Consider the following 72089-nt stretch of genomic DNA (forward strand, 5'->3'; position numbering starts at 1 on the left):
AAAGTACGCTTTTTTTTTTTTGTATCTTTATTGTGCAAATTACAAAACATTAATACATTTCGTCTCTGCGCCAGTAGGCATTTTAGAGACTGTTCATAAAGTATATATTAACAATTTAATAAAGATATACATAATATTATTTAAATTCCATTTTATATAAATACAATAATTAATAATATTTTATCTCCATTTACATTATACCAGAAGCTCTTCAATTCGTTCTAGTAAATATTTCTTCAAAGTAATTTTGTACAAAGATAGATGTTGAATTTCTTTAATATATGGGGGCAGCAAATTATATTGCTGCGTACCTACATGATCAATACGTTGTTTTGTGGTTTCAGATTGACAATAAGCTATTTTTAAATTATTTCTATTACGGGTATTTACCGATATCTGATTTCTCACAAAGTGTATGGTGTGATGTCCGATATTACGTAAGCTTTTATAAATATAGATCATTGATTGAAGTTTATGAATTCCATATATAGGCAAAATTGTGGGGAAAAATTCCTGATATAAGTCCAAAGTGGAATGAGAAATTCTCAAATTTGCTACGATTTTCAGAGCTTTATTCTGAAGCCGTTGAAGAGATTTCAACTCAGCTGATTTTTTCCAAAACTATATTTGAACTATATTTGAAGCCATTTTATCTTTAACCCAATGTCTCAATTATATCAGTTAATTTAAAGCTTATTTTTACAACTACATCTCTCGTACATCCTTTATTGAGAGATTCACAGCTTGCCAAATTTGTTTTCTACAGAGTCTCCACTGTACTTCCTCTCACATACTCACCTATACATAAACAATTACATATTAATGTTGCTTTGTGGCAGTTATGTCTACACATTCTGTATGTGCGTACCCTTGTGTACGTCTACCACTGTTTGTGTGTGTGTGCGTGTTTGTGTTGAGCCAATACTCTGATGGATTAAGGTGTATTTTAAGTTGTGGATAAGGTACCGTGTCTGTGAGTATGGATGCGAATGCCTTTGAAAGCAAGTGATGTGAGTTAAGTAGTCTATTTGATACATATTTTAGAGCTTCTTTTTTTTTGTTGTTTCTTCCCCTCCGGTTCTCTCCGGTGTATTTTTATATGAAGCACTTTGTAGAGATGTAAGAACAACACACACACACACACTCGCACTCACATTCAACAAGATGTCGACTTAAAGTACTCAAAGTGCTTAAGTGCAAGAGATACGAGTTTCAATTACGTTATGATAAAGAAATGGAAATAAATAAATAATTCCCTCAAGCTAAACTAAGGAAAAATTCATATCCAAGTGGAAATAGAAAATCTTGGAAGGCTGTTGGGAAGGTAAAGAAAATTTCAGTACAAAATGTTTGTTTAACATTTATCAAACATTTAACCATGATATGTTGGTATATTAAACAGAAGCTAAAGAATAGAAATTTAAAACAAAAACCCAAGAAGGGATAAAAATGAAAATCAAAGGACTCGATGCGACGTATGGTTTTGGCGAGGCCCAATCTAAAGAATACTCCTCTCTATTCATTAATAAAGACTAAACCGAAAAAAATCCCGTAGTTAAATTAGCGCTAAATTTAACTTATTTTTATTGCAAAAATAAAAATAATAATAAAATAGTAATAAAATAATTGTTTGTAGTTTAATTTTATTATTTTTTTTCGAAATTTTCCACAGCACAATTAAAATTTCCTTTTTTTCAGTATGTTTCAAATATTTTATGTACTAAACAAACGTGGGTATAAAGTTCAATGAACGTACATAAAAGTTCAATATGAACTACAGCAAATGAAAATTTTCGTTTGATTCCCAAAAATAGTAAGAATAAACTACAGTATGGTTAAATTGGTCATGTTTTGACTTATTAACTCGATTATTTGTTAATTTTAACTGGATTTGGGATCAACCCGTTCCAAAAATATTACAGTATTAATGAATAAGGTTTTCAGGGTTACACTCCCTGAAAATATGCAATGAAATTTTCATACTGATTACAATGTCAAGCATTGATTTTAAAATAAAAGTAATTATTTTGTATTTTTAATTCATAAAAAAATGTCCAAAACTTTCTAATTATTGTGCAAATTACACTTCTTGTGCCACTTTTTTGAAATATTAACACTGGCGCCGATATACATGACAATTTGTAGGTTTAAGAGATTGTGAAGACACCAATAGATCGCGAGACATATACATCATCCGAAAATCCGCATAAAAAAGATTAAAAAAAAACAACAGACGGTGTCGGTGATTTATGCTATGTTCGCACTGGGCAAATATTTGACAGAAATCGTAAAAGAATCCGTCGCCATAGCTAAACCAGCAAACATTTTAAACTCATATTGGATATATAACATCATGGCAGGGTTATTTTCCAAAAACCGTATCCAGATGTTTGGAAAATTATTCTGTAAAAATGTTTGACACTCATTTTGGTCAAATATTTGCCTAGTGTGACCATAACCTTAGGCTGTAACATTTTCCGCAACTGATTTCTAGGAGCCAAGAAATGGACTCTATGTCAGCTGTAGCTGTAGGTAAGTTTTCAAGCAGTACAAGTGAGTAGCTTTATAGGCTCCATATGCAGATATGACATCCGCGTACTTATAGTAGAAAGTCTGCAAAAATAGCAAATGGTGTCTGCTCTAACAATGTTTGGAAAATTTAATTGGATTCGGTTAAAGTGGGAGCCCCATTTATATCCAGGTTCACTAGGACTATTCAGTCCATTGTGAAATGGACTAACAATATTGCTATTTTCAGCTGCTTTTTCTGATGTATCTACTAATGAATTTCTTTGAGTGTAATGATTAATTTCGACAATTGCCAATAATTGGTTATTAAATATCAAATCTTCTTAAAAAAAAAACAATCAATTAAATAGAGCTGATTTAGGGTGTAATATAATCTACATAATCTCACTATTATCATTTTATTTATTTTTATCGTCAATAACAGTTTAAATAATCCCACAAATTGTCTTAATTGCTTCTTTTCATCAAAGTTCTATGTTTAGCTATTCAAAATGAAATTTATGTAATTGATCAATTTCATTTCAAAAGTATACAATGTCTACAAATCGAAAATATTCCAATCACAATCCATTAAATTAATTAAAATCATCATTATTATTACACAGTCTACACATTGCCCATTCAATTCTCTTATTACAAAAATCGAAATCTCAATGCTTTTTAATTCTCTGAAAATTTCCATTTTCTTTTCTCCTGTGGTCAATGACTTTGGTTTACATATTTCAATGCCATTCATTCATCAAAACCCCCCAGATTCGAAACAGAAAAATCAAATTCGAAGAAACCTACATTGTAACCAGAAACTATGTGCATTGGAAAAGCATTGTTCGACCAATCGAGTATCAGGCAGACAGTATCACTGTGAGATAATGAAATAGCTTAGCTAGTGAAAATTTTCAATATGGAAATCTTCGGTGGCTCACAGGGCATATGTGCCATCATAGTAGAATGCATCGTTTGAAGCTTTCAGGCACCTGCAATTATTCATTTGGGGGTCTTGTGTGATATTGACATTTATTTCTTAAATTTTTATGAGTTTATTGGCATTTTAACGTCAACATGTCACCTCCATGCCAACCACCAAGCCTGTATAAGGATATCAGGACAAAATATCATAAAGAGGATAGCAGGAAAATTCGAAATTCGCGCCAGACACACATACAAAGATATGAGTTAATTTTTTTAATGGCCTATACGAAATAAGTTTGTTTCAAAAATTAATGAAATGTTTAAGAATGAGGTAGGAATGGATGGATGGATGTGAAAGCGGATGCTATGTTTGATTACTTAATTGATGTGCTAATAAAAAGGCAGACAAAACGTTTAAATAAATCTCCTTAATGAAAATTAAATCGCTTAACATTAATTGCATCGTAGAAGAGTACAAACATTTACAATAAATTAAAGCCTTTCACATTTCTAGAAGGAATATTTTGGAAAATCTAAAAATCAGAAGTATTAACACAGTACCGCTACTATGAAATATTTATAATGACCTACTCAAATCGATTCAGAAATAATCCTAAATATTAATTTTTTGGTTATTATTGTAATAAATAAAAAACTGTATTCTACATCCTGACATCGATAGAACTTATGAAACTACACAGATATAAAACTATTTTTTTGGTTTCAATCTCGAAATTAATTGATCCAATTAATTTTCACAGACGCCAAATTTGGACACTCTGAAAAGCGGACACCTGCCACAGTTGTTTGCTATATTAACATATAACCTCTTATAACTGGACGTCACCCAAATGTGGACAAAATTTAAGAGGTTTCACTGTAATTGATTCCTGTAAAAAATTAAAATTTTGTTTTTATTAAAACCAAATCTAATAAATTAAACATTTTTTTACACTCAATTAAAATTTTAAATGAAAAACTATTGCTGATATTTTTTCTGTTGATTAGATGTATATACACCCAGCAAAAAAAATTAGAAGTTGTTCCACAAACATTTCTTTTAAAGCGCATCCCGGAATCCCCCATCAAGTTTTTTCCACTTCCGATTCAGTCCTGTGGACAAGTCTACAAACATTTCTTTTAAAGTGCATCCCGGGATCTTCTATTGATTTTTTCACTTCCGATGCAGACCTTTTGGACAAGTCTTAGAAAGTACGGAATTAGGCCGTTTTAAGTGAAAATTTAAGTTTTGGAAATTAAATTTCACAAAAAAGAACTGGAAAAAAATTATAAAATGAAATAAAAGGAAATCATCTCCGCTGGGATTTGAATCTGTGCCTTTTCGCTTTTTCACTTTAATGGAAATTCTTTTGAGAAGGTTTTACAAATGAATATTAATGGAAAAATATATTTATACATAAATATATGTCGAGAAAAAAAGAAAATAAAAAATTGCCGTTGGTGAGATTTGAACCTGCGTTCTTTATTTTTCATTCATAATTATAAAGAACATCTCAGGATGTAGGAATGTCATGCCGTGGTGTCATACTAGGTTCACATCACAAACATTTGAATAGACGTTATGATGCATCGTGTTCAATAGCGTTTGTGGCTGAGTGTGCTAAGGCGTTATGTTATGGTGCCAACAGACCCAGGTTCAACCCCCGATGGAAGCGAAGAAGTTTTTCAATTTGTAAAAATTATGTTAGGTAATAAGAAAATAAAAGTGTAAAAAAACTACAGATAAAAATAAAAAGTGAAATTGGAAAATAAAATTTGTTTTTTAGTTTTTTAAATTTCTTTATCCACATGAACTTACAAGGCACAACTTCTACGGCAATGCAAAGGATCCAAATATGGAGTACTTCCGTCCTATGACTAGCTCATGTTAAATTCATTGGAGATGATCCAAGTTTGAACTACTTCCGGGAATCCAAACTGCTTTTTTGGAAGCTCTTTTTTTGCTGGGCATTATTGGGCATAAAATTGTCAAAATGACAATAATTCATTCTTTATGACAGCACTTCCTTCCCAAAAAAAAAAAAAATCATAGCCAAATATGCTATGGAAATGTTCTTTTTAGATCCGAAAGTGGTGCAAAAAAGCACAGAGTGTTGCTTGGCCTTATTATACACTGAAACAAATATTTACGTGATATTAAAGATTACGCAACCTACCTTTTTAGTATGCGAAATTTACAAAATATTAAGGACAAATTTCTTTAAAATAAATATTTTAATTAAAATAAAGTTTATAATCGTTCCTTTTTTCATTTAATTTAGAACACAAGCTTCGTAAAAGCCACATATCTTAGAAATAAAGAAAATTTTCCTTAAAGTAAAAAAATCGCATTATTGATTTGAAGAAATCGTCCTTAAATTAAATGAAATATTGAATCTTTAGAATTAACATAAAAATGCTTCAAATATAGGCTAAGACTTATTTTGAGGATTTAGCATCTTTGGTTTAAAGTTATTGTTTTTTGGAATTAAGAAAATATTTTTCACTTTGAATTGTCCATAATAATTTGGATATTTAAATTGGCATTTATATGTACGTGAGTAGCTTTATTAATATAGGGGGAAGAGAGAATGAAAATTCGATAAATGAGACCTGTATGATAGTATCAATCGCAGTTTTAATTGGGCATAGAAAAAATTCCTGATTAAAAAAATAATTAATTTCATTAGTAAATTTCAATTAATTTTTTAATCGATTCAATTATTTTTTTAATTGATTCAATTAAAAATTTAATTGATGTTGATTGCAAAACTCAATTAAATTTTTTAATTAAAAAGAGGAACTATTTTCACTTACTTTCTGAATTGGTTTAGAGTTTTTATGTGGATTAACAATTGATTGTTTGAAATATATTTTTTATTAAAAATTAAAAAAAAATGCTCATCACTTTATTTAACTGACTTAGCCTTCCGAATTTGATTAAAAAGTTAATTGTATCAATTAATTTTTTAATTAAAAATTAAAAAATTAAAATGTTCAATCATTGACTTAATTAACTTAATGTCTCTATCTTGAATTAAAAGTTTATTGTATCAATTAATTTATTAATTGAAAAATTTTTCAACTTCAATTAACTTTTCAATTGGAAATATTTTGGTGATATTTTTTACTGCACAGAAAAAAACATTCCGTAGTTAAACTAACGCTAAATTTAACTTATTTTTATATGAAAAAATTTATTTGCTTGTAGTTGAATTTTATTATTTTTATCGAAATTTTCCACAGCTTAATGAAATCTTACTTTTTTTGAGTGTGTCTCAAAAATTTTATGAACTAAACGTGAGTATAAAGTTCAATGACCGTACACATAAGTTCAATATGAACTAAAGCAAAAGAAGATTTTCGTACGATTCCCAAAAATAGTAAGAATGAACTACTGTATGGTTAAAATGGTAATGATTTGGCGCCAATGATTTTCTTCTTTACTTTTAGTTAATTTTTTCTTCTATGAGATGATGTAATTTCGTGAACTGCCATTAAAAAGTACAACAGGGCATTAAAATTTCCTGGTTCTAACAACGCTTTGTGGAAATCTCAAAATGTGAGGTAAAATTTAGGTCAATTTTCGTGCGAGGTAGTTCATTCTTCCTATAAAACAGTTCACTTTTTTTCGGTGTGTGTAAAGACGTTTTAAATATGAATAGCAATTATATTTTATCGCATCTTCTACCTCTGCCGAGATATGGTACACTTTTCAAATATTATTTGGAATTTTGCATTATATTATTTTTCCTTACTTGGTCATTAAACATTTTCACAAGTACTTCCAAGAAATCGATGTGGAACCATAGTACGATGTGTGTTACGCTTGCTCTTTTAAATCTAAATTTTTTGTTAACCCTTTGATGCTCAATATTGCCTACAGGCAACACTGAGTTATTTTCTTCAAATCCCCGTAATATTTATTTCAAAAGCTTGCGTATTTTTTGTAGAACCTTACACCCGATGACAGACACATATAGAACATTAAAAATTAGTTTCGACAAGGGAGGGTTAAAGTAGAATGTCTGCACTGAAAGAAGATTTCTCTTTTTCTGAGGAACGAAATTTTAGACAAACGAAGATTTCTTTTGACGCTAAACAATTTTCTTTAGAAGCAAATTAAACAGATTAGAGAACATTGTTGCAATATTTGTCATGAATTCGTTTTTTTTTGCACTCAATGAAAATACTTTATGTCAAAGGAAAATTTCGTTCCTTAGGAAAGTAGTTCTTCTTTGGGTATGTGAACTAAGGCAAATTGTCATTTGTTTAAAGAAAAACTGTATTGGCTAAAGAAATAATTTTTAAATAATCAGGAATTTTGAATTAAAAACAAAAAGTTTAAACATAAGAAAGGTTTTATTTGTGTCCTTTTTTAACCAACAATACTTTCAATAGTTTGAATTTGTTTCCTTAACCCTTAAATGCGCACGGTATCTTTTAAGATACAACTAGAAAAAAATTCTGGCGACTTAAAATTTTGACCGAATTTTATGAAATAAAGATTATATCATTTAAAACATCATTACACTATTTTTAAAAATATGTTTTCCGGAAAATTTGTATTATGTTACTTTTGAGTAATCTGCAGTCAAATTGAAAATCAAACTTTGACTTTGAAAAAAAAAACATACAAAATTGAAGTTAAATAATATTTCCCAGATTTACTACACACAAAAAAATTTTTTTCTGATTCAATCACCAAATTAATTGATACAATTAATTTTTTAATTGAAATGTCTTCAATCACGAAAATGATAGTATCAATCACAGTTTTAATTGGGCATAGAAAAAATTCTTGATTAAAAAATTAATTGATTTTTTCAGCAAATTTCAATTAATTTTTTAATTGATTCAATTAAAAATTTAATTGATGTTGATTGCAAAACTCAATTAATTTATTAATTGAAAAAGGTAACTATTTTTAATTACTTTCTGAATTGGCTTAGAGTTTTTATTTGGATTAACAAATGATTGTTTGCAATACATTTTTAATTTAAAAAAATCAGCACTTTTTTAACTGAATTAGTCTTCCGAATTTGATTAAAAAGTTAATTGTATCAATTAATTTTTTAATTAAAAATTTTAAAATTTTCAATCATTGACTTAATTAACTTAATGTTTCTATCATGATTAAAAAGTTAATTGTATCAATTAATTTATTAATTGAAAAAATTTTCAACTTCAATTAACTTTTTAATTGGAAATATTTTGGTAAAAAATTTTTGCTGTGTAGTACACTAAAAAACCAGTGTACCCACCAGGAAAGAAAATTTTAGTGAATTTTAGAAAAAATAGTTTAATTTTAGAAAATTTTAACTTTGGAAGAAACTGTATTAGAAACGCAGATTTCGCGCCGATTTTAGGAAAATAAGTAAATAATTTTCGACAAATTCAATTTATTAGAAATTATTATTATTTTTCACTTATTAAAGAAAATTTCGTAGTTTGAAGGAAAAAATAGGAGTTCAAAATTGTACGAATGTCTTTAGTGCCATACGAAGTTCAAGGTGGGCGCATTATTGGTAAGCTTTACAAATTCTGAAAAATTATAAATGATTTTGTGGGAGACACGAATTTAGTTAATCTTTATGCTTCATTTGTGTATAATTTAAAAAAACACACATTTTTTTTAAACTGTGGTATGCAGATGCTTTTTAGCATTCAGCTTATAATTTTTTTTCGGAGAAATCGGCGATCTTTTGCATTTAAGGGTTAATTTGTTACCTCTGTGTTTGGGGTTAGGTTTTTTGTCAATGTACACAGAAAAAAATTTCACGAAAAATTTTCCAATTAAAATTTTAATTGAGTTTTAAAAAATATTCAATTAAAAATTTAACTGAATCAACAAATTTTTTAATTGAAACAAAAATCAATCACAAAAATTAATAGTATCAATTAATTTTTTAATTGGATCAATTAATTTTTTAATTGACCTTCAATTAATTTTTTAATTGATATTATCATTTCTGTGATTGAAGACATTTCAATTAAAAAATTAATTGGATCAATTAATTTCGTGAATGAATCAGAAAAATTTTTTTTGTGTGTATGGAAAATTCAATACATATTGATTAAATTTCGGGTCACTAAGAAAACATAGGAATTTTCATATTTCGATTAGACCTCTCAATACCAAGGGGGCTTATACTTTGATTTTATCTCAACTCTTCTAAATTTTATGAACTATCGAATATTTGTTGAAACCAATCAATCATTGACTAACTTTTGTTTTAACAAATATTTGTTTGAAATTTTTATAGATGGGTAGGCAAAAAAGTAAATATCAAAAATTTAATCGAAACTTATCGTACAGGAAATTCATAGATCAATCGAAGCTATCTAAAATCATATGGATCCTAAACAAACTCAAGTTCAAGGCGATTTCCTAATCTTCTCTGTCTGTGGAATAAAAGTCAAACGATTCGAATTTCGAGGTATATTGAATTTGCCAACGAAATCGAAATGCTGCCGGCTTTCTCCCGGTCCCTTAAGATAAGAATTTGAGACGATGACTGCATAAAGTCACTGATAACACTGATATTGTGATTTCTGGATCAGTTGGCAGGGAATGACAGGGGTATTAATCTCTCTGTTCAACGTGTCTATCTCTGCTCATTGGCCTCTCTCTCTCTCTCTGTCTTGTTTGCTTGGGTTTTCATTAAGAATTCGTGTGTTTGTATAGATTTGCTTAATGGACAAATTGTTTAACCCTCGACATGCATATGTGTACCCAAGCGAGTATGTATTATGTCTAAAGTTAACTTGGGAAAGTATATAGGGCTAGCTCTGGACGCAGACAGAGGACATAATCTCTCTTTGGTTTTGTGTGTGTTTTTTTTAATACCATTATCAGTTCAATTTCACTTGAATGTCATCGAGGTATTAAATAGCCCAAAAAAGAAAGTCTAGAATTCAGTTGCTAAACGCTGAGGTCCGTGAAAGGTCCGCTCAACTGGAAGGACGTTTGAATTGGATAGGAGAGTAACCATAAAGCAAAAAAAAAAAAAGACAATAAAAAGAAAGTGAAAGGACTAAAGCCAGCAGCGAGTATGTATATGAAGCCAACTATTAAATCATCTACCCAAACCATACCACACATCAACACCAACTTTATCCTTGGGAACAGGATATGGTGGCCATGTGGATTACAAAGAGAGAGAGAGAGAAAAAATTATAAAATTAAAACCAAAAGATTTAGTAGGCCATAGGCCGTGTCCTCTTCAACATCAAAAGTTTTTGGAATGAACTGAAATGGAAATTCTTTTTTTTTTTTAATTCTGCAAATCCAAATCAAATCAATGGATTTTTTTTCAAATTTTTCATGTTGCAAGGCAAAGAGAAATATGAGAAAATTTCAAAGAATTTACAACAGTCAAGTGTAGCCAAGTGTATAAAGGACAAGAGTGTTTTTTATGTGAGTGTGTGTGTTTGTATGTTATATTTAAGGATAAGGATTTAAATACTTTGGCATTAAAATATTTCACATTGATGCTTAAAATTCTCTTTCCTATATTCTCATTCATTGGTGGGAGTCCAATGTATATGAATGAGATGTAGTGTGTGTGTGTGAGTGTGTTTTTGTCGAAATACACCTAGTCAATGAGACTCACTTTGAAGTGGATTGCTTATAAATGTGTATGGTTTTTGAAGGAGCAGGAGCAGCAGCAGTGTATGAGTAAGAGTGTCCTTGTGCATTTGGGAAATAAAATGAATGGAAAAACTGAATGGTTGTGAAACCGAAAAACATAAAACGGGGAAACCCATCCACATACGAGTACTCTAGGAATGCTAGTGTTGTTGTTGTTACCGATGCTGACGCTGTAAAAAGATCAAAAGGCATTAAAAAGTGATTCAGTGAATGTGTAAAACGAAATCGTTTACCCAAAATAAATGTTTTAGTCAAAAGCAAGCAAATGCCAAAAACAATATTGAATAAGGATGAGAATTAAGCCACAGAGGTTCCCATCCCTACCCCCTCTCACCCATGTATATATTGTAAGGGCTTTCGTTTTCCCACCCATCTTTTTATGGAAAATAGCAGAAAAACAAAAACCTAACGACTAGAATTCAATTAAAATCATAAAAAAATGTGAACACAATGAAAAGGTATTAAAGTATTATTTCATAGACCAGGATAATACGCACCAAACGGCATTTTTAAAAATATATATTGGAAATAATCAAAGGGCCTTTATTCAATGGCATTAGTAATTCGAGGAATAGAAGAAACGAGGAATATATTAGGAGTCTTCTAAACCATTGCAAAGTAGTTGAGGACAGTAGGATATTTGGCAATAAATTCAGTGGAAAAGTTTCGATTTTTTTTATTACAAAAAAAAAAAACTTTTTAAAATTCCTAATTATTCTGGGTATTCCATAATAAGTCTGTATATAAGAAAAAAAAAACAACTTCCTAAGTATTCATGGTATTCCATTTAAGTCTTTATAATTTAGTTAATGATAAAGGACTTTTTTCGCTGCAAGATATAAAGACTAATGCCCATATTAAAAATAATTTATAAAAAGTTTGTTCAAGGAATTTGTTTGGGAAAATTAGGCTTAAAGTTTACATTAACTTTTTTGAATACAGGGATAAATAATCAAGATTATGTAACGATTATTAAAAAATTATAATAATAAACTTAAGATTCTGATCTTTACAAAAAAAAAAACTTAAGTTTGAAGATAAAAATAAAATTTTAAAAAAATAACTAAAACAACTAAATCAAAAATAAAAATAAAAAATTAAATTAAATTAAGAAAAAAAAATCAATAAATGAGGATTGTACCCAATCTTAGGCTAGGGTCCCACTAGGCAAATATTTGACCAAAATGAGTGTCAAACATTTTTCCAGAACAATTTTCCAAATATCTGGATACGGTTTTTGTAAAACATCCCTACCATGATGTTATATATCCAATATGAGCTCAAAATGTTTGTTGGTTTGGCTGTGGCGACGGATTTTTTTTTTTTTTTATTTCTGTCAACTATTTGCCCAGTGTGACCATAGCATTAGTCTTGAATTTTTTTTTTTCTTAAAATATCCTTGGCTTCTAGAAGAAACAAAATTGGTTAAATGAACACAACATTTTTGGATTCAAGACAAATTCTTTTTGAGTGTTAGGAAAGAAATTTTCATCTCTATTTCCGGAATTAGACCCATGATCCAATGTTACTAGCACTTCCCTCTAAAGGGTGGCTGATATGTTATCCAACGATATATTATTTTTATTTGTTTAATGATTTTTGTGATATTTATTTTTCAAATGAAAATACAATTTTTTTTTTCGAACTTGAGATTGTCAATATTGTCTACACTGAAAAAAAAAGCATGTCCGGTTCCAAAGATTTTATCTTTACTTTAAAAATTTTGGCATTGATTCCGAGCCAAAGAAGCGAAGAATACAAGTACACAGAAAAAAATTTCACGAAAATTTTTCCAATTAAAATTTTAATTGAGTTTTAAAAAATATTCAATAAAAAATTTAATTGAATCAACAAATTTTTTAATTGAAACAATTAACATTTTAAATGAGTTTTAAAAAATATTCAATTAAAAATTTAATTAAATCAACAAATTTTTTAAATTGAAACAATTAAAATTTTAATTGAGTTTTAAAAAATATTCAATTAAAAATTTAATTGATTCAACAAATCTTTTAATTGAAACGAAAATCAATCACAAACATTAATAGTATCAATTAATTTTTTATTTGGATCAATTAATTTTTTAATTGGCCTGCAATTAATTTTTTAATTGATACTATCATTTCTGTAATTGAAAACATTTCAATTATAAAATTAATTGAATCAATTAATTTCGTGATTGAAAACTCAATTAAAATTTTAATTGAAAAAATTTTCGTGAATTTTTTTTCTGTGTGGGTAAGAGAAATGCGTCTTCTATGCTAAACACCGTGGTGCAATGGTTAGCCACCGTGGTGCAATGGTTAGCATGCCCGCCTTGCATACGCAAGGTCGTGGGTTCGATCCCTGCTTCGACCGAACACCAAAAAGTTTTTTAGCGGTGGATTATCGCACCTCAGTAATGCTGGTAACATTTCTGAGGGTTTCAAAGCTTCTCTAAGTGGTTTCACTGCAATGTGGAACGCCTTTCGGACTCGGCTATAAAAAGGAGGTCCCTTATCATTGAGTTTAACATGGAATCGGGCAGCACTCAGTGATAAGAGAGAAGTTCACCAATGTGGTATCACAATGGACTGAATAGTCTAAGTGAGCCTGATACATCGGGCTGCCACCTAACCTAACCCAACCTATGCTAAGCAAAATTTGCCTTCGTATTTTAAAGACATGAAATCTTTGACGTCATGACAATATTTTTTCAGTGCATGTTTACTCCTTCTAATAGATACATGTTTTTGTTTTAATTTATTATAAATCGTTTTTAGTTTTTAAATTGATTTTTTTTCTGGCGTGCTCCCCGTATTTATATTAAGATCTTTGTTTTTCAAATGACAATTTTCATTTTTATTTAATTTTTTTAATTTTATTGGTCAAAAGCAAAAAAAGTCAGAAATAACCTCGGATTTTAAAATTAATTTAGCTGTGTTCCAATTGGCCTTCAAAGGACCGACAAAGCCTTCACAGTTTTTAAATTGATTTTTTCCGGCGTGCTCCCCGTATTAATATTACGATCTTTATTTTTCAAATGAAAGTTTCCATTTTTATTTATTTATTTATTTATTTATTTATTTAATTTTATTGATCAAACACAAAAATAAAATCAGAAATAACCTTGGATTTTAAAATCAATTTAGCTGTGTTCCAATTGGCCTTCAAAGGACCGACAAAGCCATCACAGTTTTTAAATTGATTTTTTTCGGCGTGCTCCCTAGATACATGATTTTGTTTTAATTTATTATAAATCATTTTTAGATTTTAAATTGATTTTTTCTCCGTATTAATATTACGATCTTTATTTTTCAAATGAAAATTTTCATTTTTATTTATTTATTTATTTTTTTTTTTAATTTTATTGGTCAAAAGCAAAAAAGTCAGAAACAACGTCGAATTTTAAAATCAATTTAGCTTTGTTCCTTCAAAGTACCGACAAAGCCAGTTTTTAAATTTATTTTTTTCGTCGTGCTCCCTGTATTAATACTACGATCTTTATTTTTCAAATGAAAGTTTCCATTTTTATTTATTTTTTTTTTTAATTTTATTAAAGGCTTTGTCGGTCCTTTGAAGGCCAATTGGAACACAGCTAAATTCATTTTAAAATCCGAGGTTATTTCTAATTTTTTTTTTGTGGATGATCAATAAAATTAAAAAAAATAAATAAATAAATAAAAATGAACATTTTCATTTAAAAAATAAAGATCGTAATATTAATACGGGGAGCACGCCGGAAAAAATCAATTTAAAAACTGCGAAGGCTTTGTCGGCCCTTTGAAGGCCAATTGGAACACAGCTAAATAGATTTTAAAATCCGAGGTTATTTCTGACTTTTTTTGCTTTTGACCAATAAAATTAAAAAAATTAAATAAAATATAAAAAGTTAGAAATAACCTCGAATTTTAAAATCAATTTAGCTCTGTTCCAATTGGCCTTCAAAAGGCCGACAAAGCCATCACACACTGCACGAAATTGGCTCTGCGGTATTTTGGCCCATTTATTAGTACCAACGTATTTTTTAGTACCAACCTTAGTTTCCAAAATAGGAACAAAAATCCAATGAATTGAGATCCGAAGAAATTAAGCTAAAAACTTCCTATTTAACCCTCTATATCTAATGCCCTCTATATGTGTTAATAAGGAAGCTTTTAGTAAAACACACCTTAAGACAACAAAAATGGGCAAAACAAAAAGAAAACTTATTTGAAACTATTCAAGAGGCTTTGCAGCATATGCTGAATTTTACTGCATAAATTTTTCTTGCTTAGTTCTCTTGCTTTTGTGTCGTTAACATTGAAAATTTAATCAGCTGGCAAAAAAATTGGGGCATTAGAGGGTTAAGTCATTCTTAATTGACGTGTTCCGAGCGTGATGGTGCTTACTCATGTTGTAACGTTTGTGCTCTGCGTCCAATTTTTTCTGGCCAGGCCTTCAATACTGCCTTTCAAATATTTTCCCGATAAAAATCTGCTTTTGTTTTGAAACTACGGTCTGCAAATACGAGGGGGAGCGACCATTGGGCTTTATTTCGGCCAGTCGAAAATATAAATTTTCAGCTGACCTCTTTGGCAAGTAAAACCGATCATCTTGTTTGTTCACAAACTGCTGAATTTGGAACCACTTCCCATCAGAGAAAACCAGATTCGGTAAATGGCCACAAGCGAAGCAACCGACCGACCTCTTTGGCAAGTAAAACCGATCATTTTGTTTGTTCACAAACTGCTCAATTTTGAACCACTTTTCATCAAAGGAAACCAGATTCGGTAAATGGCCACAAGCGAATCAACTCCTTCCCTCTTTTCAGTCTAACTTTCATGGTGCATCTATGAACTTTTGCACTTTTTTTTAATGGTAACCAATGATTTTTTTAATTAGGGCCCTGAATGCTTCCAATTCCACAAAATGAATGAATGCTAAGTAGATGTATGAGATTTTTGTGAGTTCGTTTTGTGAATGAAATCAATTTGCAATTTTCATTTGAATAAGGACCTCAACCTAAAACCAAAAAAAAATGCTTCGATTGCATTACAAATAGAAATTACAAGAATCTATTATTGGCTTTTTAGTACACCAAAACCCACAAGTACCACAAAAATTCTAGCACGTCAAGTACATAACAATTATAAATCTCACTTTTTTTCATTGGATATAAATTAAACGAAATTTGGCGAAAAGCAACATTAAAACAAAATTTGAAATTAATTTGGCAATCGCTTAATGAGGTTCAGTACTTTATGAGATATGTAATAGTACACACAAAAAAAAATTTTCTGATTCAATCACCAAATTAATTGATCCAATTATTTTTTTATTGAAATGTCTTCAATCACAGAAATGATAGTATCAATTAAAAATTAATTGAAGGTCAATTTATTTGATCCAATTAAATTAATAATTAATTGATACTATTAATTTTTGTGATTGATTTTTGTTTCAATTAAAAAATTTGTTGAATCAATTAAATTTTTAATCGAATATTTTTTTAAAACTCAACTAAAATTTTAATTGGAAAAATTTTCGTGAATTTTTTTTCTTTATATTAAAATATCAGGTAAATTGAAAAGCATATTTGCATAGAAAATAAATTCGTATGATACTTTGTTAACTCTTACCTTTAAAAGATGCTTGTAGCAAGAAAAAAGATTTTGTAGATCTGAAAATAGGAAAAAGGTGGTGAAATTAAATTTTACAAATATGGTTGATATGTAAGCAATTAGCCAAATTCTAGGATTTTTTTCTATCGTTTTCAGTAACTTGTAACACTTGTGATATTATAATGCAATCTTTTTAGGATTTTATAAAACAAAATCTCTCTGTAGTAGATAGGGACAGTAGGAACATAGATAATCAATAATATAAAAAGCAAAGCAAAATTAAATAAAGTTGTGATTTGAAAAGGTCAATAACTCCATAAATTTTATATTCTGTATTACTATTTAATAATTATGCCTTTAAAATATATAATTTTAAACTATTTTTATAATGATCTCTTAAGTAAATGGGGACATTTGTAAATACAAAAGAAAACTTGAGGATGTACAGTGAAAACTCTCAAACTTGGACATTCTGAAAACCAGAGTCTTCTCAAAAGTAGACAGTTTTCGTTATATGACATTTAAATAAATTATCACATTAAAATTAACTTGTTAAAGTGGACATCCCCAAAATGTGGACATTTCTCATGGGTGTCCACTACTGAGAGGTTTTATTCTATATATTTGGAAGGAAAATGACTGTAATAACTTTATTTTTTATTAGCTATGTTAAGATTTACTGCATTTGATTTGACAATATTTAGCTTTGAACTTTTTTTTATATAAAGTTCTTTGATGTGTAGTATAAGGGGACAGTAGGAATACCTACAGTAAATTTGAAAAATAAGATTTAGAATATAGCATTTATTTTTATATGCAAAGTATTCCAAAAAACTTTACTTTTCCTATCAGTCGTATGAATATTTAATATGTAACATTTGAAATTACGAAATTCGTAACATGTTTATATAAATATCTGTAGTAGATACGAACAGTAGGAATATCGGTAATAAATTCAAACGAAAGTTGGGGAATATATCAATAATTTTTAAAGACAAGCGATTATAAAAAATGTACTACCTGTTTGTGGAATTTTCGTTTGCCTCTAGACGAACGATTCGTCAAAAATCCCATATTGATATCTCGAAAACCAGAGTCTATGGAATACCAACTGTTTCGGTGTTCGATAGTAAATCATTAATAATGAGTTCATGACAAATTTCAGCATTTTCTAGCAAATATATCTAAAGTTATTTTAGTTTCAATCTAGACGAACGATTTCATGAAAAGGCAGTTAGTTTTTTTCATTTTATTGCATTTAACTTCAAACTGCGTAATTTTTTGAAAATTCTTACTGAAATAGATGGTGACATTAGGAATACCCACAGTAAATTCAAAGAAATGGTTGACATTTTAAAATCTCTTTTTAAAACAAACGACTCCATAGATTTTGATTTTATTGTTAGAGGTCATTAATTTTAAAATATTCAATTCTCAACATTTTTATATGACACAAATTTCTTTGAATACTATACTTATAAGGATAGTAGGAATACACCCGGTAAACTCAAAGGAAATATAGACCAAAGACTACCTACACTTTAGCTTTGCTATTGACCATATTAACATTTAATATGAATAGGATCAATATTGAAATTCTCAACATTTAGCTTTAAATCTCTATAGTAGATGGGGACGGTAGGAATATCGACATTAAATTAAATGGAAAAGCTGAGAAAATAACAAATATTTTTGTAAGGAGAACAATAAAAAAATTAAATTTAGTTTTAGTTTTAGCTGAGTAATAATTTGGTGAGTATGGAATTAAAATACCAAATTGAAAACATTTTCATTAAAAAAAGCTCTCTAAAGTAGATAGGAATAATAGAAAAATTCGCAGTAAATTCAATTGTAAAATATATGGAATATTTTAAATATTTTTGAAGCAAAAAATTCGTACAAATAATTTTCGTTTTTTGCTGCACCAATAATAAATATCTTTAATTTTTTGAATAATGATTTCTGATATCCGCATTAGAAATATCAGTAGTGAGTTCAACTAAAGCCTTGAGAATATATTGTATTATTGTTAAAAATCTTCATAAACTTTAGTTTCGGATATTACCAAGGTCCATTTTTAATGTACATTATTTTAGAATATGCAATTCAAGAGGTTTATTTAAAAACGCTTTGAAGTAGATAGGGTCAGTAGGAATATTTGCAATGAAATCAATAGAAAATTACAGAAAAAGTATATTCTGTGTTTAGTTTTAAAGGCCAATGACTTAATTTTTGTATTTGCTATAGAAACGCTAAACCATAAAATTATATTGTATTATTGTTAAAAGCCTCCATAATTTTTTGTTTATGTAGAATAAAATTAATTCATATTTATTTTAATTTTTGATCATACTATTGGAATATTTTTATATAAAGCTCTGTGTAGTAGTATATCGTAATACTAGGAATATAGGATCATTTTCGGACGAAACCCTTTGGAGAAATAAAAATAACATAAAGGTTCAATCTAATCTAAGGGTGGCTTAGTTTATAATCTCTTGTAATTCCCTACGCCTCATATTTCATATAATAATTTATTTTCTTTAACTAAATTTTAATTTTACTCTCTTCTCATTTTCCAGATAAACTCAACCCAAACCTCCATCTAATGGAATTGGAGTTTTAAATAAAAAAGAGACGATAGCTTTTACAGAGTATTATTATAACTCATTTAAGCAAAAATGAAGCTTTTAGCGCTACGAAGCGCCAGCTTCTTACTCCTACTATTTGTAATCTCAACGGTTTCTGGAGCTAGGCAAAGTAAGTATTAAAAAAATGGAGAAAACTTTCAGAAAAATTTAAGCTAATTCCTTTCTGTCTTTCTCCTTTGGTAGATCCCTTAAAGAATCCCAAAATTTGTGGCAGACCCCAGTGTGAAAATCAAAATAACAAATTTGGCTACAGCGACAATGTCTACAAATACGAGTATAATGCCCATGTGACCACCGAATTTGCTGGTACTGGTGATGATACCTCCGATTTGAAGGTTCAAGCTGATGTTGATATATTATTCCCCAAACCTTGTGAGGGTTTCTTGCGCATAAACTCGGCCCGCTTGTCCGATGATAAGACTGGTGCTGCAGAACATGCCAAGAGCCAAGCATTCCAGCAAGATGTCACCAAGAATGTCTTGCGTTTCGATTTCCATGATGGTTTCATCAATGAAGTGTGCCCTGATGGTAGTGAACCTACCTGGGTTTTGAACTTCAAAAAGGGTATTCTGTCCGCTTTGCAAAATACCATGTTACGTTTCGATGTGGACTTCAATACTACTGAGACCGATGTCTCTGGAACCTGTGGTGTCCAATATACCTTGGCCTCAACTGACAATGCTTTTGTGACCATTCGCAAAGATAAGGATCTTCGTAGCTGTCACAGCCGTTTCTCCACCCATTCGTTCTTGCAGACCGTACCCTATGCCTTCAGTGGTGGAGACAATAGCGTTTTCCCCATCTTGGATTCGGAAAGTCATTGTAATGTAAGTATCTCTTGAGTGCCTGATCAGAAAGCAGGGATAAACTCTAATTTATTTTCCTTATTCTAGATGACCATTGACAATCACATGTATAAGGAAATCCATTGCTTTGAACGTCATCAATTGATCCCATTCTCGAAACAAAGCTCAGGAGCTGTTACCTCTGCTTCATACAGTTTGGAATTCAAAGGAGAACAACATTTTAGCCCCGGAGAATTCTTGGAACAACGTAAGTTCTGGATACGACATTCTTCTCTTAGATAGTTAACCTTGGATATTTTCTGCTTTTAGACGGCAAGGATATTAAAAAACGCTCAACCCTCCATTTCGATCATACTCCCTTGGTTAAACCCACTCATGGAGAAATTAAGGCTTCTCGTGAACTTTTGAAACAAATGTGTAACGCTGGTTCCCCCAAAATCCAACGTGAATTCATTGATGTCTTCAGCAAATTTTTGCAAACCACCAAGAGTTTGGACTACAAAGCCTTGAGCCAATTGTTGCAACGTGCTGGCAGTATTTGCGAGAATGGAAGGTGCGTTTCATAGAACATGGCAACAACGGCATTTCTTTAATCGTTTTTCTTCCGCTATTTTTAGAAATCATGTCTTGGAATCCCTGCCCTACATTGGCAGCACTGCCTCCTATCAAGTAATGCGCGATCAAATTGTCGATGATAAATTCGATGAGAAAATGGCCCGTAACTGGATGACTTCCATGTCTTTCATCCAAAGACCCGATGACACTACCTTGGATACCTTCTTCACCATTTTGGAATTCTCCCGCAAGAAGGCTAATGCTGAATACACTTTGGGTGCCACAGCCGTAGTACACAATTATTGCAAACACAATGAGAACTGTGCTCAGAATCCCAAAATAAAACGTATCGTCAATTTGTTGGAAACTGAATTCTTGAGCTTGTTCAACATGTACAAGGGTGAACGACGTAACCGTGAACGTATGGTTGTGCTACTCAAGGGCTTGGGTAACATTGGTGTTCTCTCCGACTCCTTTGCCGCCCAATTGCAGGATATCATCTTACAAGAATCCCAAAATTTGGAATTGCGTTTGGAAGCCGTATTGGCCTTCCGTCGTGCTGATTGTATGAAATATCGTCCATTCTTCTTGGAGACCTATGGTAAATTCAATTTGAATTCGGAAGTCAGAACCTTGGCCTATTTGCAAGCTATGCGTTGCCCTGATCACCAATCTGTGGGCCGTGTTAAGTCCATCTTGAATCGCGAAGAAGTAAATCAAGTGGGTTCCTTCGTTTGGTCGCATTTGAAGAATTTGGCCAAATCGTCTTCTCCCACACGTATTGAGACCCAAGGATTGTTGCAGGCCGATGATTTGCCCGATAAATTCAAGATGGATATTCGTAAATTCTCCAGGAATTATGATTTCTCTGTGTTCTTTGATGAATACAATGTTGGTGAGTATTTGCAGACCTAACGAAAGACAGAGAGAGTATTATCTTTAATTTTATTTTCTTACACTTTCTTCAGGTACCACCACCGATTTGAATGTCATCTTTGGCACCGACTCCTATTTGCCCCGTATGGCCACCTGGAATTTCACCACCGAATTGTTTGGTCAATCGATTAACTTCTTCGAAGTTTCAGCCCGTACTGAAGGTTTTGATCAAGCCATCTCTGGTTTGTTTGGAGCTCAAGGTCCTTTCAATAGTGAATTCTTTGGTGAAAAATTGGCTTTCCTTACCAACATGGTCGGTGCTGATAATCCCGAAGGATGTAAGTTATCATCATAATCTTTTCTGAAGCAAACTTTTAATAATGTGCATGTTTCCCATATAGCCTCCCTCAATAATTTCCTCAATGCCGAGAACTTCCGTTTCAAACGTGAAGTAAATGAAGAACTTGCCGAAGATGGCGATGTAGCCGAGGATAACTACAACTTTGAAGAGGAATTGTATAGACCCAGACGTGCTGCCCCTGCTGTCAGCCGTAAAAAACAGGTCCTTCGCCAGGTCCGTGATATTGGCTATCAAAACGATCAGAACCATGGCAAACAAAGTGCCCAAATTGGCTTGAGAATTTTCGGTAATGATATCCGTTATTATTCCATGGAAGAAGCCATGGAATTGCTAGATAAGGTTAAGGACTTCGATCCTATCGATCATATCTCCAAATTGTTGAGTGGCGAAGAGGTCACTTTCAGCAAGAGCCGTGTCTTCTTGGACACCTCATACAATGTCCCATTGGCTGTAGGTTTACCTTTGGCCATCCATGCCTATGGTGCCTCCTCGGTGGATATGCGTATGTTTGGTACCTTTGAAAAGGTGGAAAATATGGACTGGCATTACGATGTGAATGGTAAATTCAAACCCTCCGTTTCTGTGGACGTTATTACCTCCATGAAATCGGACTTCTTCCATGCCATTAGTGGCATTAAGGTAAAGAGCAATTTGTACTCCAACTCTGAGGTAGAAGCCAGCTTGAAGATCCGTGGCAAGAGCCAAGTTTCGTTCACCTTTGATTTGCCCCAAGAGACCAATGAGATCTTCAGTGCCCGTTCCGAACTTTTGGTACTTACTCACGATAAGGAGGTTCCCCAAAAGGGCATTGAATCGCGTCGCTCCAACAATACATGCACTTGGCCCGTTTTAGATAAGGCCATTGGCTTGCAATTGTGCTCCGACTTCAGTGTACCCGATGTGGTTAGCGGCCAAGATAAGGTCTACCCTAGCCTCCTGCTTAGTGGACCTATGGACTTCAATGTGAAATTGAAGAAATCTGATCCTTCGGCCCATAAATATGTCTTCGAATATAACTACGAACAGAAATCCAAGGATGACAATAACTGGTCGTTGATCTTCCATACACCGGGATCTTCGGTGAAGCGTGTCATGGTCACCAATGTCACCAGTGTACCAGACAATTTCAAGGCCACCATGCAATTGGTCAGCGGTAAATCGGAAGTTTCCGCTGGATGCAATTACCAAAATCATCCTAACGACCGCCGCTTGGATGTCTACATGGATACCAATGGCAAACGCAGCTTCGACCTAAATGTTGAATTAGCCCGTTATCAGGATCGTACTACCATGATGTACAAGCCGAAAATGCTGTTGGCCATTAATGGTGTTAATGTGACTGGTCTTTTGGGTAGCATTCGTGTCAATGAAAAGAATGGCATTTCCCAAAATGGATTTGAGCTCTCTTTCGAGACCAAGAAATTGCAGGCTGTGGTTACCGGCGAGTTTGTAAAGAATGAGGCAAGCACCTCCACCAATCTATCTGTCAACTACCGCTTCCAATCGAATAAGGTTGAGACCATCAATTTTGAAGCTAAGCTAATGAATACTGGCGATAAGTCTAAGACTGAATACCAAGGACAAGCAAAGATGACCTCATCGGCTTATCCTAAATTGAACTTCCTGACCGATGCCACCTGGCTAAGTTTGCAGGGTCACACCGAAGGAACTTTAACCTTCAACAGTGGCAAGAATTACATGGATCAAAAACAGGCCAGTACCATGCGTGTGATCTTCGCTCGTGCCTATAATGAGGATCAAGCTGCCGAGGGTTCCCATACTCGGGCCAGTTTTGAAATTAAGGTACCCAAATCCAAGGTGGACTACAAGTTGTCATTCAAGTAAGTTAAGCTGAGGTTCCTCATTCCTAAAGTTGTGTACTAATCTATTCTCTCGACAGGCATGAAGAACGCACCAAGAACGGTACGGAACACAATGTCCTTTTGGGTCTCCGTTATGCTCCCGAAAAGGAAGCCACCGGCTTGTTCTCCATCCATTTGCCCAAACGCAGTCTATTCGCTGTCGATGCCTATTTCAATGTAACTGTTCCTGAATTTGATTCCTGTACTGCCCGCATTAAGCTCACCGAAGCTCCAGCTAAGAACTATCAGGTAATACCCACATTGGCATGATATGTGTTTAGTTTAATGCATAACCTTCTCCCTTTTCCTAGGTCAATTTGAGTGGTTCTTGGTTTACTGGCCACTCTGCCTCTGTCAAGGGTAACTACAAGGATAAGAGCTCTCGAGTTCAAAGTCTACACAATATGAAGATCGTTGTGGAGAGTCCTTCCTTCAAGGCCACCACCATCAATTTGGTCTATAGACGCACACAACAGCTATTCTCCTTCGATGTCCAAGCCAAATACGATAAGGATCCCTATGGACTTACTGTTCAATACAATGATAATGCAGCTCAAAAGAACTCCAATGGAGAAATTCGTCTAAAACTCAAGGACAAGGAATACTGGGCCACTGCTAAACTCTCCGAGGAGCCTAAATCGTTGCAGGTCGAAATACATTTGGATAAACTTCGTGATATCCACGTAAAGGCCAGCGTTGTTTCTCTAGAGCAACGCAAGGAATTGAACTTCGAATTGAAATGGGATGCCAATCGAGATCCTGCCCAACGCTTGGCTGTCTTGGCCGCATTCAACAATCCAGGCAATGATCGATACGATGGCAGTGTGGAGATTACCTATCCCGACCGTACCATTAGCTGTGGCTTCGAAGCCTTCACCGGTGGTCCCCAATACACAGGATCTGCCCGTGTCAGCTGGAGCACAAATGATTTGATCACCTTCAACTACAATATTGGTCTGATGCCCGGCAAGGATGTGAACAATTGGATCCATGCCGATTTGAATACACCCTTCCAGGGTTGGCGCCACAACAGCATGAAGGCTGGTTTCTATAGTGGAGGTAATCTGTTCTTGGCCAACTCCTCATTCGTTTGGGCCGACAACCAAGGACTCGATTTGAACTTCAAGGGTGACCATAAAATGGAAGGACCCGTTATGAGCTGCGATTTCCTCTTTGGCCTCAACAGCACTGTCAAGGGTATTCCCGAAGTGAATGTTAAACTCAGTCATTACCAGGATAAACAGAAATACGACACTCTAGTGAGCTTGGTATACTCGGGCCCCATGGAGTTGAACGAATACAGCATTAAGTCGGTGTGGCAAGTAACCAAGAATGGAGCCACCGATAACATTTCCGGTACTGTTAACATTGTCACTCCCTTCGAAGGCTACCGCAAGGGTGGTCTAGCTGCTCAACTCACCATGAATGATAAACATGATATCAAGGGAGCTGCTTCTTTGGACTTTGAAAATCGTCAATTCACTTTTGCCGTAGATGGCTATATTCGTAAGTTATCCGACAGCAAATTGACTGTAACCATCACCACACCTCTGGAAAAATACCGCACTTTGGAAGGACGCTTCGGATTAAATGAGAAACAACGTCATGCTGTCGCTGAAATCCGTTCACCCGATGGTGCCTTGGGCTTGGAAATTTTGGCCGATTTTGCTTCCCTCATGGACTTTGATGTGAAATTGAGTGTTGCCACACCCATCGAGAACTTCAAGCAGGCGTCGGTAGTAGCCAAAGTCAAGCCCAATACCGTTGATTTCCGTGGTACCTACAACAATGCCACCTTAGGTTTCACCGGTGTCTGGCGCATGGAGAGCGTCACCGACTTCGAATACTCCTATACTGTATACACCCCATTGAAGGGATTCGAAGAGAGTGGCATAGTGGCCAAATTCGTCATGAAGGATGACTTCGTTTTGGAATTGCATGCTCGTTTCTCACAACACAAGGCTGGCGTTAAGGTTAATGGCCATCCCAAATCGAAATTGATGAAGCAGTTAGCCGGCAACAAGATTCAAATGCTCTACGATGATGACTTCCGCCCACCGCAATTCGACCCCAGTGAATATGACCCCAAGAAGGTTGACTACAATGAGTTCCTCTCGTACACGGTTAACTTCGAGGTTGATCCCCTAATGTTTGACAGTCTCCACGGTGGAGTAGATATTCAAGAGGTGCTCGACTTCTATTTGGTTGTAGGTCATGTACAATGGCCCCAAGGCAGAATTGATGTTAAGGATCGTCTCTACTATCCCGATTACGTGAATGCCTTGAACGTTTTGACCGTGAGCACACCTTTCGAGGCTGTCAAGGAGTTCAAATCGATCGTTGAATACCGTGTGGACATCCACCAAGTGGCCTTCTATGAAAATGTCAAATTTGTCTTGACCGACAACACCAATGAACCTAAGGTCACCTCAGTCGAAGTGGACTACAAGAAGGTGGTTGATTCTGTCAAACCCAATGAGCACAGTGTTCAAGTCAATGTCAAAACTCCTTTGATTTCCCTATCCGAGATGAATGTCTGGGGTAAATTGCAATTGGAGGAAAATGTTTATCGTGGTAACATTTCATCGCGTACTCCCAGCACATTTGTGACCTTGGCTGCTGCCTTAGAGGTAAGTTTGTTTATGGAAGGCATCTGCTTGTGAAAATACTAATATCTCTTGCTTTGCTTTTCAGTTCGAAGAAAACTTCACCGAATCCTCTGTGGACTTTGTTTTGAATACCGATGTGGTACCCCACTACGCTTGCCGTGCATACTTCAAGAATGACTTTAATGACAAGGACAACACTGTCGATATCCAATTCTCAGTGACTGACAATGATGTTGTCAACGAAATCAAGGTTGGCACCGCCTGGCACAAGGATCCTTCCCACTTGATCGATGTGAATGGTCATATTTCCACCACAATGTTGCCTTTGAAATCAGCCGAAACATCCCTGAAGGTTGCCAAGGAACCCAATCCATCTCTCAGCTTTGATTTGTCCGTTGTTGGTCGCAATGGCGAACGTGTAGATTATGGTACTCGCGCCAGCAAGAAGAGTGATGCCATCGATGTCGAAGTCTGGACTCCCATTGAGGACTTCCGCAACATTTCCATGCATGGCTCCTTGACCCAATCACCCAATGATCCCAACGAATACAGTGTCAGTGGCAAATTGTACCGCAACATGCACACTTATGGCCTCAATGGTATTATCAAAATGGTCAATGGCTATCCTGCCGATACTCGTCTACGTGTCCAACCCTCTGCTGGTGGTCCCGATGGTGTCATCGAATTCAGTGTGTCTGAACCTCAAGGCAGTGGCAAGGGTTACAACTTCCAATTCAGTGCCATCCAAGAAGGTAAAATGTGCCAAGTCTCCGGTGGCTACTCGGCCAGCAATGAAACTGGTGTGGACTTCTCTATGTTAATTGAATCCTCGGTACCCGAACTTAAACGCATCAACTTTAATGGTCAATTCCGTCCCCGCGGTAAGGGTCACACCGTCGGTGATGTCTCTTTGGAAACTCCCTGGAAAGAGTTGGGCATCGAAAATGTCAAACTCCACTCTGATCTCAACTTGCGCAAGGATGGCGGTAAGGTGGCTGGTGAATATCGCTTTGGTGATAATGTTGGACGCGGCAGCTGTTCTTGGACTTGGATTTTGGCCGAAAATATGCAATTGGCTCTTGAAAGTCATTTGCAACGTCCCAACTCAAAACCCAGAAATGTTCATGCTAGTGCCAAATATCTTAATCCAAATAAGGACTTCCAGAAACTTTCCACTGCCGTAAAGATGGACGTTGACTCACAATGGAAGATGGAAACCAACGGTACCTTGAACTATCGCAATCAAGATGATATCCAAGCAGCTTTGGTAACCACTTTGCCCAAACCCATTGGTGATACACACAATTTGAACTTCCGTTACCGCGGCAATTTAGTAGCCAAAAAGGGTGTGAAACCAGAATTCTTCATTGAAGGTAAATACAAATCCAAGGATGCCCAAAAGAATGCCTTAGCTCGTGTCTCCTATAAGAATGCCACCGACGTTCAAGCCGTTGCCCATTTGGAATGGGGAGAAAAGAAGGAATTGTCTGTGGTTGAGGGTGATTTCCATATGTTGCGCAAGAATAAGTTACGTCGTGAATTCTACACCAAATTGGTTACACCCAAATACAAGGATGAGGATACCTTCTATGTTAAGGGCAGCTACGATATGGTGGACAAATTCCATCAAGTAGTGTAAGTATGAGAGAAAGAGAGAGAGAGAGAGCCAGTTGTCAGGGAATGAGTGTTTTAATTTTTTTTTTCTTTGGTATTTTTAGAGCTTCCATGGGCAGCCCTGCCTCTCGCCAATTAGCTGATATGGAAATGTCTTTCAAGGATTTAAGCAATATGCATGGTTATGTGAATGCCTCAACACCTTTGCCAACTATGTCATGGCTCAAGACTGAATTCGATTTCAATACAAAAGGGTAAGTTTCAAAACCTATTTCATTTGATTAGTTCTTTTTTTTTAATGAAAAGTCATGTTAATTATTTTTTTAAATTTAAATATAAATAGTTCTAATTTTTCGCTGATAGGGAAATCTTGATAAGATTCGATAGTACCTTTGCAAAAAGATTAAGATTTATATTCCGATTTTCGAGTTTCCTTGGTCGACTTAGTCATTGCTTGTCCATTCTTTGTCCATCAGCCGCCGAGCCTGCTTAAGTTCATCCGGTCGGAAATTTTAATATGATCTCAAAGTTTGCTTTCGAAGAAGAAACGTAATTGAGTTTAAAAAAGGATCTAATTTAGATACCATTTCCTTATACTACATGGAACAAAATATAAATTGACCTAGGTTGTAAAGTGAATAATCTTTATTTATTCTTCTAAATCAATTTCATTTCCTTCAAAGGATCCTCGAAATTTGACAAATAGCCCCCTTTCCGGAACAGCCATTATTAGAAGGCGCTTCTTCGATTTTCTTGTATCTCTTGCATCGACTGAAAACACATTCCCCACATGGAACCTTTATCATATCCCTCGCCTCTAATTTGAATATAAGGCTCCCAGTGTCATGGTGCAATAAGTAGCATGCCCTCCTTACATACAAAGGGGTTTAGGTCCTACCCCAAGGCACCAACATGTTTTTAACAATAGATTATCCCCTCTCAGCAATGCTGGGGGCATTTCTGAGTGTTTGAAAGCTTTTCTAAGTGGTGGGAAACGGCGTGCGGGGTGGGTTATAAATAGAAGATCCCTTCTCATTGAGCTAAACATAGAATCGGGCAGCTCTCTTTGTTTAGAGAGAAATATCACAATTGACTGAATAGTCTAAGTGAGCCTAATATAACGGGCAACTTTTATACCTATCCTAACCTAACATAAGGTTCCCAGTGAATATACTCAGTATCGATTCCAAGAATATATAAACTGAGATCCTTTAAACTTAAGGGTTATTATGAATGTCTGTTTATATTACAGGCAAATGTTGAGGAATAAGAGTATGCTGCCCAACGGTCAGACGACGTCTTGCTCTATTTGTGAAACGGGATTTTAAAATCTCTCGTCGTTAACTTCGGAGATATCTTCTTACGAAGGGTGGACTTGCTGCACCTCGGTGGCTTAGACAAAATTATTCTAACGATGTTCAGTATGTCCGTCCATCAGTCTGTTTGTATGGACTAACTTTCATCGTAACTAACGAAGAATGATGATACATGCACTTCAACTATCCTCGAATCAAGGAAGTTAGTCCCAGTTTTTGGGAGCCACCGTGGTGCAATAGTTAGCACGCCCTTCTGGAATACACAAGGTCGTGGGTTTGATTCCTGCTTCGACCGAACACCAAAAAGTTTTTCAGCGGTGGATTATCCCACCTCAGTAATGCTGGTGACATTTCTGAGGGTTTCAAAGGGGTTCACTGCAATGTGGAACGCCGTTCGGACTATAAAAGGCTATAAAAAGGAGGTCCCTTGTCATTGAGCTTAACATGGAATAGGGCAGCACTCAGTGATAAGAGAGAAGTTCACTGAATAGTCTAAGTGAGCCTGATACATCGGGCTGCCACCTAACCTAACCTAGTCCAAGTTTGTCATCATTTGGCGGTACCTCCGTTTATAGTAGCAAAAATTTCCCTTAAATCTTTAAATACCACAAAATAAAAATGGGATATGGACATTTTTTGAACAGGGTCATGTAATACAAATCCTTCAGTAATACGGTCTATATTGAAGAGTGCGAGAGAGATTCGTTTATTATTTAGTCAAAAAGAAAAATCCCGCATCATGGAAAATTCCCGATTTATTTGTCTATTTCTCAAAATCATCTTCATTCTTCTCCCAAATGGTAAGAAAACTAGGTTTTCGCTAGGCCTGCAAAAAGGCCTTCATTGTGGCGATTGCGTCCTCCTTACTGCTGTTTTTAATTCATTGCTCTTACTCAGGGATTGTCCAACCTGACTGAAAATTAGTTTTTCGCTAGGCCTGCAAAAAGGCAAATGCTTTGAAACCAAAAAATAAAGTGAATTTTAATCACATCATGTGAATCCCTCAAAACCAGTTAGCCTTCTTCGGAGCACAGCCTGACTGAAAATTAGTTTTTCGCTAGGCCTGCAAAACGGCAAATGTTTGGAAACCAAAAAATAAAGTGAATTTTAATCACATCATTTGAATCCCTCAAAACCAGTTAGTCTTCTTCGGAACACATTCGCCGCGTGCATTCCACTCTTTCGAAGTAGGTTCTGGAACCAATATATCTGGTATCGCTTTCATTCAGATAAATATTTTTAATAGCCATTGATTTGCTAATCAATGATTTCATTTTTTTATTTATAAATTTTAAACAAAAGCTAGAAGTCCGAAAATTTAGACTCCTAAAATTTCCTTGATCATTTTTTAAAAATTTTCTTATTATTCCAGACCCAAGACCACACGTCACGCCCAAGCTAGCTGGCCCTCTGACAAGGCCTTCTTCAAATCCCAGAGCACATACAATGAAAAGGGTGCCGGACAATCCGAAGCTAAGGGTAACATTGAAATCGAAGTACCTTTGCTAAGTCGCCATCGTGCCGAAATTGAATATTCCCTTAGGGAAAAGAACAACAATGACAATGGTTTCATCAAGGCCAAATACAACGATAAACAAGTATTGAGTGGTGTCTATAAATCCGTAAAAGATACCAAGGGTCAAGTACAAACTATTACCAAAGATATTACACTGGAAAATGAAATGAAACCTTTGGGTATTAAATATGTGAACAAGCAGGATAAAACTAAACCAGAGGAATTGGTCGATGTCAAACGTTTGGAAGTCTATGAACTGAAGAATGCTGGTAATTTCAAATTATCTGGTGAATTAACTCATGTTACCAAGCCTAATGGTCATGATTTGAAATTGGTGGCCAGTCATCCAAATCGTACAGTTGTATGGACCACAAGCTATGATGATAGTGAACCAAATAAGATTAAGTCCCATAGTCGTTTGGAATTGACCGAAGATGCTTGGGTGGCATATAATTTGGAATTGAGTAATCAGACCACGGTAAGTTAGAGAGGGAAAGAGAGAGAGAGAAAAACAGAGTGAATAATAATAAAAATTCTTTTTTTCCCTAGGATGGAGTTGTGTCCCATGCCTATAAGGTAGATCTTTCTTATCCCAAACGTAATCTATCCACCGAGGGATCCTATACCTTTAACGATGATAAATTAAAAGCCAATGGTGTCCTCAAGTGGAACAATTACTTGGACGAAGACATGAAGTCTGTACGCACCGATTTGGTATGGCAGAAACAACCTCTCACCGAGGGTGTGGACTTGGATCATCAGACCTTTGTATTCACCATTGGTCATCCCTATTTGGAAAAGGATATTACATTCAAGGGCAAATACTATCGCGGTAAGGTTGAATTATTGGACACCAATTTGGTCATCGATTATGCCAACGATGACAGTCATGCCATTAAATTGGGTGCCCTAATCAAGGATCTGGAATCCCAATTGGGCCATACCAATTACACCGTCCACTTGTATGGCAATCATCAAGCCTCTGACATAGATCTCCAATTCAATGGCTCCATGGCCGCAAGACCCGAACATTATAAGACCGAAGCCACGGCCTCATATAAGAAACAATATTTCACCGAAAAGAGTGGGCAACTTTTGGCCCTTCTCAATCTCGAAGACAAAGAATTTGAGTATATTGTAAGTATCTTAGCTAGAATACGCAGTTTTAAAATTAATAGAACGTTCGAGTTTTGATCTGAAGTGAAGCGAAGCGAACAATAAGCAACACAAAAAAAAAAACGTTAAATGAAATGTAACACAAAAAGAGAGAGAACAAAATGACAAATTGTTTTAATTAATTTATATGAACAACAACAACAATACAAAAGATTACAAAAAAACCAATGACAAAAATTATGCATTTGATTGTAGCTATAAATTAAACCAAAAGAAAACAAAAAATGAATTATTAACTATAAATTTATTTTTTAATAATAAACGAAAAATGTAAACGAAATTAACCACCAATGTCAACAAAGAAAAAAACAAAAACAACAATACCAAAAACCCCTCCTTACTTTCTCTATTTCTCTATTCTCACCACAATTCAACCAAAAAAAAAAAAACGGAAAAAGGAAAAATTTTATCGTTGAAGGGAAAATGTATTTAAATTTATTTTGTTTTTTTAAAAGCTTTAAGATTTCTTTAGAAAGCACCAAAGGATTTTTACAGGAACACAAAACAAACAACGAAAAGAGAGTATTAAAGAGCAAGCTTTGGGGAAACACACAAGAGATAGAATGATAGAGAAAAAAACTATGGAGAAGCTTACATAAAGCTGGGCAAGTACATTTTTAATTGAGAGCTTTGGAAGTCAAGGCTTTCTGTATAAGAGATAAGATTTATACTGAAAGCACAAAAGGAAAAAAGGACCTAAAATTGAATTGCAAAAAAGCTTTTACTGTTATAAAGGATATCAAAGGACAAATTCAATTTGGAAGAGAACATAAAAATATTTCATATAAAGGGATATTATTGCATAAAAGACATTTCGAAATTTGTATTTGAATTTTTACATTTTAACAAATATCAAGGATAAATCATTTCCATAGTCTTTTTGTGCAATAATATTCCCTTACCTTGTCCTCTTGCAATGCAGCTCGCAATGGAACTGACGAATAAATCCCCAAAATGCATGGCTTTTATACTCTCTTTCTTATCACTAAGATAAGCTTTTTTGAATTCTTGCTCTCTCGCTCGGAACGATAATCCCTGAACTTCACTTTATGTTATCTATGCTGGCCTTGGTTCCCCTCTCTTATCATCTATCAGCATAATTATGGAAAATGACAGAAATTGCAACGGATAAGAAATTCCACAAGTTAAAAAAATGATTTACTTTACCAATTAACACAAAAATAATAATTCACCAAAAATTTAAACGAAAAAAAAAACAAATATATATTTAGACCAAAGCTTATCTCTATGGATGATGAATTACCCTTGATGGAAGTCTTTAGCATCATTAAAAACAAAACACTGAAACAATAATAAAATTTCATTTTTTTTAATAAATTTTTTTAATGATATAAGTAAAAGTATTAAAGAAAAGAAAAATAAATGAATATATTTATGAAAAAAAAAATCGAATTATATTTTTTGTATTTGTTTTAATCTTAAGGGTATTTTGGGTAATGGAGAAGAGAGAGAAAGGGGGGTGTTGAATATTGGCAAAATTTTTGTTCTTATTTTTTTTTTGTAAATTTCTAGTATTGCTTCTTTCGGCACTTCATACCAAGAAAAAAACTCGAAAATTCTTTAGAAAATGTAGACCTAATACTTGTCCGAGTTTGCCAGTTCGTACCTCCTTCTATTGCAGTAAATGGTAAAATTCGCAGTCGATTTTGGGGATCGAATTTATTTCGACAATTTTGGTGTTCCCCTTAAACATTGAGTAAAATGCCCTCTGAAAGGCCCATGAGTTATTTTCTTTGATATATTATCAATGCCTCAGCGCTTCCACTCACTGTGTCAAGTTAATCAGACTTAACTATAATAAAAATCTCTAAAAATATAAGTGAATAGAAACCTTTGATATAAAAAATTCACAATTGACACATATGATCAGATAATCCAACTACGTTAGAGATGCTTAACACAACTCACTGCAATTGTGCTACATTGTTCAGGCCATTGGGTCGTTTTTATACCCCCTACCATAGGATGTGTCCGTTTGTAACACATTGAAATATTGCTCTAAGACCCCATAAAGTATATATATATTCTGGGTCGTGGTGAAATTCTGAGTCGATCTGAGCCACTCCGTCCATCCGTCTGTTGAAATCACGCTAACTTCCGAACGAAACAAGCTATCGACTTGAAACTTGGCACAAGTACATGTTATTGATGTAGGTCAGATGGTATTGCAAATGGGCCATATCGGTCCACTTTTACGTATAGCCCCCATATAAACGGACCCCCAAATTTTGCTTGTGATTGCTCTAAGAGAAGCAAATTTCATCCGATCCGGCTGAAATTTGGTACATGGTGTTGGTATATGGTCTCTAACAACCATGCAAAAATTGGTCCACATCGGTCCATAATTATATATAGCCTCCATATAAACGGACCCCCAAATTTGGCTTGTGATTGCTCTAAGAGAAGCAAATTTCATCCGATCCGGCTGAAATTTGGTACTGGTGTTGGTATATGGTTTCTAACAACCATGCAAAAATTGGTCCACATCGGTCCATAATTATATATAGCCTCCATATAAACCGATCCCCCGATTTGGCTTGCCGAGCCTCTAAGAGAAGCAAATTTCATCCGATATGGCTGAAATTTGGTATAGGGTGTTAGTATATGGTCTCTAACAAGCATGCAAAAATTGGTTCACATCGGTCAATAATTATATATAGCCCCCATATAAACCCATTCCCCGATTTGGCGTTCGGAGCCTCTAAGAGAAACAAATTTCAGCCGATCCGGCTGAAATTTGGTACATGGTGTTAGTATATGGCCTCAAATACCCATGCAAAAATTGGTCGAAATCGGTCCGTAATTATATATAGCCCCCATATAAACCGATCCCCAGATTTGGCCTCCGGAGCCCCTTGGAAGAGCAAAATTCATCCGATTCGGTTGAAATTTGGTACGTTGCGTAATATATGGCCTCAAATACCCATGCAAAAATTGGTCGAAATCGGTCAATAATTATATATAGGCCCCATATAAACCGATCCCCAGATTTGACCTCCGGAGCCCCTTGGAAGAGCAAAATTCATCCGATACGATTGAAATTTGGTACGTGATGTTAGTATATGGTATCCACCAACCATGCAGGAATTGGTTCATATCAGTCCATAATTATATATAGCACCCATATAAACCGATCCCCAGATTTGACCTCCGGAGCCCTTTGGAAGAGCAAAATTCATCCGATTCGGTTGAAATTTAGTACGTGATGTTAGTAAATGATATTTAACAACCATGCCAAAAGTGGTCCATATCAGTCCATAATTATATATAGCCCCATATAAACCGATCCCGAGATTTGGTTTTGGAGCTACTTGGAGGACGAAATTTTATCCGAGTCAGTTGAAATTTGGTACATTGTGCTAGTATAAGGCCGTTAACAACCATGCCTAACTAGGTCCATATCGGTCTATAGTTATATATAGCCCTCAGATCCCCAATCACACAAAAATTGGTCTATATCAAGTTCATAATTGTATATAGCCCACATATAAGCGACCCCCATATTTCAATTCTCGCTCTCTACGTACCGTGCAAAAGTCCATATCGATTCGTAATTATTTGTAGACTTACCTATACATAACTTTTTTGTCTAATATATACCACGTATGAACTAACTCACAATTTAGAAAACGATGTTAAGAAGTTTTAAGATACCACAACCCAATTAATTCGATTGTGGATGACAGTCTTTCGTAGAAGTTTCTACGCAATCCATGGTGGAGGGTACATAAGATTCGGCCTGGCCGAACTTACCGCCGTATATACTTGTTTTAGTCTATGTCTGCTTTTGGGGCGACTAATGGCACTTAAGGTCTTATCGATCATTTAATCTCGACTATGAACAGGATGGGATACCATTTTTTAAATGATCTAACCATAGAATCTGTGAAGAGTACAATCCTGTCATTCATAGCGTTGTGTCTAATTTACAAACGAGAGGCCCAATTTTATAAGGCACTAGGCCCATATTCATAATAATTTACTGACAGTCTATGGAAGGAATTCGTATGGTAATAGTAGGTTTACTTTAACTTTTATGAATATGGGGGTAGGACTCTTCTATTTAAAACAACAAAAGTTCACAATGGACTTATGATTTGGTTAAATATTTGAAATGTGCCTTTGCACATTGTCTTCGATGTTGTGTCATTTCTCAATTGACACAACTGGGCATTTAAATATCTTAGGAGAGATATCACAATGAACAGCTACAAATGGTCTCATTATCTAAACAGGAAAAAAGTGATCTGTTTGATTTCAAGAATGAATTATCTCGTGCGAAATTTGAACTAAATGTTATTCCATTTTTGATACTTCTATAGTGCGTTGTTAAAATAACGAGAATTTACTGAGATTTTTGAATTTCTAACACACCCTTTTGAAATTACACCCTCTCTCATAGAACCAAAATGAATTAAAAACGAACCAAAAGTAAAGAAGAAAATCATTGGCGCCAAATCACAAGCAGTTTAACCATACCGTAGTTCATTCTTACTATTTTTGGGAATCATACGAAAATTGTATCTAAGGTAATGCTTAGGTCGTTGGTTTGACTCCAATCTGTACCATAAATATGAGAAATTTTTTTTTTGTTGCCGAGACTGATTCCTGACTGACTGTGCTGGCGATGTTCCTAATTAATTGGCAATTTCTTTACTATAAAGGAAATGTCCAAAATCATGGATGGTCATGTGTTCGACTGTAAGATGGTGGGATTGAAAACAGAGTTAAGCAAAAACTCTGTAATCTAAGTGAAACCCCCAATAGGCTATTGGTTGGTGCAATCTTTTCATATAGATTATCTCGAGTTCAATTCATACTAAAATTAACTTATTTTTTTTTTTTTTGAAACAAATTATTCTGGTTAACCCTAGGATAGACTACTTGGTCTGGCCAGACCAAATTTGACTTTGAGCGCTTAGTGATCGAAAGCTTATCGCCTATCCTAAGGTTAAGTTTATCTTTTAAAGAAAAAAAATTCCACAGCCCAATGAATTTTTCTTTATTCCAAGTATGTCTCACAAATTGTATTTTCAATGAAAATTTTCGTACTCTTCTCCAAACCACCCTGCAAGAAAAACTTGGAAAGGCACAACTTTAAAAGCACTTCAAAAAATGTACTGCCAGAGATTTTCTTTATTGTAACTTTCAGGAAGTTCTTTTAATTTAATTTTTTATAACTCGCTTTTTTTTCATACTTTTAAAGGGCTATTTTAAAATTTTTATACCCTCCACCATAGGATGGGGGTATATTAACTTTGTCATTCCGTTTGTAACACATCGAAATATTGCTCTAAGACCCCATAAAGTATATATATTCTGGGTCGTAATGAAATTCTGAGTCGATCTGAGAATGTCCGTCCGTCCGTCCGTCCGTCCGTCTGTTGAAATCACGCTAACTACCGAATGAAACAAGCTATCGACTTGAAACTTGGCACAAGTAGTTGTTATTGATGTAGGTCGGATGGTATTGCAAATGTGCCATATTGGTCCACTTTTACGTATAGCCCCCATATAAACGGACCCCCAGATTTGGCTTGCGGAACCTCTAAGAGAAGCATTTTTCATTCGATCCGGCTGAAATTTGGTACATGGTGTTAGTATATGGCCTCCAATAAATATGAACAAATTTGTCCACATCGGTCCATAATTATATATAGCCCCCATATAAACCGATCCCCATATTTGGCTTGCGGAGCCTGTAAGAGAAGTAAATTTCATCCGATCCGGCTGAAATTTGGTACATGGTGTTAGTATATGGCCTCTAATAACCATGAAAAAATGGCCCACATCGGTCCATAATTATATATAGCCCCCATATAAACCGATCGTCAGATTTGACCTCCGGAGCCTCTTGGAAGACCAAAATTCATATGATTCAGTTTATTTTTGGTACGTGGTGTTAATAAAGGGTGATTTGTTAAGAGCTTGATAACTTTTTTTTTTTTAAAAACGCATAAAATTTGCAAAATCTCATCGGTTCTTTATTTAAAACGTTAGATTGGTCCATGACATTTACTTTTTGAAGATAATTTCATTTAAATGTTGACCGCGGCTGCGTCTTAGGTGGTCCATTCGGAAAGTCCAATTTTGGGCAACTTTTTCGAGCATTTCGGCCGGAATAGCCCGAATTTCTTCGGAAATGTTGTCTTCCAAAGCTGGAATAGTTGCTGGCTTATTTCTGTAGACTTTAGACTTGACGTAGCCCCACAAAAAATAGTCTAAAGGCGTCAAATCGCATGATCTTGGTGGCCAACTTACCGGTCCATTTCTTGAGATGAATTGTTCTCCGAAGTTTTCCCTCAAAATGGCCATAGAATCGCGAGCTGTGTGGCATGTAGCGCCATCTTGTTGAAACCACATGTCAACCAAGTTCAGTTCTTCCATTTTTGGCAACAAAAAGTTTGTTAGCATCGAACGATAGCGATCGCCATTCACCGTAACGTTGCGTCCAACAGCATCTTTGAAAAAATACGGTCCAATGATTCCACCAGCGTACAAACCACACCAAACAGTGCATTTTTCGGGATGCATGGGCAGTTCTTGAACAGCTTCTGGTTGCTCTTCACTCCAAATGCGGCAATTTTGCTTATTTACGTAGCCATTCAACCAGAAATGAGCCTCATCGCTGAACAAAATTTGTCGATAAAAAAGCGGATTTTCTGCCAACTTTTCTAGGGCCCATTCACTGAAAATTCGACGTTGTGGCTCGTTAGTAAGTCTATTCATGATGAAATGTCAAAGCATACTGAGCATCTTTCTCTTTGACACCATGTCTGAAATCCCACGTGATCTGTCAAATACTAATGCATGAAAATCCTAACCTCAAAAGAATCACCCTTTATATGGCATCAAACACCCAAAATTGGTCGAAATCGGTCCATAATTATGTATAGCCCCCATATAAAGCGATCCTCAGATTTGACCTCCGGAGCATCTTGGAAGAGCAAAATTCTTCCCATTCGGTTGAAATTTGGTACGTGATGTTAGTATATGGTATCCAACAACCATGCATGAATTGGTTCATATCAGTCCATAATTATATATAGCCCCCATATAAACCGATCCCCAGATTTGACCTCCGGTGTCTTGTGGAGAAGCAAAATTCATCCGATCTGGTTGAAATTTGGTACGTGGCGGTAGTATATGATATTTAACAACCATGCCAAAAGTGGTCCATATCAGTCTATAATCATATATAGCCCCCATATAAACCGATCCACATTTTTGACCTCCGGAACCCTTGGAAGAGTTAAATTCATCGGATTCGGTTTAAATTTGGTACGTGATGTTAGTATATGGTATCCAACAACCATGCATGAATTGGTTCATATCAGTCCATAATTATATATAGCCCCCATATAAGCCGATCCCCAGATTTGACCTCCGGAGCCTCTTAGAGGAGCAAAATTCATCCGATCCGGTTGAAATTTGGTACGTGGTGTTAGTATATGGTCTCTAACAACCATGCAAGAATTGGTCCATATCGGTCCATAATTATATATAGCCCCCATATAAATCGATCCCCAGATTTGTCCTCCGGAGCCTCTTGGAGGAGCAAAATTCATCCGATCCGGTTGAAATTTGGAACATGGTGTTAGAATGTGGTCTCTAACAAACACGCAAGAACTGGTCCATATCGGTCCATAATTATATATAGCCCCCATATAAACAGTTCTCCAGATTTGATCTCCGGAGCCTCTTGGAGGAGCAAAATTCATCCGATCCGGTTGAAATTTGCAACGTGGTGTTAGTATAAGGCCGCTAATAACCATGCCAAAATTGGTCCATATCGGTCTATGGTTATATATAGCCGATCCCCAATCACACAAAAATTGGTACATATCGGTTCATAATCATGGTTGCCACTCGAGCCAAAAATAATCTACCAAAATTTTATTTCTATAGAAAATTTTTTCCAAATTTTATTTCTATAGAAAATTTTGACAAAATTTTATTTCTATAGAAAATTTTTTCCAAATTTGATTTCTATAGAAATTTTTTTCCAAATTTTATTTCTATAGAAAATTTTGTCAAAATTTTATTTCTATAGAAAATGTCAAAATTTTATTTCTATAGAAACTTTAAACTTAATTATATACGTATTTAATCGGCCCTTTTGTAGTTTAATATATACCACGTATGGACCATGTGGTATATTTATATTGTTAGGAAGTTTTAAGATACCTTGCCATCGGCTTCAATAGAAGTTTCTGCGCAATCCATGGTGGAGGGTACATAAGCTTCGGCCTTGTTAATATTATTTTTATAGTTTTTTTACTTTTTTGTTAATTTTTTTCTTTTTTGTAACATTTAATTATCCAAAATTTAAATTTTAACTATAAACCGCCAAAGATCTTATGTTCTAAGACTAGTCCACGACTTCATCTGAAGTGAAAAAAATTGATGGGGGATCCCGGGAACAACTTCCATTTTTATTTTAGCTAGGAAGTGGTGTCTTTGAGTCATAATCTATAGGATCCAAATCTTTGGATTCAATGAAATTTCTGACAAATATTAAAACTTCGGTTATCTTAGGAATAAAAAAATCCGACAACTAATTCAATTCAAATAAGTGTGTAATAGCTCCTCCTCACAGAGGGGACCTATAGTTATTTAATGGTTTGTTTTGTTCAAATTATTTTAATTGCTTTGGTTGATTTTGAATAAATAAATTTAAAAATTATAAAATATTAAATTAAACACAATATTAATTTATTTTAAATTTATGTAATCAAATTTGTTTCATAATATTAATCTAATATTAAACAAATTTAGTTTGTATTGTTTATTAACACGTTGACTAACTACGTTTATTAACTACGAGATAACTCGTAAGGCGATTTCCCTTCCAGGAAGCCAACTACGAGATAACTCGTAGTAATATAATGTGAAAAAATCAAAATATCATTTTTGGCCAGTTTTCTGAAAATGGCCTTGGCAGTCAACGTGTTAATTAAATTAAATGTATTGCCTTTTATTCAAATTATTTTTTTTTTTGTTTGTTAAATTGCTTTTACTAATAATATGAAATTAAATTAACATAACATTGATTAAATGAACTAAAAACGTACATTAAGAAAATTAAATATTAATTTTTGTTTTAATTTAATTAACTAATCCAGATTAAATTACTGAAAAATTTACATAAATAAAATTAAATATATATTTTTTAAATTTAATAAACTAAATTTTATTTTGGATTAATTTCATTTAATACCCACTCGGTTTAAAACAAAATACTTTTCCATCTACTTCTAGCGTGTCACACCCTCACGTTGCATTCGCCTATGGGCCATACCCACTGCCAAATATCCCATCTACGGTCTCAATGCCTCTGTTTGGGATACTCCAGAAACCAATAATACTGGCTACATCTTTATCGATCTCCAGAATAAATACCTGCGAGCCGAAGTCAATCTGACAGAAGATGATAGTCAAAATCTACAGTTGGTGGGAACAATACCCGATTCTCGCAGTGCCTATCTTGATGTATGGCGTAATTATGAGGATATACGAATTATTGATATAAGTTCCTATCTGAAGATGAATCATTCTCGTTTGGTAACGGGTCGATTCCATTGGCGGCCAAAAGTACGCAATGAATTGAAGAATAAGGTTGTCACAGTGTGTAAGAGTATATTTAGCTCCTTCTCAGATGGTTTGGATTTCTGGGTAAAGGCTATATACACGGAAGCTGTAGAATCCTTGGAAATCATTTGGGATACTTCGAAACGTTACAACTCGGCTTTCTTCGATGATATGCGTGAATTGGGAGAATTGGAAGATGATATCACAGAATTGTCCAACTTCATCAATGAATCGTATGAGGCTAATGACTTCTATATCAAGGATGTGATATCCTTTATTCTGGCCATTCTTGACGAATTGGCCATTAAGGATCATATTGAATCATTGCCAAAGATATTCTCTGAATTATGGCAGACCATGGGAGAATCGGGCAAGGCCTTAAGGGAGAGCATCTTATGGTTGATTGAGAACATCAAAAAGTCCTATAATGAATTTTTAAAAACTATTGGCCGTTTCTTCCGAGGTGACTCTTTGCAATATGTCTCTGAGCTATTGGAGCAAGGTGTTCACAAATACGATCGCTTTGTCAAAGATTTGCACATTTCCTTTATCAAATATGTCCAGAACTTGTGGAATAGATCATGGACTATGTTGAATAATTATTGGACAGGCGTTTTCAAGAAGATCGAACCACATGTATTCAAATTCATGAGTCAATTGGAGTCCACCTTGTGGGATCTAAGCAAGGAGTTATTCGACTTTATTTACAAGAGAACCAATGAATTGGCCGAATCGCCTTATTTCAATAAGGTCTCCAGTTTTACCCAGGATGTAGATCGTTTGTATAGAGACATCAAATCCCATGATGCTTTGACCAATATACGAAAATATTCGGTGATTATTTGGAATTTCCTTAAAGAGAAATACTTCAAATTGGTCCCCTTCGGCAAGGAGCTTAATGAGGTCTTGACCGAAATCTGGGAAGAGATAAAGGAATTGCGTAAAATCGAACATGTGGAAATATTGATACAGAAATACAATGAAGTTCTGGCCAAGTTGGAATGGGTTGCCAAGGAATTGGAATTGGAGGCGCGTCTGCATAAGCTGTATGCTTTAATCTTGAACAAACTCAACAATTATGCCACAAATGCTTTGGAAACTGCTGATAAATATCGTGAAGCTAAAACGAAATTCATATTTGATCCTGAGGCTGGTATTATGAATCTGGAACAGAAATTACCCATGTCCTGGCATGCCTTCAATGAAACGCCCCGATTTGAAGAAATTCCCGAGTTTAGAGTTATGGCCAAAATCCACAATGTCTTAAGCAGCACGAATTCATCGATGATACGTTACATTTATAATTTGAAACATCATTTGGATCCAAGGACATGGTTGCCACCATACTATTGTAAGTAGTAATGAGGGGGGAGGTGAATTTTGAGAGGGGGTAGTTTTGAAAATGTGGTAGTATAAAACAAGTATATACGGCCGTCAGTTCGGCCAGGCCGAATCTTATGTACCCTCCACCATGGATTGCGTAGAAACTTCTACGAAAGACTTCAACTCACTCGGATGAAATTTGCTCCTCCAAGAGGTTCCAAACCAAATCACGGGATCGGTTTATATGGGGGCTATAAATGATTATGGACTGATATGGACCACTTTTGGCATGGTTGTTAAATATCATATACTACCACCACGTACCAAATTTCGACCGGATCGGATGACTTTTGCTTCTCCAAAAGGCACCGGAGGTCAAATCTGGCGATCGGTTTATATGGGAGCTATATATAATTATGGACTGATAGGAACCAATTCCTGCATGGTTGTTGGATACCATATACTAACATCACGTACCAAATTTTAACCGAATGGGAAGAATTTTGCTCTTCCAAGATGCTCCGGAGGTCAAATCTGGGGATCGTTTTATATGGGGCCTATATATAATTATGGACCGATATCGACCAATTTTTGCATGGGTGTTTGAGGCCATATATTAATATCACGTACCAAATTTCAACTGAATCAGATGAGTTTTGGTCTTCAAAGAGACTCCGGAGGTCAAATCTGGTGATCGGTTTATATGGGGGCTATATATAATTATGGACTGATATGGACCAATTTTTGCATGGTCATTAGAGACTATATACTAACATCATGTACCAAATTTCTGCCGGATCGGATGAAATTTGTTTCTCTTAGAGGCTCTGCAAGCCAAATCGGGGGATCGGTTTATATGGGGGCTATATATAATTATGAACCGATGTGGACCAATTTTTGCATGGTTGTTAGAGGCCATATACTAATACCATGCACCAAATTTCAGCCGGATCGGATGAAATTTGCTTCTCTTAGAGGGTCCGTTTATATGGGGGCTATACGTAAAAGTGGACCGAAATGGCCCATTTGCAATACCATCTGACCTACATCAATAACAACTACTTGTGCCAAGTTTCAAGTCGATAGCTTGTTTCGTTCGGAAGTTAGCGTGATTTCAACAGACGGACGGACGGACATGCTCAGATCGACTCAGAATTTCACCACGACCCAGAATATATATACTTTATGGGGTCTTAGATCAATATTTCGATGTGTTACAAACCGAATGACAAAGTTAATATACCCCCCCATCCTATGGTGGAGGGTATAAACATCGACAAATTTATTTTTCCATGTTTTGGAAAAAATCGAAAATCGATTTTTTAGGTTTTTGAAAATTGAGTCTAATCGATAATATATGAAATTTTTTGAAATGTTGTAGGTATTGTAATGAAAATCGAAAAATTGGCTTTTCAAAATTTGGAATATTCAATTTTCCAACTTTCAAAAAAATCGGAAAGTTGAGTGAATTTGGCAGGGGGTAATTTTCAGAACTTTGTAAAAATCTAATTTTTGCTTTTATGCCCAAGGAAAACGAAAATATCTAAAACTCGCTTTCGAAATTTAAAAAAATATCTAAAACCGAAAATATCTAAAACTCGCTTTCGAAATTCGAAAGAGAAAATTCCACTTTATCAAACTTTGGAATAAATTCAATTTTCCAACATTCAAAATAGTCGGAAAGTCGACATAATTCGGAAGGGGGTAATTTAGAGTTTTCGCTTTTACACCCAAAATAAAAAAAAATCAAATTTTCCAAGAAAGTTCAACTTTTTCAAAATGTAGAAAAAATCGCCTTTTCCCACATTCAAAAAAGTGGGAAAGTCGATTGAATTCGGGAGGGGGTAATTTTAAAAAATTTGTACAAATCGAGTTTTCGCTTTTATGCCCAAAGTCGAAAAAATAAGTTTTTTCAAATTTTGAAAAATAATCGAAAAAATGTTTTGAGTATTTTGAAAATCGAGTCTAAACGACTATTTACTTCAAAATTTATTGAAATGTTGTGGTGATTGACATAAGAATCGAAAAGTCGACTTTTGAGAGATTGACTTTTCGAAAACTTTTTAAATAATGATTTTATGCGTTTACGTCAAAGAAAAAAACGTAAAACTCACTTTCGAAATTTTGGGAAAAACTAGAAAAATTTGGATCAAATCGTAGCCCAAAAACGATTTTTCGAAGTTTTGACTAATAAATTCGAAAATCGATTTTGAGTATTTTAAAAATCGGGTCTAATCGACGATTTACTTGTAATTTATTGGAATGTTGTGGGAATTGTAGTTATAAACGAAAAGCCGATTTTCGCGAAAGGGAAATTTTGAAAACTTTGTAAAAATTTAATTTTGCTTTTGCGTCGAAAAAATCTAAAACTCGCTTTCGAAATTTTGCGAAAAAATAGAAAAGTCAGAAAATGAAATTAATGTTGTAGAGATTGTATGCATTTTTTTTTTTAAATTTGGAAAATCGACTTTTCCAACATTCAAAAATTTCGGAAAGTCGGCAAAATTCGAAAAACCCGATTTTTCCAAATTTTGAAAAAAAAAAATGAAAATCGATTTTTGAGTAATTTAGAAATCGAGTCTCATTGACGATTTACTTGAAATTTATTGGAACTTTTGTGAGAGATAAATTTTGAAAACTTTGTAAATATTAATTTTTTGTTTTACCTCAAAGGTCGAAAAAATCTAAAACTTACTTTCGAAATTTTGCGAAAAAATAGAAAAGTCAGAAAATGAAATGAATCTTGTAGAGATTGTAATGAGAAAATTCAATAATTTCGAAATTTGGATCAAATCGACTTCTCCAACATTCAAAAAAGTCGGAAAGTCGACTAAATTTTGAGGGGGTAATTTTGAAAAAAGTGGAAAAAATCGATTTTTCGCTTTTACGTCCAAAGTCGAAAAACAATTTTTCGCTTTTACGTCCAAAGTCGAAAAACCCGATTTTTCCAAATTTTGAAAAACAAAATTGAAAATCGATTTTTGAGTATTTTGAAAATCGAGTCTCATTGACGATTTACTTGAAATTTATTGGAAATTTTGTAAGAGATAAATTTTGAAAACTTTGTAAATATTGATTTTTTGCTTTTACGTGAAAGAATCTAAAACTTGCTTTCAAGATTTTGGAAAAATTAGAAAAATCTGAAAATGAAAGGAATGTTGTAGACTTTGGGCATAAAAGCGAAAAATCGATTTTTTCAAAGTTTTCAAAATTACCCCCTCCTAAATTCTGTCGACTTTCCGACAGAATTTGGGAGTGTGTAATTAAGATTTTTTTTAATCGATTTTTGGCTTCTACGTCAAAATTGAAAAAATCGACTTTTCCAAGCTAAAAAAATCATATAGCCGATATTTGATTTTTTGAAAATCAAGTTAAATCGATTTTTTTTGAAATTTATTCGAATGTTGTAAGGATTGTAATGTGAAACATAACGTCGACTTTTTCAAAATTTTGTAAATTCAAATTTCCTAATTTTCGAAAAAAATTTAATAAATTTTGAAGGGGGAATTGTGTAAAAATATATTTTGGGCTTTTAGGTCAAAACTTGGTCAAATTCTAATTTTTACAAAATTTATAGAAATCAAATTTGTTGGTTTGATCTCAGCTTTAAAACATTGTGTTGACTAAAATACAAGAGTAGCTTAACCAACAGAGGAAAAGAATGTTTGTCCTATAGACTGCAAGAAGGTTGGATGGACGCACGTTTCGGAATTACCACATTGCTCATCAGCGTCTACTACTTGCAGCAAAACTATCTATTCACTAAACCCAAAGTGAACCACACTTGAACCCTCCGAAAAAAGGTTTAAGATAGTCGGCTTATGCCAAAATAAATTCATACAAACATCTCTCTTTTCCTTTGCCACCATTAAATCATCGATTTGAGTGCAGTTGGCTGCGTTTATTTTGAGCGTGCTTCCTCTTACTTCAACTTTTCTTTTCAAAAAAGTCGAATACATTTTTGAGAGGGAATTTTGTAAAAACCGATTTTTGCCTTTTAGATCAAAACTTGGCAAATGTGGAAAAAATCAAATGTCGAAAAAATCAAAAATTCAAAAAAATCGCAAACTCTATTTTTCAAAATATTGAAAAAGGGAGAAAAGCCTGAATTAGTTTATTTGAAATTTATATTTTCCTCTAATGTTGCCTATTTTCCCTTCTTAATTTCAGCTCAAGCCTTGATCATAGATTCCCGCCATTATATGACATTCGATCAACGATTTGTGGGATTGAATCTGCGTTTCGAGGAGATGACCGATAATCAACGGAATATGCAATGCTCGTATTTGTTGAGTCACGATTTCTTCCAGGGTAATTTCACGTTGTTGTTGGAACCTTCGGTAAGTTATCTCGATTTTGATGACCTTTGACCCAGACAATGGGATGCTCTTATCGTTTTGCCATTGGCTTGACCTTTAACCTTATGTTATTATCTCTCACTGATTTCGAATGCAATTTTTCTTCGATTCAGGTAAACGTTAGCAGCCGTGATGTGGTTTCTACAAGAAAACTAAGCTTCATAGCCAATGATGAGCTGATAGAGATTGATTTGGGTGGTGATGTATGTGTGGAGAACGAATTTTATTATTTTTTTTTTTTTATAAAATTAAATTGATTTGTTTTCTTTTTGTTTTGTGGGGCAAATTTAGAGTATCACCATTAATGGCGATCCCAAATATCTTTTGCCTTTGAAATTGGGTGGAGTTACCATATCCCGAGATCTGGATATTTTGACCATAACCTCTGATACGGAATTCAGTTTAAGTTGTAATGTCCAATTCGATTTGTGTTGGTTTGAAGTAAGTGGTTGGTATTTTGGTCAAACAGCTGGCCTTTTGGGTACCATGAATAATGAGCCCTATGATGAGTACACCACCTCGTATAACAATATTACCAAGGATATGACTGAATTCACCGATTCGTGGAGTGTTAATGGTTGCCGCCAGAAAATGAAATCTTCTGCAGTGGCCTTAACAGTTCCCGAGGAAGTGAGCACAATTTGTGATTATTATTTCAAATCGGGCATGCTGTCAGCTTGCGCCGATACAGTGGATCCCAAGCCTTTCTATGAGATTTGCTTAGATTTGGGAACAAATTCGAATGAAGTGAAACCAGGAAATCCAGCAAATAAGGGAGCTTGTACAGCGGCCTTGGCCTACATAGAGGCTTGTGCTAGTGCCAAAATTCCCATGAGAGTTCCAGAGAAATGCATATTGTAAGTATAGATCATAGAGAGGGTTAAGGAGGACGGTATTTGATAATTAATATTTTTACAGCTGTAAATTGACCAATGGCTCCTATGTACCAGAAGGTAGCTTTGTGGAACTTAGCTCTTCCGAAAATTCATACAGCAGTGATGTGGTCTTCATAATCGAAGCCAAGCCTTGCAATACCAATCTTACAGAACACAAGAGTATGATGACCATTGTGGAAAGCATAGAGGAACAATTAGAGGCCAATCACATTACCAATAATCGGTAGGAAAACAAAAACTATTTTTGAATTGCATCCTTTAAATGTATATCCTTTTACCTCCCCTTATAGCTATGCTGTGGTAACCTTTGGTGGTATTGCTCCCTTTGATGCCCCACGCAGCATTTACTATGACAATTCTGTATTCACCCATGACTATCACAAATTGGAAGCCTATTTTGCCCATATCAATACCCAGAATAATAGCAACAGCGATATCCTGCAAGCCATATCCACAGCTTCCAGATTAAATTTCCGCCCTGGAGTCTCAAAAACCTTTATCCTCTTGGCCTGCAGCAATTGTGCTGCCCATCATATGCTCTTCGATTATAGTTCCATTCTCCAATTCATGCAGGAGGAAGGTGTTAATCTCCATATTCTAGCCGATACTGAATTTGAATTCGAGAAAACGAGAAAACTTCGCCATTTCTTTGGTATGGATCGTGAATTGGTCTACTCGAAACGTTTCCCTGAAGGTGATGCTGAAACTCGTAAGGCTTTGTATATACCCAAGAGTAATTTGGGTATATGTACTCCATTGGCCATGGAGACAAATGGTTCAGTGTTTAGTGTACGTAAATTTATGCCCGAGAAGAAATATGCCATCAAACGTTTGGCGACGATATTTGCGAAGCGCGTGGCCAAGAGTGCAGTCCCAGCAGCGAATTATACATGTGAATGTTCCGGTCATAATACTGGAGTGGCGTATATGGCCTGTACACCAAATAGCTATCCTGTGGAGACAATGGATTTGGATGATTATGTAAGTATTTGGATTTTCACCAATTCAATAGTGTTTCTTTACATGGCGTAGCGTTTTCATGCAGGCCTTTTTATCGCCTGAAAGTATGCAAGGAAAACTTTCTATAGTAGATAAGCTTCCCTTCTCTTCCCTGTGCTGTTAATTTCAAGGATTAATTTTCAATTAAATTGTGAGGTTAATTTAAATCTAATTAGAAACCGCTGTTCCAAAATTTCTTCGAAAAAATTTCTTAGAAAAAAATCGATTTAATTCGTATAGTTTTTTTTTAATAAAAAAGATTGTCACCTTTTGTGCTAATTTTTTACGAAAAAAAAATTCGTATAGTTTTTTTTATAAAAAAAAGCTAATTTTTTAAGAAAACTGTGCCATGTTTTATTGCGAATTACACTTTTTGTGACAATTTTTACAAATTCTCAAAGGTAATGCTGCTTCCAAGTATTTTAACTTTTTAGTCTATGGACAAATGTGTTCTGCTGTAATGAGAACCAAAAAGTTGACCTTTTGATTTTTCGATTTTTTTCAAAATTTGAAAAATCCGACTGTCGATCATTTGACTTTATATATACTTCCACTAATTTTATCTATTGATATATTTTATATATATTTTTTTTTAAATATCATTATAAAAAAATTTATTTTGTTTTTTTTTCTATTCTTCTAGGATAATGATTTCAATGATTGGGAATGGGATGAAGATGATATGAATGAAATGGACCATTAATTTGAAATGGTATAACCCACCTTTCCGCCCCACATTTGCAGGGGCCACTTATATACATAAACTAGTAAATAGGTTAAGATTTTTTATATATGTTTTTCTTAGAAATATTTTTTACCAAACAATATATATATTATAATTTGTGTGTAAATATATTAATACTCAATAAGAGAGCGATTTGTTGAGAATAATCAATTTGTTTGTCTTTGGAGAAACAGAAAGAATAGGTTCGATTTTCGAAGGCATCTAAAATTTTTATATTTTTATCTTAAAAATCAGTTGATTGCTTTTCTGCACACCGTAGTTTGGCGCACATGGCAAATGGGTCCCTCCTGAAATTTCTGTGTAATGAAGTTTTCATATAATGATAGATACATTACAGGGAAGGTCGACTGTATTTATTATCTTGACAATAGGACCGCAATATCTAAGCATGACAGCGCCTGCAAACCAAGGTTGCCACTCGTGCGAAAAATAATGTACCGAAATTTGAAGAAAATTTTTCCATAAATCTACCAAATTAAAAACATTCATTTTGGAAATGTTTGTCAAGTTTTTAAAGTTAGTATGAAAAAATGTTTTTGTCTTCGAAATAAATATTTTATTATTTTACATGCTCATTTCAGTATTTGCAATACTATATATTATCAATGCTCCTATTAGCGACTAGTTTCTGGGTGTATAAATATCCCTTGAATGGCAAATGTGTAGAATTTTAATTTTCTTTCTATAGAAAAATTTTTGTCAAAATTTTATTTGTATGGAAAATTATGTCAAAATTTTATTTTTATAGAAAACTTTGTCAAATTTTTATTTTTATAGAAAATTTTGTCAAAATTTTATTTCTATAGAATATTTTGTCCAAATTTTATTTCTATAGAAAATTTTGTCCAAATTTTTTTTTTTATAGAAAATGGTGTCAAAATTTTATTTCAATAGAAAATTTTATTAAAATTTTATTTCTATAAAAAATGTTGTCACAATTTTATTTTTATAGAAAATTATGTCAAAATTATATTTCTATAGAAAAGTTTGTGAAAATTTTAATTCTATAGAAAATTTTGTCAACATTTTATTTCTATAATTTTTTTGTCAACATTTTATTTTAATCATATTTAAAATTTTATTTCAATAGAAAATTTTGTTAAAATTTTATTTTTGTAGAAAATTTTGTCAAAATTTTATTTTTGTAGAAAGTTTTGTTAAAATTTTATTTCTATAGTAAATTTTGTCAAAATTTTATTTCTATAGACAATTTTGTCAACATTTTATTTCTAAAGAAAATTTTGTCAAAATATTATTTCTATAGAAAATGTTGTCAAAATTTGATTTCTATAGACAATTTTGTCAAAATTTTATTTCTATAGAAAATTTTGTCAAAATTTTATTTTTGTAGAACATTTTTTTCAAAATTTTATTTTTGTGGAAAATTTTGTCAAAATTTTATTTTTGTAGAACATTTTTTCAAAATTTTATTTTTGTAGAAAATTTTGTCAAAATTTTATTTTTGTAGAAAGTTTTGTTAAAATCTTATTTCTATAGAAAGTTTTGTTAAAATCTTATTTCTATGGAAAATTTTGTCAAAATTTTATTTCTATCGAAAATTTTGTCAATATTTTATTTCTAAAGAAAATTTTGTCAAAATTTTATTTCTATAAACAACTTGGTCACAATTTTATTTCTAAAAAAATTTTGTCAAAATTTTATTTTTGTAGAACATTTTTTTAAAATTTTATTTTTGTGGAAAATGTTGGCAAAATTTTATTTTTGTAGAAAGTTTTGTTAAAATCTTATTTCTATAGAAAATTTTGTCAAAATTTTGCTTCTATAGTAAATTTTGTCAAAATTTTATTTACATAGAAAATTTTGTCAACATTTTATTTCTATAAAAAATTTTGTCAAAATTTTAATTCTATGTAAAATTTTGTCAATATTTTATTTCTATAGAAAATTTTGTCAAAATTTTATTTCTATAGTATATTTTGTCAAAATTTTATTTCTATAGAAAATTTTGTCAACGTTTTATTTCTAAAGAAAATTTTGTCAAAATGTTATTTTTGCAGAAAGTTTTGTTAAAATATTATTTTTATAGAAAATTTTGTCAAAATTTTATTTCTATAGTAAATTTTGTCAAAATTTTATTTCTATAGAAAATTTTGTCCAAATTTTTTTTTTTATAGAAAATGGTGTCAAAATTTTATTTCAATAGAAAATTTTATTAAAATTTTATTTCTATAAAAAATGTTGTCACAATTTTATTTTTATAGAAAATTATGTCAAAATTATATTTCTATAGAAAAGTTTGTGAAAATTTTAATTCTATAGAAAATTTTGTCAACATTTTATTTCTATAATTTTTTTGTCAACATTTTATTTTAATCATATTTAAAATTTTATTTCAATAGAAAATTTTGTTAAAATTTTATTTTTGTAGAAAATTTTGTCAAAATTTTATTTTTGTAGAAAGTTTTGTTAAAATTTTATTTCTATAGTAAATTTTGTCAAAATTTTATTTCTATAGACAATTTTGTCAACATTTTATTTCTAAAGAAAATTTTGTCAAAATATTATTTCTATAGAAAATGTTGTCAAAATTTGATTTCTATAGACAATTTTGTCAAAATTTTATTTCTATAGAAAATTTTGTCAAAATTTTATTTTTGTAGAACATTTTTTTCAAAATTTTATTTTTGTGGAAAATTTTGTCAAAATTTTATTTTTGTAGAACATTTTTTCAAAATTTTATTTTTGTAGAAAATTTTGTCAAAATTTTATTTTTGTAGAAAGTTTTGTTAAAATCTTATTTCTATAGAAAGTTTTGTTAAAATCTTATTTCTATGGAAAATTTTGTCAAAATTTTATTTCTATCGAAAATTTTGTCAATATTTTATTTCTAAAGAAAATTTTGTCAAAATTTTATTTCTATAAACAACTTGGTCACAATTTTATTTCTAAAAAAATTTTGTCAAAATTTTATTTTTGTAGAACATTTTTTTAAAATTTTATTTTTGTGGAAAATGTTGGCAAAATTTTATTTTTGTAGAAAGTTTTGTTAAAATCTTATTTCTATAGAAAATTTTGTCAAAATTTTGCTTCTATAGTAAATTTTGTCAAAATTTTATTTACATAGAAAATTTTGTCAACATTTTATTTCTATAAAAAATTTTGTCAAAATTTTAATTCTATGTAAAATTTTGTCAATATTTTATTTCTATAGAAAATTTTGTCAAAATTTTATTTCTATAGTATATTTTGTCAAAATTTTATTTCTATAGAAAATTTTGTCAACGTTTTATTTCTAAAGAAAATTTTGTCAAAATGTTATTTTTGCAGAAAGTTTTGTTAAAATATTATTTTTATAGAAAATTTTGTCAAAATTTTATTTCTATAGTAAATTTTGTCAAAATTTTATTTCTATAGAAAATTTTGTCAACGTTTTATTTCTAAAGAAAATTTTGTCAAAATTTTATTTCTATAGAAAATGTTGTCAAAATTTTATTTCTATAGACAATTTTGTCAAAATTTTATTTTTATAGAAAATTTTTTTCAAAATTTTATTTTTGTAGAACATTTTTTTAAAATTTTATTTTTGTGGAAAATGTTGGCAAAATTTTATTTTTGTAGAAAGTTTTGTTAAAATCTTATTTCTATAGAAAATTTTGTCAAAATTTTGCTTCTATAGTAAATTTTGTCAAAATTTTATTTACATAGAAAATTTTGTCAACATTTTATTTCTATAGAAAATTTTGTCAAAATTTTAATTCTATGTAAAATTTTGTCAATATTTTATTTCTATAGAAAATTTTGCCAAAATTTTAGTTCTATAGAAAATTTTGTCAATATTTTATTTCTATAGAAAATTTTGTCAAAATTTTATTTCTATAGCAAATGTTATCAAAATTTTATTTTTATAGACAATTTTGTCAAAATTATATTCCTATAGAAATTTTTGCCTAAATTTTATTTCTATAAAAATGTTGTCCCAGTTTTATTTCTATAGAAAATTTTGTCAAAATTATATTTCTATAGAAAATTTTGTCAATGTTGTCAAAATGTTATTCCTATAGAAAATTTTGTCAAAATTATATTCCTATAAAAATTTTTGCCAAAATTTTATTTCTATAAAAAATGTTGTCCCAGTTTTATTTCTATAGAAAATTTTGTTAAAATTTTATTTCTATAGAAAATTTTGTAAAAATTTTATTTCTATAAAATTTTTTGTCAAAATTATATCTCTATAGAAAATTTTGTCAAAATTGTATTGCTATAGAAAATGTTGTCAAAATTTGATTTCTAGAGAAAATGTTGTCAAGAGAGCAAATAAATGTCATATCTCTTGTTTATCGTTGCCATATGTCTCTTAGTAATTCAGAAATTATTTTTGAATGAAAGATTGCAACCATCTTCACTAGAGTCCCCTTTTATTCATATTCTATTTACATCTGAAGTAAGGCGTTTTTAGAAAATTTACATCTTTGGTACTTTGCACTCAAAGCCCACAACCGGATGTGAAAAATACATTCCAAAGCTCTTTCCTTAGCCAAGGCCACAACCATAGAATAAACTTGAACAAAAATGGCAATGCCATTAGATTGAAGCTTTCTTTTTCAAAGCTTTGTCAAATGGAAATTCAAACAAAATTGAATAAATAACCGCTGAAATTATATGACAGGTTTATAACCTGCGTGATTGTTTTTTTTTCTAATGAGGTCGTAAATTCTGTATCCCCTGGCCCGGATACACAGTCTTTTCCGGATAAATCTATGCAAGTGGCTTTGTGTGTATGCGTGTGTGTTTGTAGTACATGTGGAGGAGGTAAATTGATGCGTTTCTTACGTATGTATAGGTGTATGTGGGTGGTTTCTGTGGGTTGTATATAGCTCTCTGCTTGTAATTGAAATAAGTTCGTTAAACTTTGAACAAAACATTACTTTGCCGCGGCTGTTGGTTGTCACTGATGTTTCTTCCAGAAAAAAAATAAAGGAAAGATGTTGACGATGACGTTTTTTCCTAATTTCTAAGGGAAATATTTATAAATTTAGAACGAATTTCTTAAAACCATTGGGACACAGATGACTATTGTTGGCCTATAATGAATCTAACAAAAAAAAAAACGGACAGTCAAAGCCAATTCTTACAAGTGTTAATGGCTCTTACGCTGGTGGTGCCCCCAAAACGGTATTCGTGATGATATGCAAAACGACCTGATAGACTTTTTCTTCCTCATTCCTCTTTGGTCTTGTCGATGGCATGCTGCTCTAATTTCCCAAATATGTAATTAGGTCGCCTTGTATATCGCTATGGCATCTTGGAGCTTAGGTAGATTGAATTTTCTGTATCCTTTAAAATCTAGCAGTAAGCAGATACTTTTGTTTTTAAAATGGTTAATTGAAATGTTTTTCATTCAATTTAAAAGGCAAATGCTGTGCTATAACTGACGCTAAAGGGCATTCACTTTAAATTTTGTCACAATTTTATTTCTATAGAAAATTTTGTCAAAATTTTATTTTTGTAGAACATTTTTTTTAAATTTTATTTTTTGTGAAAATTTTATTTTTGTATAAAGTTTTGTTAAAATCTTATTTCTATACAAAATTTTGTCAAAATTTTATTTCAATAGTAAATTTTGTCAAAATTTTATTTACATAGAAAATTTTGTCAACATTTTATTGCTGTGCTATAACTGACGCTATAAGGCATTCACTTTAAAAGAATTTTGGGATAATTTAAGAGGCAAATATTTTCAATTCCTTAGAGTTTGGATCTATTATTGCTTTTTTAAGAAAAACTTAGAAAATGTATTGCGAAACGTGAGGACTTAAACTATTGAGTAAAATACTATGTTTAAAATTTCCGAAATTCAAGCCTTGTTATGTGAATATCCTATGCCTCATAACATTGTTATATCCTGCGCCACACTGTGGAACAGGGTATTAGGAGTTTGTGCATATCTTTGCAACAACCAGAAAAAGACGGGATAATGTGTATACGGTCAAAATTTGGTCAAGGGAAAACGCGTGTAAATCGGTGAAATCGTTTATTTAAAAAATGTCTTTTTGCTTGGACGGCATTTTGACAACTGAAGAGTGAATTCCAAAATCAAAATAGGAGCAACATTCTACACACACACACCTTCAAAATGAGGGGTGTTCAGGTTTTTTAAATGCAAAATTGAAAAAAATACGTCAAGTTTATATTGACCAAATTTTGACCGTATCACCCTTTAGACACATGGTGTTTTTGACAATAATGCTCAGGACTGACCCATGAGTCAATTTAGCCATGTCCGTCAGGCCATCCGTACCCAGCAAAAACTAGGTAACCACATCTCATTACAATTGACATTACCAGGAGTAAAGCTGTCATTACACTTTGCATTACATTGCGGCGATTTATAATGACTAACTTGTAATGACAAAAATAAATACTTCTCGGTAATTTTCGAATTTTTATTCTCAAATTTTATGCAGTTGTAGTTAACGATTTCATAAAATAGAATAAATGATGGTACCATTAGGTATAATTATTTACATAATCCAGCACGTACATAAAAAATCAAAAAGAGTATGTAATGTAACGCTAATTCTGAAAAATTTTCCGTTAAGAAATTATTATCACAAATATTTCATAATAATTGTGTTTAATGACATTAACATATTATGTTTTAAATAAATGCTTTCTTATACCTCATTCACATTACACTTCCAAAATGCGCTTAAACTAAATTTCAAATGTCATTTGCCTTATAAAAAAGAGACTTAAAATCCACTTTTAGTAGATTTTGAACCTTATGTGAATTGGCTATTGGATATATTATAACGAAATTCACGAATCCAACTCCTTAAACAACCTACATTTATTTCTATTTTAAGTGTGAAATTAAATTGCATCTTATTTAGATTATTTATTCGATTTTTTGTTTATTTATACAATATTCGTTTCTATCCAAGTAGTTCTCCTATTACAGCATCACTCGCCATATTTTGATCCATGGTAATCGGCGATAGAAATCAATATTTTCGAGATTTGGTTGCCTGAGACAATAAGTAGCTATTTTGCAAGCTTTGGTGTATCTACGAATATGTAATTACATATTAGGTGATTATATGCTTTAAATGCACTACTTATTTTATGGCCGAAAGTATGCCAGGGGAGAAGTACTTTCCTTCTAGGACATGCGTATGTAAATGTAATCCGAAGCGATGCCAATTAATAAGTGGTTATTAATTTTTAAATAAGCTTACCTACAAGATTACCGGGTAATGAGAGTTTTTGCTGGGTATGGTCGTGAACAACTTTTTCTGTAATGCAAACAATGTTGAAGAAATTATTCGATTTTATAGATTTTTTTTTATACCCACCACCATAGGATGGGGGGTATATTAACTTTGTCATTCCGTTTGTAACACATCGAAATATTGCTCTAAGACCCCATAAAGTATATATATTCTGGGTCGTGGTGAAATTCTGAGTCGATCTGAGCATGTCCGTCCGTCCGTCCGTCCGTCAGTTGAAATCACGCTAACTTCCGAACGAAACAAGCTATCGACTTGAAACTTGGCACAAGTAGTTGTTATTGATGTAGGTCGGATGGTATTGCAAATGGGCCATATCGGTCTACTTTTACGTATAGCCCCCATATAAACGGACCCCAAAATTTGGCTTGCGAGGCCTCTAAGAGAAGCAAATTTCATCCGATCCGGCTGAAATTTGGTACATGGTGTTAGTATATGGTCTCTAACAACCATGCAAAAAGTGGTCCACATCGGTCCATAATTATATATAGCCCCCATATAAACCGATCCCCCGATTTGGCTTGCGAGGTCCCTAAGAGAAGCAAATTTCATCCGATCCGACTAAAATTTTGTACGTGATGTTAGTATATGGTCTTTAGCAACCATGCAAAAATTGGTCCACATCGGTTCATAATTATATATAGCCCCCATATAAACCGATCACCAGATTTGACCTCCGGAACCTCTTGGAAGACCAAAATTCATCTGATTCAGTTGAAATTTGGTATGTGGTGTTAATATATGGCCTCAAACTCCCATGCAAAAATTGGTCGATATCGGTCCATAATTATATATAGGCCCCATATAAACCGATCCCCAGATTTGACCTCCAGAGCCCCTTGGAAGAGCAAAATTCTTGCCATTCGGTTGAAATTTGGTACGTGATGTTAGTATATGGTATCCAACAACCATGCAGGAATTGGTTCCTATCAGTCCATAATTATATATAGCTCCCATATAAACCGATCCCGATTCGTAATTATTTGTAGACTTAACTATACATAACTTTTTTGTCTAATATATACCATGTATGGACTAAATCACAGTCTTTCGTAGAAGTTTCTACGCAATCCATGGTGGTGGGTACATAAGATTCGGCCTGGCCGAACTTGCGGCCGTATGTACTTGTTAATTTTTACCTTTCGCCTGGACGGAGAATCGAACCGCGGACCATACCGGTTGTCAGTCAACTCACTATCCATTGAGCTTCGCAGATGTTATTGTCATCAACAGACAATTATCGCTATAGCCATCAACGCGAATGCAATACGTACACTCAAGCAGTTATGTTTATAAAGCATAGTTTTCGGCGCCCAATAGTCGAGGTAAAAAAAACTTTATTTGACAGAAACATTCATTAAGTTGGCCACCGTGGATCAATGGTAGCATGTCCGCCTCGCATACAAAGGGTCGTGGGTTCGATCCCTGCTTCGACCAAACACCAATTTTTGTTTTTTTGTTTTTTACATATATTTCAAAAATGTTCAGAAGATTCCGAAAAGCTGTTCGACATCACATACTACTATATTACATTTTTACTATGAAACTTCAAAATGTGTCTTATTAAAGACTTAAAGGCTGAAAAGAACATCGATGGATATAAAAGAAATGGACTGTGGTTTTGGATCAAAAATTATTTTTTTTTATTGCAAAAATAAACATTTTGTAAAAAAAAAATTGTTTGTGATAAAAGTTTGAAATTTTCTAAGAAACGTTTTTTTTTTTGTAGTTGCCCGTCCGATTTAGGATTTTCCTTACTTGTTTTGTGTACTTAAAATTTCCCAACAAAAGTGTTCCATGTTGCTAGTGAAAAGTAACATTATGGTCTTGAAATATATCTGGGTTGATCATATACCTTCTCTGGGTGTAGTCCAATGGTCATAGCTTTATGTACAGTGTGCTTAATATGTATCAACTTGAGATTGCTATAATTTCTAAACCGCTCGTCTGGCAGGTGACAAATTTTCTCTTCCAGTCACAGTTCAATTTTCAATTTTTACAAGCTTACAAAAGCATTTTGACCTGGTGCATTCAGAAATAAAGTTATTCTTGATTGAATTCAAGTGTGATAGTGCGATTACTTTATATATATATATATATATATATATATATATATATATATATATATATATATATATATATATATATATATATATATATATATATATATATATATATATATATATATATATATATATATATATATATATGGGTGGAAAACCACCAGTGGATATCGTTTCGAGTTGTCATTCGGGATTAAACTCGTCCCGAAATAACAGGATTTATCACGAATACCGGGATTTTTTATTTTGAATCCCGGGAATTTTCGGGATCCCGAAAAACTAATCTAATTTTTTTTTTAAATTTTTAATTTACGTTCTGTTGTTAAAATTGAATTAAACCAAATTTGCTTGATGCTGTAGAATGTTATTTCTCAGAATATTTAAAGAATCCCGAAAATAACGGGAACCAGAAAAAAATACCGGGATTTTGAATTCCGGGATTTACAAAGAGTTGATCTCGAATGACAGCTCTACTATCGTTGGAGCACGTTATCATGATACTGGCAGTGTTGCATCGCGATCAAAAAGAGAATGAAAGAACGATAGCAACAACCGTAAAGATCCGACAAGATTTGATCGAAATCCACGCCGCATTCATGGAAAACTTGTTAGTGAACTGAACGTATTAAAAAAATGACATATTGAACTAAACCAATAGGAGTTTCAAAAAGTGCAAGAGTTTACCGACGCACCAAAACCAGCTAGAGTGTCCAGTAGTTGTTTCCCTTCAACGAAAGTAGCCAGTTGCCGAATTTGGATTTCTCCGATTACAAACCATTAGCAGTTTATGAACAACAAAGAGGTCAGGTGAAAATTGACATCCCCGCGATTGGCCATCTGGACTCATGTGCCACTAATGATTATGGTGTGGACTGCCATAACGACCGGTAGCCGCTCCCCACTCTTATTCATCGACTGTGAGATCAAAAGAAATGCCGAATATTATCGGAAAAATGTCCCAGGGACAGTAAATATTGAAGCCCTGTGCAGATAACCAATTCGGTGGCATATCATGGACATTCCAACAAGACTTAGCAGCCACGCACTCAGCACGCTTTTACTAAGAATGACTTAAAAAGGACCGTCCTCGCTTTCCATTGTGAGTAAGTTCTGTCTCTTTAATGAAGTAGTAACTTTCCCTTTAAAGGATATTTAAACACTGAAAAAATTGTCGCTAATACGCCCTCAAAAAATCGCTTCTGTAAATATACCCGAAACACATGTTGCTTCAAGCATATATATTTTCCGGATTGGTCTGAACAAAATATTGTTTGTATTGTTCAGACATATTATGTGTCACTTATGGCATACACTAGTAGAAAAAAATTTTAATGAAATTTTCTTTGTGTGGATATATTTTTAAGGCGCCAATTGGTTACTTCCATTATTTTACTTGCAGTTTACTCTCTAAGTCTCTCTTTCTAAACACATATATGTTTATAGGCTATTTCTAAATTAATATATGTTTGCATCGCGGCAAACACGTTGTGAGTTCTGATTTGATTTTTTAATTGTGTTCGTATATAATTTGTATATAACCCTCTAAATATTAAACCACGATAGCAAGCCAGATTTAATGATTTCATCGATCGATTAAATTTTTTGCAAACAGCATCTCCAGTCTCTTCATTGGTTTGAAAATTGCTGATTTTCAAAAAATTGTTTGCAGGCAAAATGTCTGTTAATTTCCGTTATTTTAAAGCTTTAGTAAATTTTAAATGTAAGTGTCAATACCACATATTTCAACAACATCGAGAGTTGTTAAGGAGATGCCACAAATTCTTGATTGTTTTTTAAACCTTTTTAAACCTTTCAACGCGTCTTAGTTGGTTCTACACTGGACTGATTACCGCCTTCAGGAACTCTTTACATTTATGCTCATATACACAATAATTTACTGACAGTCTATCGAAGGAGTTTGTATGATAACAGTAGATTTAACGTTTACGTTAACTTTCATGAATATGGGGGTTATTCTGAATTATCCCCACATTTGCATATTTGTATTTCCAATTGTTTCCCTAGAAAAATGTTTAAAATTTACAATGTGGCATCTCAGTTATGTATACAAAATTCTAAACAACCCTCATTTTATAGAACAGTTCTACGAGTTTTTGAAAAGGGCTGCTCATTTCATTGGCACTTGTGAGCGGAGCTGTCATGTCGGCCAGCTCTTTTTAAAAAGTGCCGAGCTTCATGTGTGCTCCGGCACTCAAATAAAAAAGGGTTTTTATGTTTTTTTTTTCAGCTCATATTTTGAGCAAAATTCAAACACTGGTCCCAAACATGTTGTGCTAGTTTATGAACATTATATGTTTGCACTTAAAAATATTGTATTAAAAAATTTGAGTTCCAAACATATAATTGTTACACCCAAACATATGAAAAACAGTCTTTTTCATCCGTGTAGGAGAGATCATAATATTGCAATATTACAAATCTTTCAAAAAAAATACATTTTTTCCTAATAACCACAAACATTTGATCAAAAACTTAAAAATATGATATTTAAATGTGGTAGATTTTTGATAAAATGTTCTTGAAATTTGGTAGATTATTTACGGTACGAGTGGCAACCATGATCTCAATCCGTTGGACTGAGTCATTTTGGAGAGTAAGGTTAGCACTAAAACATACCTAAGTTTCGATCATTTCAAGAAAACACTTCGTTAGGAATGGGCCAAGATACTGCAGAGTCACTTTTTTGTACCATGCCTTTGTTTAAAGCCTTAATTCATGCTAAATTTAACCAATTTAAAAGAAAAATTAAAAATAAAATTGTATGTTCTTTCAAACATTCTTTGTTTTTTTGAAGAATAAATTTAATGAATTATCACGATGAACTGAATAGTCTAAGTGAGCCTGAAACTAAATCGGGCTGCCACTTTAACCTTTAATTAATTAAATTGCTTTGTTGCATTATAAAAGCCACCCTATAGATATAATTTTTCGCTAAATTTCTTTCAGTGTAAAATTTATTCATAATAAAATATACATAATTTTATTTAAAAATAACACATATTAATGAGACATTGGCAACAACAAAACACCCACATAAAGCTGATGAGGTCTTGTTTATAGAAACATTCAAACCCCTCCTCTCAACAAATTCTTCATCACCTTTTAGCCGCCCCCCATAAAGGGGCATAACACCCTTCATCTAAAAATCTATGTTTGTTGTTTTCTCTGTGTCGATAAAAATAAACGTGTCACACATTCATAGACACTACATTATCCTCACCATCCATGAGGGCATCATCGACCTCATCGCCAGTGCCAGTGAGCCATCATCATCAGCAACATCACAGCTTTTTAAAAATAACCAACAGAAAGACAACAACAGGCCAATATTCCTTTATAAAAATGCCACACTATAACATAACCTAAGCTACTGTAGAGAAAAAAAGGACAACCACACACGCACACACACACACACATGCACGAAGTCCTTTGGTAGTTGAAAACAACAAAAGACTATCGTATGGAAATGTCACTTCTTAATGATTTCTTCAACCCACTCCCGCTCTCTCCCACCCCAAGCAAATCAGAGACCGATTATGTCTTGATAAAGCCATTTGCTGGCGAACAACAACAACAACAACAAACCTCCAACTCATCATACCCCAATTGGCCCCCTTTTTGGGGGGGTTAATCTCTTGCCCGGCATGTCATCATCATCGTTTAAGACATGTGCCCTGCCATCCATGGTGGTGATGGTGGTGCAATATTTACAACCCTTTTAAGTTTAATGAAGAGTAAACTACTGGAAAATGATTGGTTCGGTTCGGTAATATTTTGCTGTTCTTCTTGTTGTTTTGCATCAGCAAAATGATTTAAGCACAAAAACAAAATTGAAAGGAAACGGAAGCATGCTTGATGCAAAATGTCGCTTGCAATATTGTCACCATAATAATCAGACCTCTAAAGAGAATCACTAATGCCACTAAGAGTAGTGGTGATGCACAGTTGGAACACTTACCTGGCTGATAGCAAAGGTTTTGGCATACTCTTGACAGCCTAACCACAAATAGTTAAGATATTTGGGAAAAGTGTAATTTTCCATTTCAATTGAGATATTATGGTGGATATTCTAGAAGTGGGAATAGCTCGAGGTTTCTGTCACAATATATTTTGATGCTTATGGCTGGGTATTATCAACAACGTTTGAGTAATGAAGGTTTTGTGGTAAGTGGAAAAGGGGGATCAGCAAACAGGATAAACCACTCCTAAAATATATATTCACAATATTTTCAATAATTCCCTCCAGGCTCAAATTTAAACAAATCTCTGCATTAATGGTATTAATTTTTTCATTATTTGGTTATTATTGGAAGAACTTAAAGTAATTTCATAGTATTTATGTTTATCAATTTTATTTACAATTTCCTTAAATGTTCACAGAACAAAATATCACGAACATTTTTCCAATTAAAATTTTAATTGAGTTTTAAAAAATATTCAATTAAAAATTTAATTGATTCAAACATTTTTTACTAGGAACAAAAATCAATCACAAAAGTTAATAGTCTCATTTAATTTTTTAATTGACTTTCAATTAGATTTTTATTTCTGTCATTGAAGACATTTTTCTGTGATTGAAGACATTTTAATTAAAAAATTAATTGGATCAATTAATTTTGTGATTGAATCAGAAAAACATTTTTTGTGTATTATAAAACTTTGGATAAGTTCTTTTTTGACTATCCAATAAAACTCAACTATAAAGGAAAAAAAATTTTTTTTTGGGTTCAATAACGAAATTAATTGATTTCTAATTAATTTAATATTAATTAATTGCTTACATCATGGAAATAATAGTATTAATTACCAATGTCAATTAAGCAAGTAATTGGTCCAAATAAAAAATTGATGTGATTTGTCTATGTGAGTACACAGAAAAAAACGAACATTTTCCAATTAAAATTTTAATTGAGTTATCAAAAACATTCATTTAAAAATTTATCTGATTCAACAATTTTTTTAATTGAAACAAAAATCAATTCATTTTTTAATTGGCTCAATTAGTTTTTTAATTGACTTTCAATTAGTTTTTTTAATTGATACTATCATTACTGTGGTTGAAGACATTTTAATTAAAATATTAATTGGATCAATTAATTTCGTGACTGAATAAAAACAAGTATATACGGCCGTAAGTTCGGCCAGGCCGAATCGTATGTACCCTCCACCATGGATTGCATAGAAAGTTCTACGAAAGACTGTCTTCTGCAATCGTATTACTTGGGTTGTGGTATCTTAAAACTTCTTAACATCGTTTTCTAAATTGTGAGTTAGTCCATACGTGGTATATATTAGACAAAAAAGTTATGTATAGGTAAGTCACCATATAATTACGAATCGACATGGAGAGCCAGAATTGAAATATGGGGGCCGCTTATATCGGGGTTATATAGAATTATGAACTTGATATGGACCAATTTTTGTGTGATTGGAGATCGGTTTATCTGAGGGCTATATATAACAATAGACCGATATGGACCTAGTTGGGCATGGTTGTTAACGGCCATATGCTAGCACAATGTACCAAATTTCAACTGACTCGGATGAAATTTGCTCATCCAAGAGGTTCCAAAACCAAATCTCGGGTTCGGTTTATATGGGGGCTATATGTGAATATGGACTGATATGGACCACTTTTGGCATGTTTGTTAAATATTAAATACTACCAACACGTACCAAATTTCAACCAGATCGGATGAATTTTGCTTCTCCAAAAGGCACCAGAGGTCAAATCTGGGGATCGGTTTATATGGGGAATATATATAATTATGGACAGATATGGACCAATTCCTGCATAGTTGTTGGATACCATATACTAACATCACGTACCAAATTTCAGCCGAATTGGATGAATTTTGCTCTTCCAAGGGGCTACGGAGGCCAAATCTGGGGATCGGTTTATATGGGGCCTATATATAATTATTGGCCGATTTCAACCAATTTTCACATAGGTGTTTGAGACCGTATTTTAACACCACGTACCAAATTTCAATTGAATCAGATGAATTTTGGTCTTTCAAGAGGCTCCGGAGGTCAAATCTGGTGATCGGTTTATATGGGGGCTATATATAATTATGGACCGATGTGGACCATTTTTTTCATGGTCATTAGAGACCATATGCTAATACAATGTACGAAATTTCAGCCGGATCGGATGAAATTTGCTTCTCTTAGGGCTCCGCAAGCCAAAACGGGGGATCGGTTTATATGGGGGCTATATATAATTATGGACCGATGTGGACCATTTTTTGCATGGTCATTGGAGACCATATACTAACACCATGTGTATATATATATATATATATATATATATATATATATATATATATATATATATATATATATATATATATATATATATATATATATATATATATATATATATATATATATATATATATATATATATATATATATATATATATATATATATATATATATATATATATATATTCTGGGTCGTGGTGAAATTCTGAGTCGATATGCGCATGTCCGGCACGTCAGGTGGTATTGCAAATGGGCCATATCGGTCCACTTTTACGTATAGCCCCCATATAAACGGACCCCCAAATTTGGCTTGCGATATTACGTGAGTAATATTTTGCTCACGCACACTCACGACGGAGAAATCTTATTCACGCACACTCACGCACGATATTTTTTGGTAGGACTCACGCTCACGCACGCTCACGAAAAGAAAATTTGTACTCACGCACACTCACGCACGAAAATCTTTTAAATGTCGTGACTCACGAAAAATATCGTGACTCACAAAAAATGTTGTGGCTCACGAAAAACCTCGTGGCTCACGAATAATTTTATTAGTAATTTACCTACAGAACATGACTGAAAACATGAGTATGATTAAAATCGGGAGCGTTATAAAACTCTTAACACCTAAGATATCACAAAAATTATAAATGAATTCAACTCCTAAGCATTTTATGTTCGTAAGCGGGATTATTTTCGTGAGCGTGCTTTTCCGAAATTCGTTACTCACGCGCGCTCACGAAGATATTATTTTCGTGAATCACGCTCACGCACGACACTTGGTTGGTTAATCACGCTCACGCACACTCACGCAGTTTCCCTTAGAGTGACTCACGACTCACGCGTGAGTCACGAAAATTTTCGTGAGTCACGCATTTTTATTTATTACTAAATTTATATTTATTAAATTGTTAGAATTAATTATTCAATTTTTTTATATTTTATGTGCACCTAAATAATTGATCATTAGTGTCGTCTTATTGATTCATCACTAACAATCTCTCTCACTCTTTTAATAATAGCCCAATTTTTCGAAATACTCAATTTGATGTCATTTATTTTGTAACAACAACATCACTCTTATTTATATCACTACCGCTAGGCTAAGCATAATCTCTTTTTAAATAATAAAACACTTGAGAAATATTGTCATTCTGTTCTTGGCATTTGGACAATAAAGATCATTCAAGAAAAGCCTTTCTGTGACATATAGATATATAGTTAAATATAGAGATATAAATTATTATTAATCGGAGAGTAGAGCAGATTAGACGATTACGTCTGTCTTTCCCTCATTTCCCTATAGGCGAAATTTACGGTTACGTCTGCTGGGGCTATAAAAGTTAAAAATCATTACAGCAACAAGAGCTGAATAAGAATCTCATGCACTTACTCTACAAAAATGTTAATGATTCAAATAATTTATAAAATAAATTCAAATAAATTGATTGATCATATTGATTGATAGAAATTTCAATTAAAAATTAATTGGATTAATTATCGTCGTGATTGAAGACTAAAATACATTTTCTGCGTAAGAGCATTTTCAATTGAAGGAACCCAAAGTTCAAAGTTCAAGAGATTCAAAATTACTGTCTGAGTGTATATTTACGTATCTAATTCAACTAAAATTATTTCCAGGAGCCAGTGTACATTACTACTTATGTCCATATTCTATCACTTCGAGCTGTTTTCTTCAGAATAATTTCGTACTGGAAGGTATTTTTTTGATTCCACCCAACGCAAATTAGGTCGTATTTATTCGTTTTACGTTCACATTAGGTTAACTTTGATGCAGCATATTATCAACTGCTGTAGGTCATTGGTAGCTGAAAATCCTAAATCTAATGTACGAAGAAAATTACAATGTAAGTACACGTGTCGTCCACATAAAACAGACAAGCAAACTTCTATTAAGTGAATTATAAGAAACAATTTGACAGGCAACATGAAAACAAGTTTGCTAATCACAAAAGACAAACAGGATAACAACAAAGACAAACACACATAACTTCAAAGAGATACATATATTCAATTTCTATGGATAATCTCTAAAGCTTTTATGTAGTCGAAATTGAGGATATGCATAGAGAAAAAGTAATCTGCTTTATGGGGAAAAATTAACTAAATACCTTAGGCGAAAATTGAACTAAATTTTTTCCCAATTTTGGAAATTTTCACACACTCTTAGAAAAATATGTTTTTCATATGTTCCGATATAAACAAAATGTGTTTCGGGTACAATTTTAAAACACAATATATTTAAGTGCAAACATGTAATGTTCCTAAACTAACACTAAATGTTTGGGACATCTATGTTAATATGTTAGAATATATTATGTTTGGGGCATGAATGTTTCATAAAAATCATATGTGTGAATGCAAACATATATAAATTTACAAATTTCGACTAAACATACATATGTTGTGATATTTTATTCAAAGCGACAGAGAGAGTATAGAGAAAGAAATAGAGATGGGAACCGGGAGAGTTGACAAAAGATATCAACATAACACAGCGAAAGAATGTTGTATGTTGTTTCGGAAAACTGTTTTATGATAAGGCCAAAAATTTGATATGCTTAAGTCTAAATATTATTTAATTTGAATAAAGAGAATGGACATTCGGAACCAAGAGAATAGACATTTGAAAAACAAATAGCATATGTTTTCGCCTTGAGAGCAGCATTTTATGTATGTGTGGACATGTGTTTTGTTTATCATTTTGGCATTATGGGCACAATTTTTTTCTTGGTTCGTTAAAAGAAATCAGGGGTCTTCATAAAAATAACGAAAGGGCACTATACTCTTTTTAGAGTTGGGATAGTAAAATAAAATAAGGAGGAAATAGTGAAAAATTACACAGTAAAATATATAAAAACAAAGTTTAGTTCCTCTTTATTAATAAGTAGTCCACGAGGAGTTGACGGACACCTTCAAATATAAAAGCGGGCATTAAGTTCGAGTTTTGCAGCTAAAACAATTTAAAAAGTTTATTTTCTTTAAAATGAATTATTAACGAAAAATAAAAGGCATTTTAGAGCGATGGTGTTAAATGCTAGTAAAAAATTGTTCACGCCTAAATACATTTATGTTTATATTATAAAATTACTTATGTATGTTTATACTCGACTCCACGTTCTTCTTTTGTTAGAGTTTTTGAATACCAAATTTTAAAGTTTTGTACCAAAAACAGTTTTTTGTTACAAAATTGTTATTTTTGCTTTAAAAAAATAATATTTTATCCAAAAATCAGTCAATTTCGTTTATATCAAGCACTGTTACTGACTATAAATCTTTAATAACCCACATTTCAAAGTTTTAAAGTTAAATTAAAAAAAGTGTTCGGTCGGAGCAGGGATTGAACCCACGACCCTTTGCATGCAAGGCAGACATGCTAACCACTGCTCCACGTGGCAAACAAATGTATGTTTCTGTTAAATAATGTTATGTTTGCATGGGCTCGTGGGCGCTGCAAACTATGCTATATAAATGTAACTTATAACGATAATTATTTGCTGGTGACTATAACAGTTACGTAGCCCAGTGGATAGTGTGTTGGCTTACAAACTGTATGGTCCTCGGTTCGATTCTCCGTGCAGACGGGAGGTAAAATTTAAAAAATTTATAAAAGTGAATAATTTCTTCAACATTATTTGTATTACAGAAAAAGGTGCCAAGAACTAAAAAAATTCGTGGAAGTGAAAATTACGAGTATGTTAGGGAATGAGCACAATCGTCTTTGGGAAAAATTCTTCCAAGCATACAATATTTTTGTGCTCAAAATGCTTCCAAACATATAATATGTTCACATAAAACAAACATATTAATGTTTCGGCAGTATCCAATAATATATATGCTTCCTGCAAAATATGTTTGGAACATATGTTAAAGAAGCGATTTTTTTTGAGGGTGCAATGACACCCGAAATAAGTGAAGGTTTATTTTCGCAAATTGGAAACAAAAAATTTTACTAATTGCAACATGACACAAATAAGTTAATATTATTTGTCAAATTGAAAAAAATATCAATAATAATATATTTTTTTTATTTTTACTGACAATTTAGGGCTACATTGTTAGCGCTACACGAAATCCACGACAGACGAATTTAAGTGAAATTTAGTTTAAAATTTAGTTATTTTTCAAAACTATGTACTATTTTGTACGAATTTCAAATTTAGTAAAATTTTTACTTCGGTGTAAAAACGTTTTTCTCATCCCATTAAAGTAGGCCAACATACTTTTTTTTCATATTTGGCAAAATTTAACTAAAACCAATTAAAAAAATTTCACTCATTTTCTTAACTAACTTTGTGTTCTTAGTTTGATTAAAAAAGGGATTGTTTCAATTAATTTTTTAATTAAAGACGTAACTATTTTCAATCACGCTAGTAATGGACTTTGTGTTCTTATTTTGATTGAAACACTGATTGCATCAATAAATTTTTTAGTAAAAACTAAAAAAAATCAATATTTTTTGTTTTAGCTGACTTCGTTTTCCGAGTTTGATAAAAAAAAGTAATTGTATGAAATATTATGTTAACTAAAAATTTAAAAATTTTCAATCATTGTGCTGTTTCTAGTTTGATTAGAAAGCTAATTGTATCGAAGTTTCCAGCTTCAATTAATTTTATAATTGGAAATATTTTGGTGATATTTTTTATGTATTAATTATATTAAATCTTTAGTTTAATTTAATTAATATATAAAAACTCATTATATTATATAATAGTAAGTCAAATTTAATATTATTAAGTTTTGAATGGCAAACATGTAATATATTTGTATCCACCGTGTTATTTTCTCGGAAAGTATGTGAAACCTCTGAAAGGTGGATACCCACGGTCGCCTAAATTTTGTCCAGCTTTAAGAGCTATACAGGTACACTGAAAAAAATATTTACGTGATATTAAAGATTAGGCCTCCTCAGTTTTAGTAGGCGCAATTTACATACTTTTAAGGACAAATTTCTTTAAAATAATGATATTTTAATTAAAAGAAAGTTTATAATCTTAGCTTCAAAAAATTTGTTCATTAAATTTAGGACATACATTTTTAAAATTTGCGTCCCTTCGTTAAAGTTGCATGTCTTTAAACTAAGGCAAATTTTCCTTAAAGTAAAGAATCAAATTTTTAATTTAGATTAAAGATAAAAATGCTTCAAATATAGGCTAAGACTTATTTTGAGGATTTTTGATTTAAAGAAGTCGTCCTTAAATTAACTGAAATATTGAATCTTTAGATTAAAGATAAAAACTCTTCAAATATAGGATAAGACTTATTTTGAGGATTTAGAATCTTTGGTTTAAAGATTTTTTGGAATTAAGAAAATATTTTTTACTTCGAAATATCCGTCATAATTTGGATTTTTAAACTGGCATTTGTTTGTACGTGAATAGCTTTATATTAATATACTGGAAAAATAGAATGAAAATTCGATAAATGAGATCTGTATCCTAATTTTAATTGTATAGATCCTAGATTTAAAGCCAGATAGGTCGCAAAAAAAATTCCTTATTTTAACGAACCCGCATCATTGGCTCGGAATTAATACCAAAATCCTTAAAGGAAGGTCAAAATCTTTGGATCCAAGTAAACCTTTTTTTAAGTGTATAAGAGGTTAATTTTAATGTGCTACTATCACGGTATCAATCGTCCCAGTAATAATCTACCAAATTTTTAAGAAAATTTTATTAAAAATCTACCAAATTTAAAAAAAAAATTGTTTTGTTTATGTTTATGATTAATATTTTGTCAATTTTCTTCTTTAAAAAATTTTGTCAAAATTTTTTTCTCTAGAAAATCTCAAAATTTACTTTTATAGAAAATTATGTCAAAATTTTATTTCTATAGAAAATTTTGCCAAAACTTTCTTCTATAAAAAATTTTGCCAATTTTTTGTATAGAAAATTTAGCAAAATTTTCTTCTATAGAAAATTTAGTCAAAATTTTATTTCTATAGAAAATTTAGTCAAAATTTTATTTCTATAGAAAAAAATTTCATTATTTGTAGAGTTTGTAAGGCTTGCACCCAGAGAAGGAATATGATCACCTCAAACATGTTTCAAGAGCAAAATGTTATTTTTGGATGGAGACCATGTAACATGTTTGTCGCAAAAATTTTGTTTTCTCGGCAAACATAATATGCTTTCCGAAACCAGATCCATAATTTCCGAGAAAATAACATGGTTGCGGCGAACATGTTACATGGTCACCATCCAAAAATAACATTTTGCTCTTGAAACATGTTTGAGGTGATCCTATTCCTTCTCTGGGTGTGAGGTCATGTTGTAATAAAACAAAATAAAATCTTAGTTTTTGTAGAGTTTTATTTTTAATTCTTTCCAATATTTCGAACATCATCGTTGTCCGTCCTCAGGGGAATTACATTTTTAATAAGCCAAAGTGACTTGCTCGCCACCGCGTTTGAGTTTACACATTTTTCTATAGAAAATTTTGTCAAAAACGTATTTCTATAAAAATTGAAGTATATCTTATTTGGAGAGGAATATTCTGCAAAATCTACCAAACTA

General features: G+C 32.9%; 1 protein-coding gene across 1 annotated transcript; it reads left to right on the plus strand.

Annotated features, from left to right (window-relative positions):
* Nucleotides 1-10337: 10337 nt before the first annotated feature.
* On the plus strand, nucleotides 10338-50095 carry Apoltp (Apolipoprotein lipid transfer particle). The gene is made up of 21 exons (XM_075293198.1): nucleotides 10338-10491; nucleotides 19257-19434; nucleotides 19509-20152; nucleotides 20219-20378; nucleotides 20441-20684; nucleotides 20749-21581; nucleotides 21655-21900; nucleotides 21964-23764; nucleotides 23824-24034; nucleotides 24097-26415; nucleotides 26480-28029; nucleotides 28113-28262; nucleotides 30697-31318; nucleotides 31390-31977; nucleotides 41299-42979; nucleotides 47122-47291; nucleotides 47423-47512; nucleotides 47601-48166; nucleotides 48228-48428; nucleotides 48496-49186; nucleotides 49848-50095. The coding sequence occupies exons 2-21, from the start codon at nucleotides 19356-19358 to the stop codon at nucleotides 49905-49907; spliced, it is 12906 nt and encodes a 4301-aa protein (XP_075149313.1). The 5' UTR covers nucleotides 10338-10491; nucleotides 19257-19355; the 3' UTR covers nucleotides 49908-50095.
* Nucleotides 50096-72089: the final 21994 nt, after the last annotated feature.

The sequence above is a fragment of the Haematobia irritans genome, chromosome 2 (assembly GCF_050003625.1).
Source record: "Haematobia irritans isolate KBUSLIRL chromosome 2, ASM5000362v1, whole genome shotgun sequence".
Taxonomy (NCBI): Eukaryota; Metazoa; Arthropoda; class Insecta; order Diptera; family Muscidae; genus Haematobia; species Haematobia irritans.

Coding starts and splice junctions, on each gene's coding strand:
- Apoltp (XM_075293198.1), top strand. CDS start 19,356: ATGAAGCTTTTAGCGCTACGAAGCGCCAGCTTCTTACTCCTACTATTT. Junction 20,685..20,748: donor AGTATTTGCGAGAATGGAAG/GTGCGTTTCATA, acceptor CGCTATTTTTAG/AAATCATGTCTTGGAATCCC. Junction 49,187..49,847: donor CAATGGATTTGGATGATTAT/GTAAGTATTTGG, acceptor CTATTCTTCTAG/GATAATGATTTCAATGATTG.